The sequence below is a fragment of the Podarcis bocagei genome (genome assembly GCF_964188305.1).
Source record: "Podarcis bocagei genome assembly, chromosome: 5".
NCBI classification, from domain to species: domain Eukaryota; kingdom Metazoa; phylum Chordata; class Lepidosauria; order Squamata; family Lacertidae; genus Podarcis; species Podarcis bocagei.
Window position 1 is genome coordinate 20,524,516 of NC_138129.1, and position 71,208 is coordinate 20,595,723.

A 71,208-nucleotide genomic window follows, 5' to 3' on the forward strand; every position below is an offset into this window, starting at 1 on the left:
CCCCTTTTCCCTTAGCGCGCGCGCGGCGCCAAGGCTGCCACATGGGTTGCCCCGCCCCCTCCCCCTCCGTAACGCCGCCTGCGGGCGAGGCAGAAAAGAGAGCGATCGGCGAGGAAAAAGGGGCGTTCCCTCCAGCGCCTCCCTCAAGAGGAGTGGGCGGGGACCTGAACCCGCCGTCCCCCCCGAGGCGGTCGCCCCTCCCTCCCACTCGCCAGCTCGGGCGCCATTGGCCGGCTGCGGCGCGCGGGGCTCCTCTGATTGGCCGGGCCCTCCTCCTCGGAGGGGCGTGGCCCGGGCCTGTAGGCCCGCCCCGTCCCTCCGTGCCCCCTCCCTCCTGCAGGGCGAGAAAGAGGCGGCGAGTCGCGCGCGGCGGCTGGCCTTTGGGCGGGTTGCCTCGCGATGCTGCTGCCGCCGCCGCCCTCGTCGCTTCTGCCAGGAGGCGCCCCGGGCGCTGGAGCGCGAGCCATGGCGGGGCCGGAGCTCCAGGACGAGGCCGGCCTCCGCGAGCAGCAGGACGAAGGCGGGGAGCGAGGCCGCGGCGGGGCCACGGCCGAGTGCGCCCGTGGCCGGGCGGCCGGGACCAGCAGGGCGGTGTCCGAGGCGGAGGCCGCTGCGCCAGCTGTCCAAGGGGACCCCGACGGCGCCTGTCCCCGCTGGGGAGCCCAGCACGCCGGAGCCCGCGAGCTGGCCGAGCTCTACTCCCCCGGTGAGGCCGGCGTGAGCGGGGCGTGGGGGGGGGGAAATAAGGGGTTCTTTCTCTCGCCTCTGGGTTAAAACGTGGCGCGGGTGGGACTCCGGGTCTGACGCAGGTCAAGGGTTCTGTTCACACGTGACGCCCGATATCTGTCTTCTGGCGCGCGCCTGGAACCTCTGAAGCCTTCCCCGCACACGCCCGCACACACCTCGCCCCTAGTGGAAAGCGTGGCCTGGTTCGCACCTGCAAGGAACATCTCCTTTACTCGTCTACTCGGGATTGTTGCGCACTTGAGGAATGGCAGCCGGGCGTGTGAAGTGACTCCCCTGGAAAGGGAGTTCGTGAGAATATTCTGCTGCTAGAGAAGGGAAATCGGCACCATGCTCTAACCAACTTTTCTTTCTGCAAGTTGTGACTAGATTTTATTGCTTAGCTAACTGGGTAGGTTAGTTGGTTGAAAATAATAATAATTATAATCGGCCTAATCAGTTAATCTCTCATTACATATATTCTACTTGATGACTCCTTGGCTCCCTTTATTAACTAAACAAAAGGATTTATCGAATCAGTACAACAAATATTGTTCTGGTTGGTCTTTTGACATATGCAGGTCCATCCTAGAAGTGGCAATACTTGCGGATTTGAAGTGGAAGAGAAGGTTTTGAGGCCAGCTGGCATGTGGGCATGCATACTTGAAATTCAGATTTAGTCGGCAGAATATTGTTAATTAACTACTATTTCTTTCAATTGATGATTTTTTCAGTGTAGTGATTTTGTAGTAAAAGTGATTGGACTGTGAACTTGTCCTGTAAAGTCAACAAACAGCTGTGATTAGCTGCAATTCTCTGTTGAGTGGCAAATGTGTGGTTGTTGCCATGTAATGTGTGAGATGACTTTCTGGAGGCATAGAGCCAGGTATGTTGCAAAAGCTCACACTGGTAAACCTGACTATTTTTTACAGTTGAATAACTACTATAAAGTAGCCATGTCCTTAACATTCTCCACTGGGAGATTATTTCCCAGGAGATTTGCTAAAAGCCTGAGGCTGTGTATCTTAACAGAAGTGATGTTGGATGTGTTTATTCATAGTGGCTTTGGGTGGTTGGGGCAGGTAATATATTTTGTGGCAAGTTTAGGCTACAAGGCCAAAAAACTATTCTTATCTATCGTTTTACAGTGAGGACAGTGGTGTGATCTTACATATTCACATGTGCTTTAGTATTCCCACTGCATATGAATTTTAAGAAAAATCTGCATTTCATCCTAATAGTTATGATTATTCGTTTTATGAAATAGTGTGTTTGAGTAGTTGCCCATTTTCAGTTTTGGGGTTAGGATGCTATGCTCATATTAGAGTGCTGTCTTCAGATGGTCTTTTTCTCTCCATTCTGGCTGCCTCCTTACTTTTTTCCTGATGCTTTTCAAACTTCTTTCTTCTCCAAAAGTAGTGTTACAAAGGCCCCATGGTCATTTCAGTTTTTTCCTGAAATTAGTTACTATGTTGGTAGTATATACTGTATCATATGAATGAGCTCTTTGAACCCTTTCTGCAGTCCTGTAATGGGGGGAACCTGTGGCCCTCCATATTTCGGACTACAATTCCCATTATCCTGGCAGTTAGACTTGCTGGTCGGGGCTGATGGGAGTGGAAGTCTGTCTGGAGGGTGCCCCTTTCAGCTCTAGCATTAGTTTACTATTTTAGGTGGTGTGAGGGTAAGCAAGCAAGCAGGTAATTCTTGTGTTTCCAGCTTTGGGTGTGGTGAACAGAAAAATGGGCATGCAATAAAGTTTCATTTTTTATAGTTTCTAAGTTCAGTTTCCCTACCGGGCATCTGGCTGAAACCCTACTTAAAATTTACCCAGCCATGAGGGCAGGCCCTGACTGGTTGGCCTTTCCCTAGAAACCCAGAGACTGATAATTTTGGGCAGACCATTCTGTTGGCCCAGCCAGTGTGATTTGATCAGATGTTTGTTATCTCAGCCTCATAGGTAGCTGCTACATGGCAGATAGAACATTTTGAGCTGGAGTGGGCAGCCCTCAGCCCCATTTTGTGAGAGGAGAAAGATGTAGTGAAATAGATGCAGTGACAGAAACCCACTGCAAGTGATTGGTTCAGGACTCTGTTAAGAATGATCTGCCTTTTCCCCAGTTGCCATCTGGGTGGGGAGGGTGAGAGAAAGGTGTCAGAAACAGAAATGGGAGTGGCAGGGAGAGAGGGTTGGGTGCCCCTGTTCACTGTTGGTATGCATCCCTAACAGAGGGCATTAGGGTCAAGGTGTTGCCAGAAATCCAGTGCATGCTAGTCATTTGAAATCCATTTTGTGACCCATCATAAATATTGTTTACTTTTTTAGTAAGTGCCATGTGGTAAGTGCCGGCTGGCAGCTGGAACAGGAATCTGGAGAAAAGTCAAAGACCTTCGCAGGATTTCCTACTTCCCTTGCCCTTCATAGAACACCATTTAAGAAATAATAAGCATCAAGCTTGGGGAACATAAAAGAAAGAGCAAGGCTTACGGATCCTGTAGTCCCAAACATTTGTATATACTTGGGAATTTTTCGGACATCTCTAGAGCTGGTATCTTTAAAACTCGCTGGTAACTTAGATATCCATGGCATTCAGAAACTTGGGTCCTCCTCCTTCAGTTCAGCACAAGACATTTTGTCTTGGCCAGCCGAACACTGTGAGAATCTAAGTCCCGCCTTCGTTCAGGAAACAGCACGTCCTTCCTTCGGTAACTTTCCTGCCTCATGTGACTAAGGCTTATAAGTGTGCTTTTTAGGTCACTTTCTTGCTGTACTGAAAGACAAAACCCCACCCATCCCAGGCTCCAGTGAATGAAGCCTGCAGATGCCAGCCCTTAGTGGATGCAGTTGCAGTGCAAACTGATCTCCTTGATTTAATTCTGTTTTGTCAGCCTGTCATCTTGCCACTGCTGATAGGAGCTGGCATTTCTTCAGTGTATAAGAAAGTGTTTAAGGTTTTTTTTTATATACCTGTTTGCAGTCTTAATTGCATTTGGAAAGGCTTAGGATTCTGTGTTGGGCTTTTTGAGACAAGCATGCAAATAAGCCTGTGAGTTACTAGTCCACCCCACTTAACCTGTCTGTGTTATTCATGGCACATCAGTGTGCCACAGAAGATCCAACTACTGAAATTTACAAAAGCTTCACTGTCTTAGTCACCAGCAGGTGACTTGGTACTCTGCTTGAGCAAGTGGCTATTTACAAGTCTGCTTTAGAGCAAGCTCCTGTTCGTAGCAAAATCAACTGATTAACCCCACATTTAAGTCTCCTTCATGGGCGATTCCAAACATTTTAAAAGATGTTTGGGGAGTCTGAAATCCAGTCGTCTGAGGACGTGTCTGGCTATATTGATTTTGTTCCAGAAATCTAGCACACGCAAGAGCTGGCAGTGTCCCTATTTTGCAATTGTTGTAGGAACAGCAAATATGTCTTGTTCAAGGTTACAGCACAAATAGGAACCCTTTGTGTTCCTAAAGGAGTTTGCTTCCTTAATCAGAACTTTTTAAGGTTTGGAAGAGGCTTAAAATAGGAATCGGCAGCTAAAGGCTCTCCACTTTAATCAGGTCCTCTGAGGGGGTACTGCCTGACCCACGTTTTGCCAATCCAGAGGAAAGATGTGAGTATTATGAAGGGGATGGCATCAGTGGTAATAGGACTTACCAGTCCTTCATGCCGTAACCCATTCACAGAACAGATGTCTAAGAAGTCTAGTTACTGAACAAGCTTAAAGGGAAGCTGTTGGAAAAGCTTTTCCTATGTTTCTAGATCTGAAGCCCTGCACTTCCATTGTTTCTAACTACCGTTGTTGCCTAAAAAATAAAATGTTGGACTTGGCTCAACGGATTCTCGCTTCAGATTTCTTCTTAGCTATGTGTGACCCAGCACACATCCCAATCTGAATATCTGAAACTGGAAGAGTAGCAAGCTATTAAAGTGCTTGGATATTAAATACCGCACTACTCATAATATGTAAATGAAAATAGGCAACTTGTGTGAGTAATGCTGGAAATAGGTTTCTATTCAGAATCTAAGCCTGCAGTTATGATTTAGTCCATCTGCTTATTAGGGTGTGGTGGAGGGAACTTGAGTCAGTTCATTGTACTCTGGCAGTGGACTGTCTCATTGATACACATTTGATTTCCAGTGGCATTTCTTTTCTTTTTAAGGTGATTTCTGAAGAAGTTAAGAAAAGGCAGGTTCTTTGTTATGTTTGTACATGTGTGGCTTTAAAAGGGTGCAGGGTATCCTATTTTTTTTTCTAGGAGTCTAATGATTGCTACCCAAGTTCTTGCCAAAATTGAATGCAGTACAAAAAGTTCACTGAATGTAAATCTGTGGATCACTGGTCTCACCAGAGGATGGTGCAGAAAGTAGCCTAAATTGAGAAAAGAAACCAGAGTTTTTAAAGTTCGATGCAAGCCAAACTGGGTTAACTCTGTTGGTAGAGGATGGACTCTTAATCCCAGGGTTGTGGATTTGAGCACCACATTGGGCAAAAGATTCCTGCATTCCAGGGGGTTGGCCTAGATGATCCTTGTGGTCCCCTTCCAGCTCTCCAGTTCTATGATTCTATGAAACAGGAAGCTTGCTGTCAGGGGCTCAGGAACAGAGGCACAGGGGAGAGAGGAAATGGAGAGCGAAGGGGAAGAATCTGAGGGCAGCGTAGGGGAGTATGGCAGTGACCCGAGAGATTCCATGAGCTTCTCCAGCGAATCAGAAGATTCCCAGAAGGAGGCGCCGATGGTCAGGGCAAGGGGGGTCCCAGGGGGGACACACCAGAAACAAGGGGCCAGCGGGGACTCCCAAAGCAGCAGCTGGAAATCAGGACCAGCTTCCCCACCAGAGCGTAGTGGGGGGGAAGAGTCCCATGTGTCAGGGCCAGCGTCTCATCCAGCAGGGAGAGAAGATGAGTCAGGGCTGACCACGCCTCTGTCGGAGAGTGGGGGAACGGAGGGGAGGTCAGGTCCAGCTAGCCTCCCCGAAGGGGGAAGCAGTGACAGGAGCAGTGTAACGGTCAGGAGGAAGGTTGCCAGCTGGGCGCGCGCGCCAAGTTTGAATGTACAGGCGCGTGGGACAGCAGAAAACCCGGATTGGGAACCAGGTCCTAAAGCCCGCCGGAGGCAGGGGGAAGACTCAGGGGACTCAGCGTCAGAAGAGTCTAGGAAGAGCGAGACCCCAGCTGACAGGCGGAGCCAGAGGAGGAAAGAGCAAAGGAAGAGATGGAGCAAGGCTAGAGTCTTAAACTGGTGTCTGGGGGGAGGAGATTCAGACGGAGCTTCAGCGGTCTAGAGTTTCAGACGTAGAGCTGCACGCTGCGGCTGTGAAAGCGAAACTGAACTTCAATAAAGACTTTTGTATATAACAACGAACTGGCGTTGGTCCTTTGTGAGCTGGGACCTCGGGCAGCTCTGACACTTACATTCTCCAAGAGGGTGACTTAACTTGTCCTAAGAGCCATGATCACAAGCATGGCTTTGCAGGGGCTGTAAACCACATGTAAAGTGGACTGTATGGACATTATCTCTCTCATAACAATTAAGCTAGATCTATATGTGCTGTCATGGCACTGAGCATTCCACTCCTGCTTCACTCCACTGACAGTTGCTTCGAAAGAAAAATAACTGGGTACAGTGACATTGAATTACATCTGTTTTAAATGTCACTGGGATTATGTAGGTTGGCAGCAGACATGATTCCGTGTTTCCTTTGTGCAACTTGCAGTTTTACTGTGAGTATATCATTCACTTTGCTCTGACTGACTTCTATGTGGCTATGTATCGGTGTAAATGACAGCATGGAGAACTTCAGTACATGTATTAGACCATGGCATTTGGATTTAATAGACATTTCTTCTTAGCTACTCTGGGTCTCTTCCACACTTTTTTAGCAACATAGATTTTCATGCTTGGTTTTTAATTTGCAGATGATTTCAAAATGCTCTTAGTGCACCCGCCTGTTCAGAAACTTTGGGTCGTATAAGTTATTCCTGCATCTCTGATGAAAGGCACATGTCAGTTTCAGCAATTTTCCCACTCCCTACATCCCCCTAAAATTTGTTCTATAGGTTTCAAGGACACTTGAAGGTTTGGGAGGGGTGTGTGTGTGTGGATAAGGTGGTATCATTGGAAATTTGCTTCTCTCCACATTCTGCTGAGAGATGCCTTCCATCAGAAAAGGGAGACCAGGATACCACCCCTTATGGATGTGGAGTGACAGTTCATTTGCAGTTACACTGTTACAGTAATGGGTAAAATAACTTCTAAATTTCACATGATGGAAAATTTTCTACCGCTGTTGCAGGATAATTGCAGGTGTCTTTGGCACATTGCCAGCAGACTTTTCCCTTCGCTCAACCTAAATCATTCAAGTGAATAAAATGTATTGCAGCATTTAGTAGCTGTGACCATTTTTGCTGCTTTCAACAGAAAAACCCTAAACTGCTTTTGGGCTAAAACACCTTAGCAGGCAGGTTTAAATATAAGAGTGTGCACTATATGTGGATTGTGGATTTTCAGTTCTCCAGTTTCCTGTGCTATTTAGCATTTGTCAGGTGGCCTATGCCAGCTGAACAGTTTACCTGTTTGCCGCTGAGGTTGAAACAGTGAGCAGCTTGTCAACACTTCAGATCTGCCTGTTCCAGTATCTGAATGTTTATTGTCATCATCATTTTTTAAATCTGTATTTTGTATTTATTAAATTTGTTCAGAGAATAATGCTGTAATACTCTTGCTTTAGAATGTGTTCTGTGTTAGATGAACGTGGCTATTTGTGGGAAGTGTTTCAGTCCTCAAAGCAGGCACCACTGTCTCTTGTGTGTGAAAATTGGTGAGTAATTTAAGCCCTGTACTTTAAGGGAATCTGCTAATCTTGGTGGATGCAATGTGTGTTCACCAGACTTACACACTGTATGACCCACCAAGCAGCCATGAATTGTGGTTTGCCAGGTGCTTGACAAGCCTTTTCTCAGGCAGTTGGCAAAAAAGGGAGTTTTCTCAAGCTGCTGGTGGACTGTAGTTAACTTTGTGGATCCAAAAGCCTGGCATAAATCATGAATGCACTAAATGGATTAAATTCGTTTGCACAGTTAAAAAATCCTGAAGCTCCCCTTCAGGAGTCACAAAGCTGTCAGCTGTACAAATACAAATGATAATCATTGTTATTAAGGCTTGCTACCTGCCCTTCATTCTAAATTCCCAGGATGGGTTACAGTGGCTCAAATAACAGAATTTAAAACCACATAGAACTCAATCACAATTACAACAACAGTCATACATTTATTAGCAATTTCCAGGTAAATCACCAAAATACTTTACAGCTGTCAAAGGCCAGGGTGTGTCTTCAGCATGTGACAAAAGGCAAATAATTATGCTGGATGCACCTCTATAAAGGAGGGATTTGCAGTTTTCAGGCTGCCACAGAGAAAGCTGTCTCCTGGGCCACCAGTTCTTGGAACCTTTACAGTGTGTTGCTATAGATGGTGATTCACTTTAAAATTCGTTGCTGCAATCTAAGTGGCGTTTTGCTATTTGTCACTGAAGGCTCCACAGCGCTATCAACACTTGCTGTCTACCTTAATCTAGGCCCTTTACAGTTAAGTTCATTTTTGGCCATACTGTATGGACAAATTTGGATTCCACGTGGATACATGTATATGGGGTGACTTCTCGGTCCACCAATTCTGCAAAATCCTCAGCTTTGACTTGAAATGGCAGGTTGTCTTCACAAGCAGCTTGCACATGGTTTCCCTTGGGAGATGCATGAAAGCGCCATGAAGTTTCCCACATGTTAATTGTTCCTTGTGGATTTGGGCATTTAGCTCTTCTATTTAGGGTGCAGTTGCTCCTCTTCAGAATGTGGGTATTAATTAACTTGGATGCCATAGAGGCTGACTTAGAATAATACCCATGTTGTGATCATACCCATGTCTGAAAACATGCTGTCGGTTTTGTATTCTGTCTTGTTCTACCTGTGACATCTATGGGTTTGTGCAAACTGCACTGACTTCATGCAGTTTCTCTTGTATCACCTAAAGCAGGCATAGGCAAACTCGGCCCTCCAGATGTTTTGGGACTACAACTCCCATCATCCCTAGCTAACAGAACCAGTGGTCAGGGATGATGAGAGTTGTAGTCCCAAAACATCTAGAGGGCTGAGTTTGCCTATGCCTGACCTAAAGCTACATTTCTGGGTTTGCTTGGTTCATTTGAGACAGGGCCAGTCTTTGGGTGTGGGCATGCTATGCATACTTCTCTTAGGTACATTTCATCCTTCCCTGCTTCATGTGTTTGCTTTGCATAGTGGAGGAGGGAGCTTATCCTCACCATCAAGCAGAGAGAGGGCACTGTGAACTGTGTGCTCTATGCAAATTTATGTTCATCCATGCAGTTATCTTTCCCACTGCCTTATAGGTGGACCTTGGTATGTCTGAGCACTGATACGGATCACCTGGTTAATGCTAGATGCCTGATAATAGAAGCATGCCAGTTCCATACCACAAGTCAGGGTGTAGATGATGAACTGCAGTTAATTTTTCAATGGGAGTGGAAGCTTCTAATCGTATCTTTGTGGCCATGCTGGTTGGGGAACATTTTAGCTTGGAGGGAGGGCTAGGCTTGTTCTTGTAATGCTGAGCCATAGTTAGCTTTCTATCTGACTGCAGCCTCTAAATCGTGGGCTGTAATGGTTACATTTCAAATGATCTAGATAACCTTTTAGTTTCATTCAGATGACAACACACCCTACGGGATGTAATAGCTTTGCTTCTCAAACTTAGCACAGTATGTATAGTAAGCCAACAGAGACCTCAGAGAATCATTTCTTGTGTTTGTGTCGGGGAGGGGAATAATGCAAGATTGTTGTTTAGTCGTGTCCGACTCTTCGTGACCCCATGGACCAGAGCACGCCAGGCACTCCTGTCTTCCACTGCCTCCTGCAGTTTGGTCAAACTCATGCTGGTAGCTTCGAGAACACTGTCCAACCATCTTGTCCTCTGTTGTCCCCTTCTCCTTGTGCCCTCAATCTTTCCCAACATCAGGGTCTTTTCCAGGGAGTCTTCTCTTCAATTTGGCACATTAAAGAGCATGAGTCTCTTAATCTCAGGGTCGTGGGTTCGAGCCCCACATCGGGCAAAAGATTCCTGCATTTCAGGGGGTTGCACCACATGGCCCTCGTGGTCCCTCCCAATTCTACAATTCTATGATTTCATGTGTCTCTCTGATGAGATGCAATATTTACTTGTACAAGAAATATTGGGTGGGATTCAGCCCTGTGCAAGGACTTCTGCTTGCACAATGGGGCTTTCCTCCCTCGCCTCTCCCTGTGGCCTCCAAGAATTGGTGGGGAGGGGAGTCAGAAGAGCTACTTGAACAGTGGAGGTGGGGGAAGAGAGGGGGCAATCATTCAATCTGGCAACCTGCAATTATTGGGTAGCTGTAACATTTGTAATAGCACAATGTTGAATTGCACCCATTAATTTCTAAGCAATTCACTTGCAGCGCTGCCCAGTCCTATACGCAAGGGTAATGCTACCACAAGTAAGACCCTTGGGCAGAGCCATAGCTATGGGGTAGGGGGGCTTGCTGGGGGTTTTTTGCCCTAGGTGAAGCCTCCAGAGAGGCACCATTGAAGCTCCCAGCCTGTGTGTGTGTGGAAATGTGCATGGGGAGTGTGTGCCAAATTGGGTCTTTGACCCAGGCGAAATAAAGCCTGGTTTCTCCCCTGCCTTGGAATAATCTAGTGGCATTAATTTGTGCATTCTCTTTGCAACTTTCACAAGTGTGCAAAAGCTGATCGCAGCTGAGGAGCCCAATTCAGCAATGCAAAATAATGGAGAGAGTATGCTGCGAAAGGAATGTTGCTTATACCATTTTGCTCCTGGTAGTAGCCTATAGCGGATAAGTTTGCTATTTTGCTACTGCCAGTAGCTTCCTCTTACTACTCATAGACTACAATGAACCAGTGTTAGAAACTGAGATATGAAAACTAGGAGCTAAACCTAGATTGTGGGCACAACAATGGAATGTCTAGGCACACTTTTTTTTATAACAAGAATATAAAGCTGAAAATGAAGGAACTGCAGCTAAAATTTTATGTTCATTTTTCACATGGTCTGTTCCTTCCCCTGTCCACCCCACCCCCATAATATTCTTAAGAGGGTCTCTGCTCCAGTCTTCAGGGAGTAGCTGGAAGTGCAGAGGCAGAAAAAGGTCTTCCTTCCACTCTGCAGTTTTAATCTGAAATCGTAGGCACAGTACTGCGCCCAGAGCTGAGAAATTGCTTGCGCTAATGAACTCCCCTGCCACAAAATGCGCCTAGAACAATGGGAGTTTTGAACACTGCTAGGAACTTGCCCATCCACCTGTCACTGCTTGTGCTAGGCCATTGTGGGAAATGGGATGCTGGACCAGATAGACTTTTGAACTGATCCAGCAGTGTTTTTCTTATGTTCACTATTGTAGAATTTAAAAAATAAGCTGTGTGTGTGTTCACTGTTCAATCTACCTGTTAAATAAAAAAATGCTTTTTTTTTTTTGTTAAACAGGGAAGAGACTGCAGGAATGGATTAGTGTCATCCTATGTTTTTCTCTGATGTCTTTCAACTTCTACCATCTTCTCTTCTGCTTGAGACTGGAACATGCCTTCTCAATTATTTTTGGGATATGTAAGTACGAACTGATTATATAATACAGTAGGCGAATTGCAGAAGTGCACAGTGGAAACAAAGATGCCATCATAAATGCTTATAGCTTAATCCTTAGCACCCTAATTAAGGGAAGCATGTTATTATCTGCAGCATCTATTCTATTCAGGTGTGCTGTAGAATAGGTGAGGGCTTAAACTGAGTAGAGCAACACACACAAGCCGATGCCTGTTGCCTTCACTTATGATCCTCACACACTGAACACAAAGTCTGAAGTAGGATTCTAAGTGTGTTCAGCTGAACATACTTACAATATTCCCTGTGACTGAGAACCTTGATAATGCAATGTTCCCATTCACACGGAGGTTTCTAAGCTTGTTCAGTTGGGTAAATATAGAATTTTCATCAGAATTTCATGCCAAGTGAGCAGAGGCTCGAAGTTTCTTCCTGTGGGGATGGGGATGTTGGGGACAAGGATAATATGTGTGATCCTGCCTCCTCTCTATACTCATAAATCTTGGGCTCTTGAAGGTGGCTTATAAGTTGAGAGCAATAAGATTTGGTGTGGTGGATTTGGCTAAGTAAAATCTGCAAAAGAATTGGCTTTTGTAAATGTCTTCAAGTTTAGTACCCATATCCTTTGGGCTGTCTGGTAGAAGTGCTACCAGTCGGATGCCGTGAGGGAGTATATTTTCGTTGTATTACCAAACCACATTTGGCTTCTCAGAAACAATGAACCAAGTAGTCATCTGGTATATAGCTGAGCTTCCTGCTTCCTGCATTTTTGCACTTGTTGCTCCTGCTTGCACAAGTCAGCTCGGCAAATAGGAGCTGTGTAATACGCAGCCTACCTTCGGGTTAACTGAAAAATCCGAAACAGAAAATGTTCCCTTAGCCATATTAATGCCACTTCAGTCATTTGAAATGCTGTTTTCATTGGGACCTTCCATTGTGAGAGTGGCTGCTGTGTGCTGACCCCAGCAAAAGAGGATTCAAAGTGACTTCACTGACTTCTATTGAAGATGCTGTGTTTTTTGGGCTAGCAGCATTTAAATTTCTGCCCTGACTTGTGCTGTCCAGTAACTTGCTACCATACCAGCACCTGGCCCAAGAAACCCTGAGGTTTGGCTAGCCCTTCCCGTGCCTAGGCCTACCCTGTGGAATGCGTTGCCTATAAGCAGTTCAGTAGGAGCCACTATCACTTGCTTTTAGATGTCTTCTAAGGTGGCGCTGTGGGTTAAACCACAGAGCCTAGGGCTTGCTGATCAGAAGGTCGGTGGTTCAATCCCCGTGATGGGGTGAGCTCCCGTTGCTCGGTCCCTGCTCCTGCCAACCTAGCAGTTCGAAAGCACGTCAAAGTGCAAGTAGATAAATAGGTACTGCTCTGGCGGGAAGGTAAACGGCGTTTCTGTGCGCTGCTTTGGTTCGTGCTGCTGGCCACATGACCCGGAAGCTGTATGCCGGCTCCCTCGGCCAGTAATGTGAGATGAGCGCTGCAACCCCAGAGTCGGCCACGACTGGACCTAATGGTCGGTGTCCCTTTACCTTTACCTTTAAGAGCTAATACTCAGACAGGCCTTTCAAACCTGAGGTGCTTTGCCAACTAGCTTTACTGATGTGTTTGACGTGTTTACAGCTGTTTTTAATGTAATACTGTGCTGTTAGGTTGTATACTGCCTTGTGATATTTTACATGAAAGTGTGGTTTATAAATACTTAAATGAATACAAAGATATCATTCTGACACCTGATACATTTGCAATAACTTTATTTGACTGGCTCCTCGGCACTTGAGTGTAAATTGTCAATATTTCCTGTTCAGGGAAATGGTTAATGAGTGGTACTTAAGGGCTCCTGTGTAGAGAGATTGCACTGTGGTTCTTAGAAGTTCTGTATCCGAGCTCTGCGTTGCAGGCCAGACAGTTCTTCCACCTTGGCTTAGTTTGGAATATCAGGGATGTATACTTTGGTGTTGTCATTCATAAAATGTATTTGTTGACTTTCAGAGAAATATTGCTGCAATTAATGCTGCGTATGGTGGTGTGCTTTATGAGAGTGCTTGTGTGAAACCCATTCATCTTAATACAGGTCACCCAGGAGCAGCATTTTGTGGCTTGTTCTCTCTGGCTTTGGGATCTGGTTCTGGTTTGGGATTCTGTTAATGTCCTGTGTCTAAATGCAAATAGCAGCTGTGGGGGAAACTGGAGCAGCCTCAAATGTGGGGAAGCTTCACAAAAACAACCTCTCTGGAGCTGCTACTTGCATCTCAAGGGCCGCTTTCACAGAGCAGCTTCAGAGAGTTAGATTTGGCAGGGACTGTGACAGAGAGAAACTTCTGTTCCACCCACCCACCATCTAGAGGCTGCTTAAATTTCCTTGCAGCTGCTGTTGCATTCTTTTTTAAAAATATGTTTATTGCCTTCACATATAAATTGTTCTTTTTTTGCATTTTATTACAATTTAACCCAATCATTCGCAGTTTCCCCTTCTGGTCATTGTACATATCTGCTGAAGATAATTTTTTAAAATTCTGATTCAGTGGATTTCTTACCTGCCCAAGACGGGTTACAATAATAAAATAAACAGTTATAAAACAAATAAAATGATTGCAACCATAAAACAAGAAACTGCTCTGACTTTATGCAGCTCATGAAGTGGCCACTGGTCAATGAAAACTCAAGTGATAATAAATTCATTTTGCTGAAATATATTAATCAAGGATGGTGTTAAATGAAGTTATACTCAGAGTAGATCCATAAAAATTACCGTATTTGCGCGAATCTAATGCAGCATTGAATCTAATGTGCATCTCAATTCCAGGGGTGTCCAAACTGTTTTCAAAGGGGCCAGATTTGATGAAGTGAACCTTTTTTTTATTGAAGTTGAGCTTTTTATTGGATTTTACCCCAGGAAATAAACTGCCACCGACTGGCAGACCAGATTAGGCCCCCGAAACGGACTTTGGACATGCATGCCTTAAAACCATTTGCTGGCGCCATCAAATCTAATACGCACCCTAATTTTTGCGACACGATTTGGCCCCAAAAGGTGTGCATTACATTTGAGTAAATGCGGTAATAAACATGACTAATTTCAGTGAGTCTTCTCTGAGTAAAACTTCCTTGAATATCATCCTTGGTTTCAGCAATGCCACTCATGGCTGTTCTTGAGTGGAAGGGTTTTAATAGCTTGTTTGGGGATGAACATGTATCAGCGCATTCGATGGGCATTGAGCAGCTGAGCAAGTGCCGCCACCACCTCCTCTTTCTTTTCAGGGGAATTCTTTTTTAAAAACAAACAAAACAAAACTTGGCTCAGTCTTTCTTGTAGAAATATATATGGAAGATTCACCTGCTGCTTTTAGTTCGTTCATGTTAATTGATAGCAGGTACTTCTCACATCTATGGTGATAAGATCCCTAATCTGTTGTCAGTTCAGCTACTAATTGATAAGGTTGACAACTTAACTGATAATATTATTTAGATAGTAGTGAATTATTAAAATAGTGGAGTTGTGATTCAGTGTAAGCAGAGCTTCCTGGCAGCCACTGGCACTCCTTTTTTTTTTTTAATGTTATCTGTGGTCTAGATCCAAAAAAGCAGTCAGTTGCTTACACTTGAGGAATTCCTCCAATGTCATGTGACAAGCTGAATTTCTATTTGCCAGGAGCCCTTAAACAGGGCTACTAAACAGTATAGCTGTGTGTTCTGTAGGCTTACATTCATTTACTCAGAGGGCGCTCCATAAACTATTGAGCAAATTAAAACTGCATTACGAGGTTAGTAATTGTTCAGGACATTAGGCACCCGTTGTTAACTTAAACAGCAATAAAGGGGTTGCTGCTGCTGTTGTACTGTGCTGTTGATGGAAGCCCAAGAATACTGGATTCTTGCATGAATCAAACATAGGCGTCCTGACTTGTAGGTTCTAGTCCTTAGGACTTGTTCATTCCCTTTCTAGCAACTGATATCTAACTTGCACATCTCAAAACCTCTTCCACTGAGTAGCTGTGATATTGCCACAGAGCTTTGTTGTCTTGCATTAATGGGCTGTAGAGAAGTAGATGTGGAATTATAGCCTGCAGCAGAGAGGCTCGTTGACAAGATTGTGTGCAAGAGCAACCTAATGTTTCTTCCAATTCTTATTTTGGTATCAAATGGGGAGCGCTTTTAATGCCTGTTGTTTTAAGCCCTGTGGCTTTGACTGGAAAAGAGGAACTTAGTGAAATGTGTGCACGCTAGATTACACTTCAGTCTTATGATCTAAGGTACTGTATGTACCTTAGCAAGGCAGCTCCCCCCCCCCTTTAGCAAAGTTCAAGAACTGGGCCCTTGATCCGTGGGTTGTTTTGCAATAACATGCCGGCAATTTTCCAACAAGGCTGAATATGATGGGGTGAAATTTCATGCACTTTAAACTGACATTTGTCCTAATGTCAGAAATGAATTTACAGGAGGATAATAAGCAAGCTGTTCGCTTTTTAGTGAAACATGATTTAGATTTTGAAACAGATGCTTCACAGTGGTGTTGCTCCTATCACAGTTTTGCAGGGGTAGAGCTGTCTTGCTCCTCAGATAAGCTCAGGCACTAGGAATCCTAACATGTGTACAGGTATGAGAATGCAAGTGTTTGATTCTCCCCATTTCACTACACTTTGTATCTGGATGAGATGTGGGCACTGGGAGGCTGTGCACTTTCTTCTCCTTTCTCTTTTAAAAAAGCAAATAGTTTCTTGTCTGTATTTTGCTCATTGACTAGAGAAACACTGCAGATCATAGAGCTGATTTCACCAACTTGCCAACCTCCAGATATTTTGAACTAGAACTCCCATCAGCCCCAATTAGCAGAAATGAGTGATTAACTGCAGTTGTTTATTTATTTTGTAAAATTTATATACCGCTTGATTGTAAAGAAAACCTCTTAAGCAGTTTCAGAAAAGAAACTGGGAACTGTAGTTCAAAACACCTGGTGGGTGTCAGGTTTAAAATATAAAACAAAGCCAGTAATTTAAAAGCACACACAGTACACTTGGCTAAAATCGCGTGTCAGAATTGCAGTCCCAAAACATCTGCAGGGCACCAGGTGGGCTAACATTGCCCTAAAACATACAATAAAACTGTAACATTAACAATATTAAGAGGCAGAAGCTAAAAGCATAACACCAACCTATGTCGTTATGGAACTTAAGGTGTCTGGGGGAAATGGCAATGTAGGTGCCAGGTGTTGGGTTTTCTGTAACCAAGAATCGCCACCACCGAAATACAGTGGTGCCTCGCAAGACGAAAAGAATCCGTTCTGTGATTCTCTTCGTCAGCGGTTTTTTTGTCTTGCGAAGCAAGCCCATTGACGGATTAGCGGATTAGCGCTTTTAGCGGCTTATCTGCTGATCGGATCAGCTGATAAGCGGCTTAGCGGCTTAGAAAAAGGGGGGAAGGGAAAAAAACCCGCAGGAACTCGCAAGACATTTTCGTCTTGCAAAGCAAGCCCATAGGAGATTCGTTTTGCAAAGCGCCTCCAAAACGGAAAACTCTTTCGTCTAGCGAGTTTTCCGTCTTGCGAGGCATTCGTCTTGCGGGGCACCACTGTAGCTGCCTTTATTGTTGCGTAGTGTGCTTCTGATGAGAAGGCACTTGGAGATCTGCTGAAGCTCTTCTCTAAAGTCAGGCAAGCTGTTACTCAAGTGGTTCTGTCAATTTGAAAATATTTACTAGGAAACTTGGGAACTTGAGTGCCAAGCAATGGATGTCAAGTGTTGCGAGTTTCAACTACTTTGAAACACCTGACCCTTGGGCATCTCCCCTCTTCTCAAGCAAGATGTCTTTTGAATGGTTTAATCAAGCATTTTAGAAGAGGACGTATTCCACTCAATATAGCTACCTGGTTTTACCTTTGGTTGAAGCGAAATGGTTGGTTTCATTCTGTCCCCCCCCCCTTGGTGCATTTGATGAAGCAGCTTCCTAGCCCAAAAAAGCCTTTGTCACAATATCATCATTGATGTGCCTCAATACTATTTCATTGCTTAACACAGCTGCCTCTGCAATATAACTCTGGACAAATACTCTTGGACAGGGGTAGGCAACCTAAGGCCCGGGGGCGGATGCGGCCCAATCGCCTTCGCAATCCGGCCCACATACGGGAATCAGCATGTTTTTACATGAGTAGAATGTGTCCTTTTATTTAAAATGCACCTCAGGGTTATTTGTGGGGTATAGGAATTTGTTCATATAATAATATTTTTTTTTATTTATACCCCGCCCTCCCCAGCCGAAGCTGGGCTCAGGGCGGCTAACAACAATAAAATAATACAACATTCTAAAATCATTTCATTATAAAATTAATTCAAATCAAATTGATGGCAACCATTGGGCTAGAGTTCTGTGAAGATTGCCGAGGGAGGGAGTCAGGCTGTGCCCTGGCCAAAGGCCTGGTGGAACAGCTCTGTCTTGCAGGCCCTGCGGAAAGATGTCAAGTCCCGCAGGGCCCTAGTCTCTTGTGACAGAGTGTTCCACCAGATCGGAGCCACAGCTGAAAAAGCCCTGGCTCTGGTTGATATATTTCCCCAAAATATAGTCCGGCCCCCCACAAGCCCACGGCTGGAAAAGGTTGCTGCCCCCTGCTCTTGGAATATGTCTCCTGTATTTGGCTTCTATAACAGAAAAACCAAAAGGAGCCATTGCTTGAGAAGGCTGTGGCACTCTGATACTGTTATCATGGTTGCTTTGGTAGGAAAACAAATTCTCATGAGTCCTGTTATCACTATTTTTAAAGAATAGGACCTGTTACTCTGTACTAGATGCATTTCTCTATTCCTGTACCTTTTTTCAGCCCTAGTCCTTTCTGACATTTCCTTGATATTTCAAACAAAAAGCACTGGGTGCTCACATGGATCCTTTTCGGATCTGATACTTGAGTATTACTTGCGTTCCTACACTTGGCAAGTGTTTCTTGCATTGCAACTTGGCTTGCCTTTTTAACATTTCCCCCTGTGCTCCTTGAACAAGATGGTGAGGGTTTATTTTTGTCAGCAGATACATTGGAATAATAAAAAAAAACCAGGGGTGGTATCCAACAAATTAGTTCTGTTAATGCAAGAATTACCATATGCACAACATAACTTCTTCACCCTCTTTGTGTACCATTCCCAAATCTGCTCCAGAGGGTTGGCAGAACCCTCTGAATTAGGTGGATGTGAGGTGGGAGGAGGGGCAAGTTCTGTTGCTCAGCAGGAAATCCTTGCGCCAACAAAACTGCTTCATTTAACAACAACAACAACAACAACAACAACAACAACAACAACAACAACAACAACAACATACCCGCCCATCTGGCTGGGTTTCCTCAGCCACTCTTGGTGACTTACAACCTATCTAAAAACATAATATAAACATCAATCCTTAATAACTTCCCTAAACAATTTGGTTTAAGTGTAAACAATGAAATACTCCCTTTCTGGAATATAGAATTGTAGAGTTGGAAAGGACCCTGAGAATCATCTATTCCACTCACTACGATGCAGGAATATGCAGCTGTCCCATATGAAGATTGTTTACATTGTTGCTGTTGGCTGTTTCCTCTAGGCCGTCCATGCTTTGAGTTCCATCTAACAAGATGAGTCTATTTTTATTTAATTTATTTGCATTATTCATATCCTACTCTTCTTGTTCCTGTAATCTCAGACTAATAATCAACATTAAACTTCCAATTCTACAGTTCTATGATTCTATTAAAACAATATTTCTTTTGCATAGAAAGGTAAAGGGACCCCTGACCATTAGGTCCAGTCGTGGCTGACTGGGGTTGCGGCACTCATCTCGCTTTATTGGCCAAGGGAGCCGGCGTACCGCTTCCGGGTCATGTGGCCAGCATGACTAAGTCACTTCTGGCGAACCAGAGCAGCACACGGAAATGCCGTTTACCTTCCCGCCGGAGCGGTACCTATTTATCTACTTGCACTTTGACATGCTTTCGAACTGCTAGGTTGGCAGGAGCAGGGACCGAGCAACGGGAGCTCACGCCGTCGCAGGGGTTTGAACCGCCGACCTTCTGATCGGCAAGTCCTAGGCTCTGTGGTTTAACCCACAGCGCCACCCGCGTCCCATTTTTCTTAGGCTGGGGAAGGCTAGTTTTAGGGTGTTTGAGCAGTCATAAGGCTTTTGAGAAGAGAGTCTCTGATGGCAACAGTTTGAATGCAGACAGTCCTTCCAGCTGTGCATCACAGCCTGGCCAGAAACCGGTAGCAGGAAGGAGAAGTTAGCAATTGCATCATCCTGGAAATGGACAGCAACTAAAATTAAAGCTATGCTGAAACTAGTTTTGGAGAGGAGTGGACAGTGATAATCAGGGAAGGGAGGGGGAGAGTATTTGTTGTTTTAGGACTGGTAGGATTGCAACAGCAGTTGGAAGGGAGTGAAGTCATGTGTGCACAGGCATAAGGGGAGAATGACAAATTGACTCTGGCGAACGGAAAGCACTTGTTGAGTATACACGTGGGCATGGTGTACTTCAGAAGAGGCCCTGGATTTTCCATGAGACTGTGCCACTCCTGTTAATTTTGCACATGAGGTGACATTGGGAAGTTCAACTCTGAATACTCCATTGTTTGTAGGCAACAGTGAATCTATTACTGAGCTTGAAGGCAGAGCATTGACGCGTTGACAAAGAATATTCTGTCTCATTATAAAAAGACTTTTTCATTCACAAAAAGGGGCAGAATGAATTCTGTGGAGGTCTCAGTAGGAACTTTCAGTTCCAAATGTGGATTGTGACTTGAAGCAGGGGTCCACAAATGCCCACAACATAGGAAGTTGCCTTGGGCAGAGTGAGGCCAGTGGTCCATCCAGCCCAGTGTTGCTTACACTGATTGGCAGTGACTCTCACGGTTTCAAGACAGGAAACCTTCCAAGTCCTGCCTGGAGATTCCAGGGATTGAACTCAGAACCTTCTGCATGCAAAGCAGATGCTCTTCCACTGAGCTGTGGCCTATTCCCTAGGTCAGCTTGACATACCAGCAAGCTTATATTTCTCCTTGCTCCCAATTTATTGAGCCCACTAGCAACCAGAGAGGGCTGGAGGGGAGGCAGCCTTGCCCTCCCTTGTGCAGACACTCGGATAGGAGAAGAATCAGCAGAACGAATTCCTGCTGTTTCTTATTTGGACTAAAGCATACCTGAGAACCTGTTTGCGGTTCATTGGGAGCAGTGTTAGAAATAAAACAGGCGCCAGGCATGTTTTGCAACTGGCTCGGGTCCAATTGAGATGACATAAGAGATCTCTGGATCCCAGGTTGGCAACTGGGGAAAGCAAAATGTCACTTAGAGAGGGATCTGATATATATCTGAGTTTCTAACACTGCTTGGAAGTCTTCCTCACCAGTGGTAAAGGATCACTTCTATTAGGTCAAATGAAATGGCAATTTCTAAGTAAAAGTATGGCAGAAAAGATGGCGGTTTGTGAAGGTTTGTTGCATGAAGAAGTAAAGGTAGAAACTAATACAGTGGTACCTTGGGTTACAAACACTTCGGGTTACGTGTTTTTAGGTTGTGGACCGCGGGAAACCCGGAAGTACCGGAAAGGGTTACTTCCAGGTTTTGCCACTCGCACAGAAGCACTAAATCACGCTATGCACAGAAGCGCCAAATTGCGTCACGCATGTGTGCAGACGCGGCGCTGCAGGTTACGAACGCTGTGGGTTGTGGACATGCCTCCATCACGGATTACATCCGCAACCTGAGGTTCCACTGTATGTAGCCATGTGGCTTTGTTACCAGATCTCTTCCTAGACAGAATCTGCTAGCAAACTTATGAAGCTAACACTAAAGTAGGGCCAACGCTTTGTCAAATTTAAAGCATGCATTTCTGGAGAGCAGCATTGGACTCAAGAGTCTGCTCTTTCCCAGAATCTTTGCACCATATCATGCCAGACCATGACTGTGAGACTGTCTTCCTCCACAGCAAATCTGATGGAAATATGCATCTCCTGGGAAGTTATGGCTTCTTGTCACTGTGGTGACAGCTTGTGTGTCGGCTTCTGTAAGCCTCATTCCATCCCCAGCCATGCCTCCCTCACAAGCACATATTTCAAGCCCTCTCGCCTCTGCAGTCACACACCACTCCTGGCATTACAAAAATCACAGTGCAGGCAGGTAGCAGGAACCAGGCACTAATAGTATTGTCTGCACACCAACCCAGTTAACTAACTTGCTCAGATGTCTCACCCGGCAGGGTAACTCGAAGATTTATAGGGGCTGGGGAATGCTGGCAACCAGCCAGCCCCATCACATGCTCCCACTTTGGGGACTAGTTGTTACAACCTTCCTGAGGGGCCTCACCCAGCGATACTTGCTCACAGGATCACTACTTCATTACACAATGAATATTAAAAAAAAAACACTTCATGGCAATCAAGTAGGGTGGTGCCTTTGTCCCAACTCCTGACAACCTCAAAGGAACAGCTTCCCTTAGTGGCTGCTCTTATAACATGCCATACATAGCTCCTAAATAGCTCATGAAGCTGTCTTCCCCCAAGATACAGGTGTTAAAAGCCAGTTGTTCAGCAGCAAGGAGCAGAAAATAGCTGCCCAGCTATTCTGCTAGCAGCTATGACTAAAAGGCTAAATGGTCAGGGCTCACAGAAACATAGGGGTAGGGGAAGGCATACAAATTTTTTTTGAAAGCTTCTTGATTAAATGTTTGATCAGTCACTTGGCCAGCATCCCAGCCTGACTTTAAAGGGCTCACTTCACTTTCTCTTTACAGTGTTTCCAACTTTTAACTCCTTCATATTCCTATTATATATTATCCATGCATATATTTCCTGCCAGATCACTTATGAAACCCCAAATGTAATTTCTGTGTTGCTGAATTTATGTTCTGATATTCTACTCATAGAATATTTCACTTTAAAACTCAGCATATAAGGGTCAGCTACGCACCCTGCTGAGAACACTAGGAAACCTGTTGAGGCTCTTTGCCTGAGTAGTTTCAGAATACTGTACATAAATTCTGTTGAGAGCTGCTGCTAAATTGCATTAGACTTCCTCATACTTGGCCTGTGAATCATGAATCTCCGTGTGCTTATTGCTGTACTGCAGAATAAGTGCCCAATTCAGGTGAGAGTGGCTCTCATCCTTCCCTATCCAGCAGCCGGCAGCTTCTTCTTGCTTTGTAAGTGGTTAACAAGTCACATTAGTGTCCTGTTTCTTTTCCTGAAGAGAGATGAGAGATTATTGGACAAAGCGAACATAATTTGGAGCCACATTCATATTTACTCTTGCATCTTATGAGTATCAGAGGCCTTTTGAGCTTCTGTGATTAGAAATTAGGGATAAATAATAATTAAGCATGTACTCCCAAATGTATTGCTCTGCTTTCCATTGGACCACATCAGCGAGGCCAAGGGGGAGGGTCTTGTCAACCTGGGCAACTCAGGACCTCCATATACACTGCCCAGTCTTGTGCCCCAGGTAGGTCACTTTTGTGCTGCTAACACAGCAGATTGACTCCTCCCCCCCAACCCAATGCACTCCATTGTCTCTTGAGACAGACGGATGCCAATAACTCCTATTAATATTAATGTGACTTAGGTGTGACTGATTTGGGTTGGACCATGGTCTTTATACCAATACATAATACAACTAGGTGCAAAATGTTACAGAGAAGGTAGCATGAACTGGTAATGTGAAGTATTTATATTCTTCTGCCAGCGTTCTGCATATCTTATAGTCCTTAGTGTTGCTAGTGCCTTAGTGTGGCCAGGTGCATTAGAGATGGAATGCATTCTTGACAGCCTCTCCTGAAACGTTTTGTGTAGCTTATCAGGAATCGCAAACCACAAGCCGCAAATTCAATCACTGTAGTACAAGTGATTGCTTACCACAAATTCCCCCCTAATGGCCAGTGCTTCCAGGCAGCAGGCCGCAAGAAAAGATTCTTCAGGTGAAGTTCACTAGGCAAAGTTTGGAGTGTTGGTGTAGAGTCCAACATCATCTGAAGGTAGAGCATGAGACTCTTAATCTCAGGGTTGTGGGTTCAAGACCCATGTTGGCCAAAAGATTCCTGCATTGCAGGGGGTTGGGTTAGATGACCCTTGAAGTTTCTTCCAACTCTACAATTTTATGAGTCTTTGACAAATCATAGCTCCTCGCCCTTGCCGACTTTGGACATGCCTGCTCTTGGCTGATTTGTGAGACTGGGTAGAGTTGGGGCAATTAGCCCTGCCCAAGGGCTTCCATAGACTGATCTGGTGTTGGATGTCCATTGTTATTTTCAGAATCTGATGTGCTATTTGCTACTTATCTGCTTTAAATGGCCTTTGCCAACCTGATGCCCTCTAGCTGTTTTGGACTGCTTGGCAAAGGCTGTCTTAAAAGCCCTGGGCTGTGACATCTATTTTCAAGGTTTATATAGCTGCAAGGTCTTTGATGTATAGCATCATTTATCAGGGTTGACTTCCTTACTTCCATTTCCACCCTCCATTTCCACAATGATGTGTACAAGGCAGCTCTCAAAGCCACCAGTCATAAAATGTAAGCTTAATAAATGGTCCAGCAATGAAGGTAGCAGTGGAAAGCATCAGAGGCCAAATTAAGAAAATGCCTGGGGTAATAAAATCCTCGGTGCCTGTAGGTCTTGTGCAAGCTGGCCTGCTTCAGCACTGCTCTTCCTTGTTTACCATGCCCTTTTAACTCTCAGGAGAGTTCTCTGTTCCACATTTGGTGGGAATAGAGTGTTTAGGCATCTCATGCTTGCATTTCTGCCTGGGAGGATTTCACAGGAGTATTATATGCGCTCAGTTGAAATCACGCACGCTTATATTGTGATGGAGGTGAAGAGACCAATAGCCTTTATGAATGTAAATGGTTGCTTTAGAGATGTAGTACACTCTATGTTGAGCAAAGTGAACCCCTGCCCGGCTATGCGTTAATGTAGAAAAGAATTCCTTTCTGCAAATAGATGAGAAAAATGCAGCATGCTGCTAAAAGTGAATGACCTGTCTTCCAGATTGTTACATTTATCTGCTGTCTGGAATCCTGCTAATTCTGAACCAAATCCTGTTAACTGGGATCTAAGAGAGCTGATCTAAGTGGCCTGATTGGAAGATGAATTTTGGCTCGCCAGCCATGATTTGAATGAGCCACGTGCTTAGATTTGCTCATGGCTCAGGGCAAATGATACGAGTTCCCTTGTTAAAAGGTTAAGATATATTGGGACCCAGTGCATCCCTCAACACCACCTTCTTGGCCTATTTAATTGGGACCAGGCTACACCTAATGTTAATTGCATTAAAGGAATTAAAGGAATAAGTTTAAGAGTGTAAATAGCTGCCGAGCGACACCCTAAGCAGGATAGTGGCTGTTGCATTGGGAGGGTAGACTTAAGTCTTACTGGTGAAAATCCATCCACTCTCCTGCCTCTTATAGCTGGTTCTGATGGGAGCTTTCCACCTAGGACTGATAGCAGCTTTGGGAAAGGGGATTTTCACCAGGAGCATGTCAGGGGCCAAAGGGCTAATCCACACATGGTCCTGGCCAAGGGAAGCTTTCATGGCAAATATATGTATATATAATCTGCACCTCATATGTAGTCGAGCCCTTTGTCCCAACTAATCAAAACGTGCAAAATCCATGCCCGCAAGATGAGCCTCTTTTTGGTTTCTAGGCTGCTTGTTTGCAACATGCTATTGAACACAGTAGCTTGCGAGCTCTTTGTGACTATTTCCAGAGTTCCATGATTAAACAAGCCACACCTTGCTAGTCAAATCAAAGTGCCTTGTTCGTAATCTGATTGCAATGCAGCTCTCCTTACTGCTCCTCTGCTTTGTTGCAGTCTCATTCAAGTACCCAAATCACTCTTGCATTATCATTATTTGTGAATGAAAACTGTGCAGCCTGGTTTACTAGTACTTTATATAGGCCTCAAGCAAATGTTACTGGAAGCTAAACTTCGGAACCTTGTGGGGATTCCTTTTACTTCGTGTCAGGTTGCTAATGTTGGGATCAAGAGGTGGACTTAATTTAATCTTTCTCTCTTGCCCCTGCCCTACCCTGTTAGATGAGTCACTGGTGTAGAAATGCCTTTAACACTTCAGCAGTGTGTGTTGTAAAGTTGCAGTGCAGTGAGCTAGTTTAGCACAGTTAAAACTGAACTGTGAATTGGGAAGCTCCTACTTCAGACCTTGTTGTTGCTATAAAGTCTCTATCAGACCCTATACTCCTTTGGCTTTCGTTCTGCCCCTGCAATGTAGTGGTAGTACAGTGGTACCTCAGGTTACATACACTTCAGGTTACACACGCTTCAGGTTACACACGCTTCAGGTTACAGACTCCGCTAACCCAGAAATAGTGCTTCAGGATGAGAACAGAAATCGTACTCCGGCAGCGCAGTGGCAGAGGGAGGCCCCATTAGCTAAAGTGGTGCTTCAGGTTAAGAACAGTTTCAGGTTAAGAACGGACCTCCAGAACGAATTAAGTACCGTATTTTTTGCTCTATAACACGCACCTGACCATAACACGCACATCGTTTTTAGAGGATGAAAACAAGGGAAAAAACATTCTGAATGAAACAGTGGATGTATCATTTTTGTGCTTCATGCTGTGGCCACAGACATGTGATCTGATGGTGAATTTGTGGTGACCCAATGCAAAAATCCTGAGGATCCATGCGGATCCATGCTTTGTAACCACGTTTTTGCACCATTGCAGCCCCAGGCAACAGTGGGTGCATGATTTTTTTGGTGCAGGCTGTAGCCATGGACATGCTATGTGATCTGATGATGAATTTGGGGTGACCCAATGCAAAGATCCTGAGGATCCATATGGATCTATGCTTTGTAACCACATTGTAAGTGGCGAGCGAAGGAAAAACAAAGAAGGGACATGAGAGGGGTGTGCAGAGAAGCAGCTGGCTAAGAATGCAGGAGAGGGATTTAACGGGAGGGAGGAAAGAAAGGCAAAAGTTTCTCCCCACCCAAGCCAGCCATCTCTCTCTCTCTCTCTCTCTCTCTCTCTCTCTCTCTCTCTCTCTCCCTCTCCCCCAGCAGCACTGGAGCACAGAGAGGAATTAGAAGGAACGACACTCTGCTTTCCCCTCTGCTTGCCTGGAGGGGAGGGGCTTTCCCTGCTCTTTGTTCCATTTCAGCAAACACAGCAACGAAACAGAGGAGGGTGGGCAGTAAGACCCTGAGGCAGAATGCAGGAAAGCAGCCGCTTCCTCTTTTCAGGTTTCCCTTCTCCGTGAAGCGCGATTTGATTTTTGCCTGATTTTTCGGCTCCAGGGACCACACATTCGCTCAATAACACGCACAGACATTTCCCCTTCCTTTTTAGGAGAAAAAATCTGTGTGTTATAGAGGGGAAAATACGGTACTTAACCTGAGGTACCACTGTACAGACCCAGCTTACAGGATACTATAAGGATTACTGAGAAAGTATGCATGAAGCTTTTTGAACTTTTAGAAGTGCTTTATTATGAGCAAATGGCTCCTGTGTCAACCTAGAGGGAGGGCTTGGGTGGAATGCCACTTTGTCTTAGGTCCTGTGCTTCTCAACATCTTTAGAAATGGCTCCAATGAAGGAGGAGAGGGGATGCTTAACAGATTTGCCAGATCGTGGGAAGCTGTTGGAAGGGGTGGCTAAACACCATAAAAGACAGAGTCAAGATTGAGTTGGATGGGTTAGAATGCTGGGCCACAACCAACAACATGAAATTCAACAGAAATAAATGTGAAGTCTTGCATTTCACTACCAAATTTCAGTGGTGGAAATGCAGTGTGGAGAGAGACCCAACTCAGCAGCAACACATGTGAAAAGGATCTAGGTGTCTTAGCTGATCTCAAGCAGGGCATGAGCCAGCAGTGCAGCTGCTAAGAAGGTTAGTGCAATTGCAGGCTGCATTAATAGGAGCATAGTGTCCAAATCACAAGAAGTAGTAGTCCCGCTCTATTCTGTGTCAGTCAGGCTGCATTTGGAATGTGCTGTTGGTTCTGGGTGTTGCATTTTAAGGAGGATACTGTCCAACTATGGTATGTCCAGAGAGAGAGTGGCTGGGATGGTGAAGATTCTGGAAACCAAGTCATATGAGCAACAGCTGAAAGAATGAACCTCGTTTAGCTTGGAGAGGAGAAGATTGGAGGGAGGGAGCGTGATGGCAAACTTGGATTTACCTGAAGGGCTGGCATACAGAAGATGGAGCAGATCTGTGTTTTCTCGCTTCAGAGGGCGGGAACTAGGCTGGAAATAGGAGGGAAGCTTAGCATCAAGAGAAGCTTCCCAATGGTAAGAGCTGTTTGACGGTAGAAGAGGCTGCTTGGAGAGGTGGTCTGCCCTCTTTTATTGGATGGATTGAAGCAGAGCATCTGCCAGGGATGCTGGGCATCTGCCAGGGATGCTGCCATTGCATGTGCGCTACAGATCCTGTGCTGAACACGGAGTTGGACTAATGACCTCAGATTCCATGGATGTTTGTGGGCAGTGGCATGCCATAGCTTACCTTTGGTACTTGTAAAAGCATAGGTGTTGTGTGTACAAGTTGCATATGACAGAGGTGGTAGTGAATAGATGCAGCAGTGGCAGGTAAGTAGTTTTGTTGTGTTTTGGGAGTTGGTCGCAGAAGTGATTTATTGTCTTGAGAGGGGGAAGTCACTATGTCAGCCTTTATGTATCTGTCAAAATAGCATTTACACATACTAAAAATTGATCTGAATGTCTCACGAATCTCTTTTCTTCTCTCTCCCCTCCTCCCTTTCTCTTTTAAAGTTGCAGGAATCATTACTGCTGATTTTGCCTCTGGTCTAGTGCACTGGGGAGCAGATACCTGGGGATCTGTCGATCTGCCAATAGTTGGAAAGGTTTGTCTTTTTATTATTGGGAAATAATAAACTTCAATAATCTTCAGGCAGTAATAGAACAGAACACTATTGCTTAAGTAGGCAGAATTTGAGTGCAGAGCTTGGGAATCCTGAGCTTCACCTTTTCAGAATTATCCACTGCAGTCATTGCATCTAAACTATTATTTGGCTGTTGGGAATATGCTTTGCGCTTGCACACTCCCTCCAACTCTCTCTTTCACTTCTCGGTTTGCGGTAACCACGGTTGGCCAGATTCAGATTTCATGGCAAACTTTAGTTAACTGCAAACCAGGGAAGAAGGGAATCCAGTCATGCAAAGGGAGGAGGAACCCCATGAGCCCAAAACACATTCCTAAAGTCTGGGTTTGGAATCTGTATCTGGCCAAAGTTGCAGGACCTCATGCTTTCAGACGTCTTAAAGCGTAATGGCAAAGAGTTCAAATTGTCATGTGCCAACGTAAATCAAAACAACTTACTCAGATGTGCATTCTTTTGGAATAAGATTACAGGAGCACATGCAGAATGTCTTCTGACCGGTTTGGGACTTTTTAGTGTTATTGAAAACAAGCAAATGTTGCTACTGAGATCTGCAGTACACAGCTTGTGCTTTCTCTCCCACCCCTAAGCTACCAATCTTCTTTTGGTACTAACAGTTCATCCTCACTTCACTCTTTGCTGTCTTAATGCTGACTAATGCAAGTGTCTTCTCTGTTGATCAGACTAATGAAAGACGGCATTTGCTTTCTCCTTCCCTGCTCCCCACTTTATCCCATCTTAATAAGCTTGGTGTGTTGTTGTTGTTTAGTCGTTTAGTCGTGTCCGACTCTTCGTGACCCCATGGACCAGAGCACGCCAGGCACTTCTGTCCTCCACTGCCTCCCGCAGTTTGATCAAACTCATGCTGGTAGCTTCAAGAACACCATCCAACCATCTCATTCTCTGTCGTCCCCTTCTCCTTGTGCCCTCCATCTTTCCCAACATCAGGGTCTTTTCCAGGGAGTCTTCTCTTCTCATGAGGTGGCCAAAGTATTGGAGCCTCAGCTTCACGATCTGTCCTTCCAGTGAGCGCCCAGGGCTGATTTCCTTCAGAATGGAGAGGTTTGATCTTCTTGCAGTCCATGGGACTCTCAAGAGTCTCCTCCAGCACCATAATTCAAAAGCATCAATTCTTCGGCGATCAGCCTTCTTTATGGTCCAGCTCTCACTTCCATACATCACTACTGGGAAAACCATGGCTTTTACTATACGGACCTTTGTTGGCAAGGTGATGTCTCTGCTTTTTAAGATGTTGTCTAGGTTTGCCATCGCCTTTCTCCCAAGGAGCAGGCGTCTTTTAATTTCGTGACTGCTGTCACCATCTGCACTGATCATGGAGCCCAAGAAAGTAAAATCTCTCACTGCCTCCATTTCTTCCCCTTCTATTTGCAAGGAGGTGATGGGCCCAGTGGCCATGATCTTCGTTTTTTTGATGTTGAGCTTCAGACCATATTTTGCACTCTCCTCTTTCACCCTCATTAAAAGGTTCTTTAATTCCTCTTCACTTTCTGCCATCAAGGTTGTGTCATCTGCATATCTGAGGTTGTTGATATTTCTTCCGGCAATCTTAATTCCGGCTTGGGATTCATCCAGCCCAGCCTTTCACATGATGAGTTCTGCATATAAGTTAAATAAGCAGGGAGACAATATACAGCCTTGCCGTACTCCTTTCCCAATTTGGAACCAATCAGTTGTTCCATATCCAGTTCTAACTGTAGCTTCTTGTCCCACATAGAGATTTCTCAGGAGACAGATGAGGTGATCAGGCACTCCCATTTCTTTAAGAACTTGCCATAGTTTGCTGTGGTCAACACAGTCAAAGGCTTTTGCATAGTCAATGAAGCAGAAGTAGATGTCTTTCTGGAACTCTCTAGCTTTCTCCATAATCCAGCGCATGTTTGCAATTTGGTCTCTGGTTCCTCTGCCTCTTCTAAATCCAGCTTGCACTTCTGGGAGTTCTCGGTCCACATACTGCTTGAGCCTTCCTTGTAGAATTTTAAGCATAACCTTGCTAGCGTGTGAAATGAGTGCAATTGTGCGGTAGTTGGAGCATTCTTTGGCACTGCCTTTCTTTGGGATTGGGATGTAGACTGATCTTCTCCAATCCTCTGGCCACTGCTGAGTTTTCCAAACTTGCTGGCATATTGAGTGTAGCACCTTAACAGCATCATCTTTTAAAATTTTAAACAGTTCAGCTGGAATACCATCACTTCCACTGGCCTTGTTATTTGCAGTGCTTTCTAAGGCCCATTTGACTTCACTCTCCAGGATGTCTGGCTCAAGGTCAGCAACCACACTACCTGGGGTGTACGAGACATCCATATCTTTCTGGTATAATTCCTCTGTGTATTCTTGCCACCTCTTCTTGATGTCTTCTGCTTCAGTTAGGTCTTTACCACTTTTGTCCTTTATTATGGTAATCTTTGTACGAAATGTTCCTTTCATATTTCCGATTTTCTTGAACAGATCTCTGGTTCTTCCCATTCTGTTGCTTTCCTCTATTTCTTTGCATTGCTCGTTTAAGAAGGCCTTCTTGTCTCTCCTTGCTATTCTTTGGAAATCTGCATTCAATTTCTTGTATCTTTCATTATCTCCCTCGCATTTTGCTTGCCTTCTCTCCCCCGCTATTTGTAAGGCCTCGTTGGACAGCCACTTTGCTTTCTTGCATTTCTTTTTCATTGGGATGGTTTTAGTTGCTGCCTCCTGTATAATGTTGCGAGCCTCCACCCATAGTTCTTCAGGCACTCTGTCCAGCAAATCTAAATCCTTAAACCTGTTCCTCACTTCCACTGTGTATTCATAAGGGATTTGGTTTAGATTGTATCTTACCTGTCCAGTGGCTTTTCCTACTTTCTTCAGTTTAAGCTTGAATTTTGCTATAAGAAGCTGATGATCTGAGCCACAGTCAGCTCCAGGTCTTGTTTTTGCTGACTGTATAGAGCTTCTCCATCTTTGGCTGCAGAGAATATAATCAATCTGATTTCGATGTTGCCCATCTGGGGATGTCCATGTGTAGAGTCGTCTCTTGTGTTGTTGGAAAAGCGTGTTTGTGATGACCAACTTGTTCTCTTGGCAGAACTCTATTAGCCTTTGCCCTGCTTCGTTTTGATCTCCAAGGCCAAACTTGCCAGTTGTTCCTTTTATCTCTTGATTCCCTACTTTAGCATTCCAATCACCTATAATGAGCAGAACATCCTTCTTTGGTGTCACTTCTATAAGGTCTTGTAAGTCTTCATAGAATTGGTCAATTTCAGTTTCTTCAGCACCAGTAGTTGGTGCATACACTTGGATTACTGTGATGTTAAAAGGTCTGCCTTGGATTCGTATCGAGATCATTCTATCATTTTTGAGACTGCATCCCAGTACAGCTTTTGCCACTCTTTTGTTGACTATGAGGGCCACTCCATTTCTTTTACGGGTTTCTTGCCCACAGTAGTAGATATGATAGTCATCCGAACTGAATTCGCCCATTCCCGTCCATTTTAGCTCACTGATGCCCAGGATGTCAATATTTATTCTCGCCATCTCATTTTTGACCACATCCAACTTACCCAGGTTCATGGTTCTTACATTCCAGGTTCCTATGCAATATTTTTCTTTACAGCATTGGACTTTCCTTTCGCTTCCATGCATATCCGCAACTGAGCGTCCTTTCGGCTTTGGCCCAGCCGCTTCATCAGCTCTGGATCTACTTGTACTTGTCCTCCGCTCTTCCCCAGTAGCATGTTGGACACCTTCCGACCTGAGGGGCTCATCTTCCAGTGTCATAACTTTTATATGCCTGTTGTCTTTGTCCATGGAGTTTTCTTGGCAGGGATACTGGAGTGGCTTGCCGGTTCCTACTCCAGGTGGATCACGTTTGGTCAAAACTCTCCACTATGACCTGTTCATCTTGGGTGCCCTGCTCGGCATCGTTCATAGCTTCTCTGAGTTCTTCAAGCCCCTTCGCCACGGCAAGGCAGTGATCCATGAAGGGGAAGCTTGGTGTACTTAACAGCAAAAAGGACATGTAACCCTAGGTTAAACTGGTCCTAGGTTGAGTGAGCCAGGATATATTGAATAGCCATCCCTGTGACATGCCCTGTTGCTAACTTTGAGATTACAGTGTGTGTGGTGCTAAGCCAGCTCCCACTTCACTAACAATTTATCTCCTAGTCACTTGCTTGCATGGTGATCACACTGTACCTATAAATACAGACACTAACATTTGAATTCAGGCCAGTAACAGTTCTTAAGAGTTATCTGTAACCTGTGAGTCCCTGCATTCAATTCTCACCTCTGCCATGAGTTCACAGCGCGTTTGGAGTTAAAACAGCCAGCAGAAATTGCACCTTAACACTGTACTGTATCCCTGCCAGAAGAGCACGCTCTACCATGGATTTAATCTGGGACTCAAAGTTTGGGAAAGTAAGAAAGCTCTATTACAGGAAATGCATTCTTGACAGGAAAGATGCTAGTTCTGTCTATCTCAGGTGGAGAGGCCTCGAGCCATTCTTGCTGTTGTATTGCAACAAGCGAAACACAAAAGAGGTCTCCTCTACCAAGGTGAGGGTGAAGAAGCAAGTAGGAAATGAGATCAGCAACCTATGAATATGAGAAGCACTTGGGGGAAGGTCAGCACAAGCTAGGTCAGAAAGGACAGTCTAGGAAACTGGGAGGTTCCTCTCTATTCTTTCCTATGCAGACACATCAGCCTCTAGTTCAAGCTGTGTTGCATCCTAGCACTTCCAACGTAGCCTCAGGCAAGCCCACCATATTTCAGTATGGGGAGAGAATAACCTCTGTTCTCCTAACCCAAGTCACTGTGGCCTAGAACAGTGTTTCCCAACCGGTGTTCCGCGGCACACCTTCCGCCTGCGACAGCCCAGTAGGCCGGCCGAAGCGAGCGGCGATGGGATGTGGGAGCTCGCTCGCTCGCCGCCCCGCGTGTGCTCGCCGCCTGACTCGCCCGCCTCCCTCCCACGGCACACCAGCCTACCTCCGTGGGAGGGAGTCGGGCGAGTCGGGCGGCGAGAGGCGGGGCGGCGGTGGCGAGCACACGCGGGGCGGCGAGCTCCCTCCCTCCCACATCCCATCGCCGCTCGCTTCGGCCGGCCTACTGGAGGAAGGTGCGAAAACCTCGCGCATGCGCAGGCCTTCCGCCTGCGACAGCCCAGTAGGCCGGCCGAAGCGAGCGGCGATGGGATGCGGGAGGGAGCTCGCTCGCCGCCCCGCGTGTGCTCGCCGCCCGACTCGCCCGCCTCCCTCCCACGGCACACCAGCCTACCTCCGTGGGAGGGAAGCGGGCGAGTCGGGCGGCGAGAGGCGGGGCGGCGGCGGCGAGGAGAGGCCGCCCAGCGCGGGGCTCTCGCCGTCTGGCTGCCTGCGAGCTCGGCGGGCAGCGCTTCCGTCCACAGCGCCCGCCTCGCGGCTCTCATTCCCTGCCCCTGCCAAAGCTCACCCAGCCAAGCCGCGCTCTCCTTCCTGCCTCGCTTTGCTGCCTCCTCCCCCCCCCCAAAGCTTGGAGGTTCCCCGGCAGGAAGGAGGGAACTTAATCCTCTCCAAGGGCTGCGGAAAACAGACATGCAAATGGGGGCTTGCCAGCTCTTCAAGCGCCGCCGGCTTTCTTCGGGAATTACCGCCCGCCGAGCCCGGTAACGCTGACAGGCCGAGCCACGGGGCTTGGCAGCGCAGCCGGCAGAGTGTGGGAAAGGGCGGCCGCCACGCGCCGGGCAAGGCGAGACTCGACGGGGAGGACACCGGCAGCAGCGCCCCCCCCCCCCAGAAACCCGCTCCGGGCAGGTAATTCACAGAGAGTGGACAGAAGGAAGCCTTAAAGGGCTTCAGCCTCCCAGAGTGGCGGGGAATAATAATAATAATAATAATAATAATAATAATAATAATAATAATAATAATAATAATAATAAAAAATTGACAGGTGGTGTTTTTCTAGGTGAGGGGGTGGGGACTGTAATAACAAAAAAATCAGCTGTATATCAACCGCTGTTTTGCAATGAGGAATTGCAAATAAGGAAGATCAAAAGGAGAATGTTTTTTTGGGGGGGACTCTCTTCCTCTTCCTCCTCCTCCTCTCGTTCTTGCTCCTCTTCCTGGCAAAAGGGCTGCTGAGACCCCTTCTCTCTTGGGTGCCGGTGGGTGCTGTGACGTTGACGCTGCTGTGGCAAGTGCCTTTACTTAGCAGAGTGCATTCCCCTTTACACAGGAGGGGAGGGAAAAAAATTGAAACTTACACTTTCGTGCGTCCCTCCCGGCGCGACGCTGCGCGCTGACGTCACGGGGCTGTAATGGTGGTGTGCCTCGAGATTTTTTTCATCAAACAAGTGTGCCTTTGCCCAAAAAAGGTTGGGAAACACTGGTCTAGAACTTGAAAATAAGCTAGTTGTCTGCTTGTGGCAAGAGAGAATTCTCTCCAGGTGACAGGCCAGGTTGGTAGGTCTCTTACATAGGTAATTTGTGGGCAGGGGTATCTAGTAAAAATTTGTGCAGGCTATGGACTTCAAAGACTGACAGACATCTCCCCTCACCCTCTGTATTTACTTTTTAAGGCTTTTATCAGACCTTTCAGAGAACATCACATTGACCCAACAGCAATTACAAGACATGACTTCATAGAGACCAATGGAGATAACTGCATGTTGACGGTAGTTCCATTGGCAAACATGGCCTACAAACTGGTTTCTTTATCACCAGGTAAGTGACTATAAATCCATGAGTAAACTGGACTTGCAGCTTCCACGGTGTAGTGAATAGGCCTTTGACCTCCGAAGAGACAGGCAGAATGTAGCTGTTTATATGGGAACAGCTGAGAAGGCTGACTGTGTTTGTGAGACAGACTGTCTTTCAGCCCCTGCAAGGACCCCGAAAGTGGTTTAATATTTGTGGGTGGAGCAGTATAGTGTCTGAGCAAGAAATAATAGTTGCAGGTTAGTAAAGGAGTAGAGTGGCATGAGAACTAACTTGCCACCATTTCAAATATTTTTCTAGAATATTTAAACCATAAGTTGCAAGGTTTATATCAACCTAGTCTTACCCTGATATTTGAAGATAGGAACCACTTCACCTAGTGTGTACTGTGGTAGAAGCAAAGGTAATCTGTAAGGTACATCCATGTTAAGAGATGCATCTGGTGAGTGAATCAAGCCAAATACTAAAAGTGGGGGCCCAAAGCATCCCTCTAGTTGCTAGCAAGTCTTACACTAGTAAAGGGAGAATGGGAAAGATAACTACCTTGAGATATTGTGATCATTTTCACTTTGGAAGCGAACCAAAGCCTATTTGGAGCCACCCTGAGGATGTAGCTTGTAATTAAACATCCAACACAATTCTTTTATTTTATGAGTAGCTTAACATGGATGGAGAAAGGGTGCTTCCAGAATGGGGCTTGATATTGTTAACGGGTTGATCAGTTAGCACAAATGGGTTGTGGGCAATAGTGTTTTGCTTTTGTTTTTAGTTTATTGGGGTTTCCCTGGGAAGCTTAACCCCCGATTAAATGGGGGTTGGAATATGGGCCGATACTCTGACACCAGAGATGTTGTGCAGACACTGAAAAAATTGCATGCATTGGGAGCACCCATCCCACCATGAACCGCCCATCTGGAAGCACCCCAAGAGAATGTTTCTGGCGTAGTTAAGTAGAACTTAAGTGCCTATCAGTTTGAACTTGAAGGTCAGTTCACGCTTGGCATGGCAAATGTACCCTGATGTTCACAGTGCCGAATGCCTCAAAGTGGGATGGAAAAACAATAGTCTTGAGCGGTAAACAACACATGTCCTTATCAATAATTGGCTTGTTGAATCAGACAGAGTTCCCTCTGATGAAGCATTCTGGTGTTGTACAATGAACTGCTTAAATGTAACCATCGTTTGGAAACAGTTCTGGTTTTTTTTTGGGGGGGGAGGGAGACCTATGTGTCTAGGCACCTTCTGTTGCCAGCTTATTTCAGTGAGAGTCATGTAGATCCTACTCCCTCTTTCCCCCCCCCCCCTTTCTAGAAGCATTACACCAATCGTGCCCTTGGGAGTGTTACGTCTTTGCCCTGGCTATATTTGGAACCTTGACAAACCAGATTCACAAGTGGTCTCACACCTACTTTGGTCTTCCTCGCTGGGTTATCTTCCTGCAAGACTGGCACGTTATCCTGCCACGCAAACACCACCGGATCCATCACGTGTCTCCTCATGAAACTTATTTCTGTATTACTACAGGTAAATAGAAGTGAAGCTTCTCTTTCATTGATGAGTAGACTTCAGGCTTATGGGTTCTATTTTTTTCTGCTTTTTCAAAAAAAACTAAAACTGAAACCCACCAGCTGGAGCCAAGTGCAACATGTGGAAAAATGTTAAGAGTCAAGGAACAGGGCAAATGTGCTCAGCCCCCAGGTATTGGTGACCATTACTGGAATTAAGCACATAGGATTGTCAGCACAGTTACTCCTGCCCCCCCCCCCCACATGGTACACTGTGCCTTCCACCAGCTAAGGCTGGTGCACCTGCTATGACTCCTTTTGGACAGGTATAGCTTGCAATGCAGTTACCCAAACTCTTGGCGGTCGCCTGTAATGCATCGCCTGTGCAGCTGCCATCTGAAACTTCAGCTACGCCAGCAACCAGAGCTGCTGACTGGGACCAATCAGTGGGGATATATCCTACACGTGCATTAGCAACTTGCTATTCCAACACGAGCCTGCTTGTACATTTAGATCTTTTTCGAGTCTCTTCTTCTGGGTGTCGACACCATTTTGGAATGAGGCAGGCAGCGACTGCGGAGAGAACTGTCATTGCTGTGAGCTCCCCTTCTTCAGGGATGTTCACCTGCCATGGTGAGGAGGCGCTTTTGCCCACTGGAAGTGCATATGCTCTCTGCATTCAAAAACTCCCGGAGCCCAGCAAGAGCCAGTGTAATGTAAACAGTGCTAAGCTAGATGGACCCAGTGGATTGACTCAGTATATACATCAGCTTCCCGTTGCACCAAATGGGGACCCTTTTTCCCCCAGGCTCTTCATTTCTGGTTGTTTTAACACTGCAATTCTATCCCATTTTAAAAAAATTGTTATGTATGATCTGGTAAGCAACCCTGAAATATATTGAAGTAAATACAGTGGTACCTCGGGATGCGAACAGGATCTGTTCCGGAGCCCCATTCGCATCCTGAACATAACATAAGACATGATAGCACGTCTGCGCGGGTCGCGTTTCGCCGCTTCCGTGCATGCGTGTGACATCATTTTGACCGTCTGTGCATGCACTAGCGGCGAAACCCGGAAGTAACGTGCTCCGTTACTTCTGGGTCACTGCGGAGCGCAACCCGAATGCGCTCAACCTGAAGCGTATTTATCCCGAGGTATGACTGTACAGTGGTACCTCAGGTTACATATGCTTCAGGTTACATACGCTTCAGGTTACAGACTCCGCTAACCCAGAAATAGTGCTTCAGGTTAGGAACTTTGCTTCAGGATAAGAACAGAAATCGGGCTCCGGTGGCACGGCAACAGCAGGAGGCCCCATTAGCTAAAGTGGTGCTTCAGGTTAAGAACAGTTTCAGGCTAAGAACAGACCTCCGGAACGAATTAAATACTTAACCTGAGGTAAAGGTAAAGGTACCCCTGCCCGTACGGGCCAGTTGTGTCCGACTCTAGGGTTGTGCGCCCATCTCACTTAAGAGGCCGGGGGCCAGCGCTGTCCGGAGACACTTCCGGGTCACGTGGCCAGTGTGACGAAGCTGCTCTGGCGAGCCAGCACCAGTGCAGCACACGGAAACACCGTTTACCTTCCCGCTACGCCGTTTACCTTCCCGCTCAGTGATAACCTGAGGTATCACTGTATATAAAAATGTTTGTGAGCAGAAAGTGCTTCTTTGAGTACACACAACTGTGGGGCTAATGTTTTCATCCAGCGGTAGCTCTCTAGCGCCTTGCCTGGGTCTGGAGGGTCAACTTTTTAATGTGTGCAGGGAGCTGGTGCTGGAATGAGGGAGGTTGCACAGAGCAGAGCGCTACCCATGAAAGTTTGGAATCCCTACATTTATTAAATTACATCTGTGTTACAGTCCTAATTACTGTTTACAGCAATACTTTTACACTTAAGACATTCATAATCTGGGACTTCCAAATCAAACCACAATGGTTTACCATTGGAGCCAACATTCCGCCCCCGCCCATTCCTTTGAAAATTTTGACATGAAATAAATGGTATTGGGTATCATTGTTTCGACACTTGATCTTCCTATGTTTGACAACAACACATGATTCCAGGGTTTATATCTGATAGCTAGCATTCAGTGATATTCAACACCTGATGTTCAATGGACTGTTATATTTGATGGCTTGTGGCATTTGGTATTTTGACAGCTAACACTCATTCCAGCCCAGTCTAAATTACTCTTAATTTTGTCATACTAAAATTTGTTTTGTGGCCAGATTCCGATTTGAGATGTTGAGCGACTCCAGAGCTCTGTCCCCTCAACTAACTGCAAAGTTTATCTTTCCACATTTCCTGTCCTTCACTTTCCCTGCAAGGGGAGAGCAGCAAAGTGTATCAGTAACACCTCTTTCCCCTTGACACAGCTACCGCAATATGTTCCCTATTTTAAAGGGGATCAGTTGCTGCTTTTGCATCACCTCTTCAAAATTGGACTTGGCATTCCAGTTTTCATTGGCGTGTAGCAACTAATTACAAATGCATGCTAGTTGAACAGGAGCTGTGTGTAAAAGTTGAATAAGCTGGTTGGCGTATGGAAAACCTGTACTAAATCAAACTTGGTTGACAGTTTGCATGGTTTGAAAGTAGCCCTTTAAAATGCGGTTAATGAGACTTGTGCTGTGTTGAACACTTTTAGTTTCAAAAATAAAGCTCCCATATAGGTGGAAAGCTTTAGAGTGCAATTGTTTATGCACTTACCTGAAGCCAATTCTATTGAAGTTAATGGGATTGACATCAGGTGACCTGCTTCTACCTGAACCTCCATAAGATGGGGGTACACACTACTCCTGTTGAATGACCCAAATAATCATTTGCCTTGCATTTTACTTTTTTTATTAGACTATCTTAAAACAAATTAATTCAATTATCTACAACTGTACTTCTTCATTTACAACTGTATTCTCCCTTTCTATCGTTTTCCAGGCTGGCTCAACTACCCGCTGGAGAAAATCAGATTTTGGAGGTTCCTCGAGATTATCATTCAAGGACTGACCGGAGAAAAACCGAGAGCAGATGACATGAAATGGGCCCAGAAAATAAAATAAACTCTTGCCAGGCTTCTGCAGTCCTTATACTTGTTGCCAATATTTTTAAAAGAAAAAAGCCATCAGCCAAATTAAAGACTTGTAAAGAAATAATGGACTAAAGCACAATGCTTTTAAAAAGTGCTAACAGACTGCAGTTAAAGGACTCACTCTTCAAAATAATACTTGAAAATGCAAATGGCTAATTCCCATTTGTACGGAGCACCTTCTGTTAGCCACATCTGCTGATGTTGACCATTTTCGTCCTTGAGTCTCAAAAGCCATTAGTTGGAGAAGACAATGCACCATTTTCTAGTAAGATATGTCATTGGCACAGTAAAATGTGTTGTATCAACATGAATTACCACTTTGAAAACAGGGTTAAGACCAATGTGGAATAATGAAGATAAGCAGGCGAGCACTGCGTTTTTAAGGAGCAGGTTCAAACTGCATGGAAAAAAACAACAGCCAGAGGGGAAGGGAAGTTTATGAAATTGTCACCACTTCAATACATTTAATGTTTGGTACACCTTCCAGTTGCTTCATCTTGCTATCATGTCCAGTCTTAGTCTATGTGGTGTGCAACAGAACATTTGGGAGTCTCGTTCTGCTAGTGGATAAGGATCCTTATTGTCGTCTGTCTCCTGAAATAAACAAGTGTTTTTACTTCCTTGATATCTGAGCAGACTGTTGCTGTATAAGCCTGCAACTGACTTGGTAGCAACCTGGGAAGAAGAGCAGAACGTGTTCTGCCCAAGTGTCCAAACATAAAAGACGCTTGTGTTAGGTCGTTTAGCGTTCAGCAGTTGGGATTCCTTTCAGTATGATTCCTCTTCCAATAATCATTGTTCAAAGTAGCTCTAGGAAATTGGGCACATGATTTATATGTTAGAAAGGGATAGGTTAATGGTGTGTATTTTTTAAAGGTGCTTGCTCATTCATGTAAATATTATAAAGCCTTAATCTTTTTGGTGTAACATGGATTAATATTTTAATGTGGTCTGAATGTATATAATATATTTATAACAAAGCAGTTCGATTATACTAATTGCATTTGTTCAGTCTCCTTGCAATTTTTATTGTGGTTTGAGGGTGTAACCTCATCTCTAGCAGGCAAATACAAATCACAGAGCAATTTAATATGTGATGCTGATCCTGACAAAACCCATGAAGCTGTGAGTGGATTTCTTGATTTGTACAGAATGCTGTTGAAAAGTCAGTGTTCTAGAAAATAAATCCATCAGGGTAGATCTGTGGAACTCTGTGCCTCTACAGAACAATTAGAAATGTAGGTATTTGTGCTGCAGTGGGTTGATTTAACTCAAGTTTTCCATTGAATACTTATTTCTTAATATAAATCTGATGGCCAAACACGGTTAACTTACAGATAAAATAGAGGTATTGCTTATGGTTTCATTCTTGTAACCAAGCCTTTCCATCCCTTTGTGGCACTGTTTACATTTTTTGTGCTTTATTTTTATTTTACCTATATCACCCTTTGGCCTTCAGGACTTCCCAGTTCTCATCAACCTCAACCAACATGACAGATTGTCATGGCCATTGGGAGTTGTTGGCCAGTATCATCTGGAGGGCTTGGGACAGTTTACCACTTCTGAACCATCTTGCTGTTATTAACAGGTTCCACGGTATCTTTCGTTCTCTCTTTAGAAATGGTGTGACCTTCTAAATATTTGTCTATTGGGCTCCTTTATGAACCACACTTTTAAGTTAGAAAATCCCAAAGCAGTTCACAAAGCAAACTCCCTTCAACCTTAAAACAGTGAGTTCATAGAATCATAGAGCTGCAAGGGGCCACGAGGGTCATCTAGTCCAACCCCCTAAATTGCCCAGTGTGGGACTCGAATCCACAACCCTGAGATTAAGAATCTCAGGCTCTACCAACTGAGCTAAGTTAAAACAATACCATGGACTTTTACAAAAACTTGTCACAATAATCAACACACCTTCCAGGCAAATAAAATAACCCAACGAAAGGGAAGGCATTATTTACCATTGCCATCAACTGATAATGCCAGATGGGTCTCTAAGATGACTGATTTAACAGCCTGGATTGGAATGATCTAACAACTTGGGAGTCGCCGCGTCATTAAACTTGAGAAAAAATATATATACACAAATAAAGCTGTATTTGACGGACGAAAGGATATATGATTTTTGACATGACAGAATCTTTTTTTAAAAAAAAAATTTTATTAACCGACCAATCAAAATCAAATCACATCACATAAATTCCGAATTACAAAGCCAAATTTTAAATTTTTGTTGAGGGGACCCATATTTCAGGTTCCGAAGGGGGATTCCGATCATCATCTTGCTGCTGCGCTAATATCCAGAAATCTGTCCAAATAATGTTCATAATTCTATCCAGTCTTATCTTGCTGTTTCCAAGGGACGGAGCAAGGGACGGAGAACTTTAAAGTGTTAAGATCGGGATGTGGAAAATATGAAAACAACGAGAGGAGGTACGATTGAAGATTTGGAGATATGCTTCAGAGGTCCAGACTACGGGGAGCCCGGAAAAATTAATAATTACAATTTGGACTACAATTTGGTCTTTTCTTTTTAAATCAGATTATGATGTGGATATATTGATTGGCTATCTTTATTGGAAAGTCAATAAAAATTCTTTAATAATAAAAAGATGGCTGATGGCTGTCAACACTTGTCCTGTATGTTCTGGACAGTTCAGGGATTGAAGTATCTGCTTTGCATGCAGAAGCAGGTAGGGCTGGAAGACCTCAACCTAAAACTGAGGAGAACCACTGTCAGTCGGTGACGGTGTAGACAGTACTGAGTTAAATGGACCAGTGGTCTGATTCAGTATAAAGCAGCTGTTGATGTTCAATTCCTGGATGGGTGTGTGACCATTATGGAATTGTAGAATTGGAAGGTTTCCCGAGGCTCATCTGGTCCAACTCCCTGCAATGGAGGAATCTCAACTAAAGCGTCCATGGCAGATGGCCATCCAGCCTCTGCTTGGAAACCTCCAAGGAAGGAGAGTCTACCACCATCCATGGGAGACAGTTCCACTGTCGAACAGTTCTTGCTGTCAGAAAGTTCTTTGTGATGTTAAGTCGGAATCTCCATTCTGGTAACTTAGAAGCCGTTGAATGTTTGGGTCCTACCCTCCAGAGCAAGAGAAAAGAAACTTGCTCCATCTTCTAGGTGATTGCTCTTTAGATATTTGAAGATGGCAATCGTATCTCCTCTCAATCTCTGCTTATTCAGGCTAAATATACCCGCCTGGGGATAAGCTGTGCCCTGCAGTCCATTAAAAGATAATAAACTGAGCTACCTGTTTATAAGTCTCTGTCCATTTGCATTTTTTTGTAGGAATCATTTTCATTTATTCATAAACTTTTCACCATGAGGTGTAAGTCCCAAGGTGATTGTTAACAACAAAAACAGGACAACAATAGAAAGGGAATACAGATAATATCAGGAAGCAGCAAAAATATAGATAACCGAATGCAGATGTAACTAGAGCTTCAAAAAGCCTGTGAGAACAGAAATGTTAAATTAAGCAACAGAAACACAATGAAAATGTAACCATCCATGCCTCGGGTGAGGGAATTCCAGAGTAGGGCAACTAAGTCTGGAGGGCCAAAAGGTGATAGTCCCCCCCCCCTCTTTCTTTAAACATGCAAATGAATATGGTGCCACAAAGAGTTGTAAGGTCACGTTATAAGAATTTCACATCCCCACACAGAGTGGTACCTGCCAGTAGGACAAGGAGTGTCCCCTCTGCCAATCTCAGAACCTTGGCTGGCTGGTGCAAGGAAAGGCACCTTTTAGGTCCCAAGTTGATGAGGCTTTTCGTATGTCAAACACCTTAAATCGAGCCTTGTAGCATAGAAGCAGCCAGTGATCCTACAAAGTGAGTGCAATGTGGCACAGCATCAAAAGTCCCAGACATGGACCCTGACAACAGCATTCTGCACCAGCTGCAGTTTCTGGGCTGTCTTCCAGGGTAGCCCCATGTGGACTGCATTTCAGTACTCAAGACAGGAGGTTCCTGTTGCATGCAAAAGTGGACAAGCTATCATGATTAAAGACAGCCATAACTTGGGAACCAGTTATGGACCTGAAAATAGGTTCTCCTTGCTGCTGAAGCCATGTGGACTTCTAGTGACAAGGATGGATCTGGAAGCAGCCCCCCAAAAAGACCCTATTCCTCTAACTCTGTAAAAGGAATAAAACACCTTACCGCCATAATGAGAACATTCATTATAAATGACATTATAAATGTGGAGGTAGGCACTCTTTATTTTGTCAAAATGAAAGTAGGAATGGCATTTGTAGTATTCCTTTTAGAAATCGTTTAATGAAAATCAGTTTGATTTATATCAGACTTGCTGTCTGGTTTTCATCCTCTAACTCTCTTTCGAGGGGATAAATGGCTTTTAAAGTGGATCGCTTTTCTTGTTAGTCGTTTAACACAATCTTGTCGTTCTTAACATTGGAGATCTGGGACTGCGGCCGGTACAGCTGCAACTTTGGCATCAGTCATGCTATAGATACATTTTGTCATTTTCTCTTACCGTTCCTTAGGTGAACAGGGACTCCTGCCGGCCACAGTTGGATATTGCAATGACTACATTAAAGGTTAAGTATCCAACTAGGTGCAAAAGGGTTTGGAAGGGATAGGGTTTTCTCTTTCTCTTTGAATTCTTTTTTTCCTTTCTCCTCCTGCACACACTCACTATATCATAAATGGCCTCATAAAGTCTCCTTAGTTTAATTTTTTTATTTTTGTTTATGAGTTTTTACAATTTATATATACATCATACAGTTTCATCATTTATCCCTTTTGCTCAGACTTACCAGTCCATATCTTTATGGTATTCTAGGTAGTCTCTTGTCAGCTGCATATTCTATTATTCCAGTCTTTTTCGTCTCAAATATTCCTTTATTTAGTGCTATCTGCTGCTCAGAAGGTTATATTGACAGTTGCACCCTCTAAGATACTCTCCAAAACACTTCCACTCATCTCTTATCTGTGACTCATCCTTATTTCTTAATTTCACAGCCATAGTTACTAATTCTGTGTATTCTGTCATTTTATTCTGCCAAATTTCTTTCCTGGGTACCTCTTTTTTCCTTTCCATTTCTTCGCATATACAACTCTAGCTGTGGCGGTCACGTATAAAAAGAGATTGAGTGCCTTTTTCGGCTCCTTAGTTCCAAAAGTGGTTTGCAGTGCAAATAATGTTTGAGAAATAGAAGCCCAATCGTATCCAACTAAGTCACACTCAGAATGAAACCTCCCCCCACCAAAAAAAAAAAAAAGGGAGGAGGCAGGAGGGCGGCAGAACAGAGCAGGTTCTTTAAAAATTGTTGTACCTAAGACATTTTGGTATTAAATTCCTTCATCAGGGCAAGACATCTTAGCAGCAGCTCTCAAGGATAAAACTGCTTCAGTGTGCTCCTTTGCTGATATCTGCTGACTAATATGGCTAAAATTAAGTAATGGCTCTGATCCAGGTATAATTTTGTCAGGTACTAACCAGAGTCTCTTGCTGCATGTAAGTAGCTGTGCAGCTTTTTGGATCATGTCCATGATGTGAAAAAAAGTTTGATCAATTGATCTATGGGAGAAAGTTTTAGCAAGGAGTCATGCATGTAGTGGGGGGGGGGGATAATTTCTGTGTGAAGTGTTTCTAAACTAACGCTGCCTTCAACACTTCCCACATTTGGGTATTTTAAACCATTCACCTTCACTTTGGTCTGTCAATATTTTCATATACACCAACCATTTTAGATACAGATCTTCCAGATGAAGATCTTCATGCATATGTTTTCAAGGTGGAAATCATCAAGACGCTCTTACCTTGCAGGTGCTTGGCCCTACTATATGCATATCAAGGTGTGTGTTTAGGGTCAGGGTGTCACCATGTGCAGGCCATGGAATCCTATTGCCTCTGGATTAGAGTTTAGGAAAACATGGCAGAAAGAACTAGACTCTGAGCTCAGTGCATTGGCAAGTTTGCTTGTCCAAAGCCCCATTGGAATCAGCAGAGCAGTGCAACAGCATGCTTGTTTAAAGATGTTTGGCAGGGGAGCTTCTCCTGGGATTGTACCCTCCATCATCTTAGTTTACTGTCAGCGAAGTTGGAAAGAAAGGCCTGGGACCTTCTGTCCTTAACTGCATACCTTTCCATGGGCCACATGCTAGTGCATGGGCAGAACACATGACTGTATAGCAGGGTGCATTCCAGCCATGGAGAAGTCAGAGGTTTCTACACATTCATGTCTCCATTCAGGCAAGAAGCATTATCGCAGTCCAAGAACACATTCCAACTAGGTGAAAGCAGTTGAAGAGGCCATGGAGTAGTGGCAGTGACAGGTGAGGCTTGGAGCAAGTCCTGAGGTCTGGATACAGAGGCCTGAATAATGCATACATCAAGTTTTTAAAATGAACTGGAACAGTGTTTTTCAAATTCAAGGAAATTGTCTCCTTTGACAAATACAGAAACCTGAACAGCTTTATGACAGGTGAGGTTTAACTCTGAAGCAGTCACATTTTTCTCACTGTCTCACCATCACATCAAGCTTGACAGGCAATGGGGTTTAGCGGTTAGAGTAAATGTTGAATATAGACCAGGAAGACCCAAGTCTCTTTCCTGAATAGCACAGTTGCTTGTTTGCTGAGCACTTAAATAACCAAACAAGATATATTTGCATAGGTACAATCTATATCACTGGAGTAAATGGAAAGCCCTCTACAAAGTTTTAATTTGATTATATTACCTGACTTGCACCTTTGATTTATTCTTAGGCAGCGGCTTGAGAGTGCAACCCAGTGCATACTGAACCTGGGAGTAAGTCTAATAATTGAATACAGTGAATCCTATTTCTGAGTAAATATGCGTAGAATTCCACTATTAAACTCTCAATTTTTCCAGGACTTGAGAAAGTTTGAGGCTGACTGTTTGGGGCCCTGACTGACTCTGCTAGTCTGACTGAGGCTGCTAAACAGACCCCTAGGCTGGGGTGTTATTTAGGTGCATATATGTTGTTGCTCTTATTCATTTTTTGCATCAATTTTAGAGCTGCTTATGTTTTCATTGGAAATTGTTTAGCTAGGATATGGGTACTTTTTGCTGTTTTATTGTGTACAACAACTTTTGTTATGTTTGTAATTATGTAAGCCTCCTTGAGCATGGCTTGAACTATGGAAAGGTGGCATATAAATAAAATGTATGTGTGTGGATAAAGGTAAAGGGACCCCTGACCATTAGGTCCAGTCGTGACCGACTCTGGGGTTGCGGCGCTCATCTCGCTTTATTGGCCGAGGGAGCCGGCATACAGCTTCTGGGTCATGTGGCCAGCATGACTAAGCCACTTCTGGAGAACCAGAGCAGCGCATGGAAATGTTGTTTACCTTACCGGCGGAGCGGTACCTATTTATCTACTTGCACTTGACGTGCTTTCGAACTGCTAGGTTGGCAGGAGCAGGGAGCGAGCAACGGGAGCTAACCCCATCGCAGGGATTTGAACCGCCGACCTTCTGATCGGCAAGTCCTAGGCTCTGTGGTTTAACCCACAGCGCCACCCGCGTCCCACCGCCACCTGTGTCCCGTGTGTGGATAGAGAAAAGCTTTTCTCTCTCTCTCAGAAGACTAGAAATGAAGCTCAATGAAGATTCAGGAGAGAAAATATGGAAAAAATGATGTATCGTTGGCATATTACTCCTGTTAAGCTTGGAAAAATGTACAAGACTGGAGACAAAAGATGTTGGAAATGTAAAAAAAAAGAGGGCGACTTCCATCATATGTGGTGGTCATGTGAAGAAGTGAAGAGGTTCTGGGGTTCTATCTATGATGAATTGAAAAAGATACTGAAATACACATTTCCTAAAAAACCAGAAGCATTTCTTCTGGGAATGGTCGGTGAGGAGATTAGAAAAGAAGATCAAACCATGTTCCAGTATGCAACGACAGCAGCTAGACTACTGTTGGCACAGAACTGGAAATCATCTAAAATCCCAACTATTAGTGAATGGCAAAACAAGCTATTTGAGTACTCTGAGCTAGCAAAAATGACACAGAAGATCAGGCATCAGAGTAATAAAATCTTTATTAATGATTGGAATAAATTTATATCATACATGGAGAAAAACTTAGGTAACATTAAAATAACAGTAGGTGAATTATAGAATCTGCGAAGTAAAGATAAAGGTAGAAAGAAGGAACTGCAAGAAGGGTATCAATGGGATATAGCTTAAATCGTGGTGGAGGGAAGTCAGAATGATGTTATGATAATTAATACTTTTGGAGAAATGTATTTATGTCTTGATATTTTATTGTCTACATCTGTTTATTTTGCGATGTCTTTTTTTCCCCTTTCTTCTTGTGATTTTAAAAGAGTGAATATTGGAAATAAAAGTTATTAAAAAAAAAGATTCAGGAGAGAAACACAGTGCATAGCGAAAACTATGAATTTTGCTCACACATTTGTTTTTTAAAGGACAGCATGAGCGGTTTTGTGTTACAGCAGGAGACCCTGAGGATCTGGGCCCGACATATCTCAGGAAGTCTTTCTTCTCCATAGGAATCTATCTGCCTACCTTTAACCCAGAGGTGGAAAGGATGTGGCCTTGTAGATATTGCTGGGCTACAACACATACCAGCCCTAGACAGCAAGACCGGGATTTCAGAAGCAGGGTTTCCCAATTAAAGTCCCTTCACACAAGGATGAGGAATCTGGCCCTCCAGGTTATGTTGGACTCCAGGTATCATTGGCTTCAGTCCAAATGGTCAGTGACAGTGTTCAGGAATGATGTGGGCCACAGACTATACAGCCCTGGCTCAGAGTCCTCCCTGTACAGCGGATCAGGTGGGATGGGCAGAAGAACATGCTCCCAGCCCAACCGGAGTTTGGAATTAGCAGCCTTACAGCATTTTTCTAAGTGTAATCAGTAATGAAAAGTGCATCCGAACACCCTAGTTACTTAAAGATCTGGATTTTCACCACAAAACTCACAAACTGGCCCATGGACCCAAAATTATATTTTTTTCCCCTTCCTACTTATGAATTGTGGCCAGGGATTCATTAGGATTCATTCAGGCTGGGGACTCAGGCAGCTGGCTTTAAGATAGCAAATGCTGAACTTATTGTTATTTATTTTTTAAACTGCCAGGGAGGGCAAGACTGGCGCAAGAAACAAAACAAAACCTTCGATGGCCTTGGGCTCCTAAACTTGTTGGTTGGTGGGGGTGCCATCTGCCTTGAAGAAGTAAATGGTCTTGGGCTGACCTTGTCCTGTAAATTAATGCTATTATTTTGCAAGAGAGCTAATATGTCATCTGCAGACCTGCGCCAAAGGTTTTTTTTGCAGTTGTTTTGCAGCGAAAACCCAGTGCTTTGCAGCGCCCCACACAAACCGAGTTATTGATCCTTCCAACATGGGGCTTGTATCTAACATGAACTACCCTCTAGTGGCTTTAAAAGAAGATTGGGCATGGAGAATATGCTTTTGAACACCAGTGGCTGTAAACCAACGGGAGGGGGAAATGCCCTTGTGGTCCAGGCCTAATCCGTGGCTCCCCCGCACCTGGTTGGCCCCTGTGAGAACAGGATGCTGGCCTAGTCGGGCCGCACGGGCTCTTTTGTTATGTTCTGACGTCCCGCCCTCCCGAGCGCCTCCTTTTCCCCGGCGAAATACGTGCACCGCAAAGACGTTTCAAAGCAAAACGAAAACCCGCGCGCTGCGGGCAGGCCAGCTGCGGCGAGACGCTGTTGGTCCCGCCCGGACCTCCCTCGGAAGGCGTGTGCGTCTGCGTGCGCTTTTGTTCTTTTGGTTCGCCGGGCCCCGCGCCCTCCCGCCCCCGGAGCCACTTACCGCCGCCGCAGCTCACTTCCCGCGTTGAGGTGACGTGGGCGGCAGGGAGGCCGGGCTCGCAGCGACAAGCGGCGCAAGATGGCGGCCACCACGGGCTCGGGTGAGCGGGGGACCCGGCAGCCGAGGCCGGCCTGGCCTGCGGGAGGAGGGCACGGGGCCTCCTCCCCCGACAGCGAGGGGTCGGGGAGTCCTCGGGGGCGGGAGGAGGGAGGGACCCGCTTCATCCTCCCCCCTCAACCAGGCGGGAGCCACCCGGGGCTCGGCGGCTGGGTGTGTCTGGGGCCCGAGGGGCGGTGGCCGGGGAGGCCGGTGTGCTGTGGGGCCGGAGCGGGGCTGAGGCACGGGGAGGCCAGGGGCCTGGGCCGGGGTGGCGCTGGAAGGCTGGCGGGGGCGGGAGGGGGCCGGTGGGCTCTGCAGGAAACGTGTCAGGGAGGCTGATGGGACCGCATGCGGGCAGCCAAGTAGAGCCTCCATGTTCAGAAGCACTGCACCTCCGAAGACTGCGGCGGCCCTCGCGCCCTCCCTCCTAATTTCTAACTACCCTTGTCCGATTCCCTGGCAGGCTGCGACTAAGAAAGCAGGACCTGACGGGTTGCTCTTTTTGCTCTTATTTATTACAATTATATGCCGCCTTTGTTTTCCAAGGAGCTCAAGGTGGCCCGCGTGGTTCTCCTCCTCCTCTTCCATCCTCTCAACAACCCTGCGAGGTAGCATCCCCCGCCCTGGATGCTGTCAGACCGCAACTCCCATCACTCCTAGCTAGCAGAACCATTGCTCAGGGATGATGGGAGTTGGGTCCCCAGCTGTTGTTGGGCTACAAGTTTGAGAAACACTGGAAAAGACGGTGACTGGCCCAAGGTCACCCAGTGAGCTTCGTGGCAGAGTCAGGTTTGGAACCCTGGTCTCCCAGGGTCAAGCACTCTTAAAAGCATCATGCCACACTGGCTCTTGCGGTTTTATTTGGGGTGGTCACTGAGGAATCCGGACCTGGAATGATAAGCAGCGGTTTTATTTTCTTGCTGGATTATATCCTGCCTGCCTTCTACGTTGGAACTTAAGGCAACATGCATGGGACTCCCCGGTGGGCTCCATTCCAGATGCTGATCAGCCCCAGCACTGATTAGGTTCAGCAAGGTGGCTGCATCCTGTGCCATCAGACTGTGCCCTGTGTTCAAGGTTGTTGGGGTTTTTTGGAGCACAGTGTATTTTTCAGTCACTACTGCTGCCTTAAAAAAAGAATTACGTATGTTGGTTTGCCAGCATGGAGGCCTCCAGGTATTTTGGACAATGACTCCCATCAGTCCCAGCTAAAATTGCCAGTGTTCACAGGTGATGGAACTTGTAGTCCTGGAGTGCACCACGTAGGCCACCCCTGCTGTACATTGATCTTCATTTATTGTAAAATGCATGGAAGTCCTTCTAGGAAGAAAAAATGGATATAAATATGTTAATCTATTTGTTTAGTACAGGATGGGGTGTGACTTCTAGGACACTACTTAGAGAAGAGGCAGGCTAGACAGGAAGACAGAGAGATGTCTTGCAAGGAAGCTGCTGTCTAATTATTACTGTCTCATTCATCCTCCAGAATGCTTCTCTTGCTACACAATAGCCCCAAGAGGTTGACTAGTGTAGCATAGTAACAGCTAGTAGCCCCAGTTAGCATGACAAATGGTTGAGACTTATGGGAGTTGTACTTCAAAATATCTGGAGGGCAGCATAGTTCAGGAAACCATGAACCAGGAAGTCTCTGATTCAAATCATGCCTCTGCTATAAGCTCACTAGTAAGGAATTGTTAGGTAAGCTGGAGGTTTTTCCATCCCTGAGCCCAGTCCCCACACCTATCATGGCAATACTGGACCACCTAACCAGGCCACTCTAAGGACTGCTGCCAGTGTAAAGTGAAGCGTTTTGGATACTAAAACATTATATGCATAATAAGTATTTACCAGGTTAGTCTACAAATGATGATCAGAAAGCATCATAGCTGAACAGGGTTTTGAACCTCACTCTCCATGTTCAAGCTCAGCATTGTAACTGCTACTGTCCATAAAACTGAGATCAGTTTTCAGGAGGTAGTAAAGTCAATGATAGTAACCTTTGGTGTTGGTAACAAGAGGATGAGGCATAAGTCAGAATGGTTGTATACTACTTATTGTAGTATACAGTTTTTCTAGATTTCTTACCTGTAAAGAAATGGATGGGCTTCTAGGAAAATCAGTGCAGTATATAGTGAGAAAGCTACCGTAGTTCAAGCTCCACCTTTGCTGTGGACAAACTGCATGGCTTTTAGCAAACCATGAAGTTCCGTGGTCACATCCTTGTCCTGTAAAATGGGAGCAATTGTGATGCACCTGCCATGATTGCTGCAGTGTGGACAAAGTAATTAGAGGGGAGTTACTCTCTTAATACCAGAATTCATAAGAAGAGCCTTCTGGATCAGGCCAGCGTCCAGCACCACTGTTCTCACAGTGGCCAACGAGATGTCTGTGGAAAGACTAAAAGAGGGATCTGAGTGCAACTGTATTCTCCCAATTGTGATTCTCAGCAGCTGGCATTCAGAGGCACACTCGGAAGTAGTTCAATGAAACTGATTGGTAAGAGATTCAGGATAGACAAAGTCAGGGCAGAATTACAGGAATGCTCTTTCACGTGTGAATTGTATCCATCTCTTGAGTGAGAGTGATCTTTTATTTCTGTCGTTTAGTCGTTTAGTCGTGTCCAACTCTTAGTGACCCCATGGACCAGAGCACGCCAGGCACTCCTGTCTTCCACTGCCTCCCGCAGTTTGGTCAAACTCATGTTGGTGATCTTGTATTTTAACCTCTATTTAAAAGCAACTTGGCTTGGTAGCTAATAAAATGACAATTGGGTGCTCACCTTTAAAGCCCCAAGTGGATTTGGCCCTGTGTACACGAAGGAGTCTCTCCACCCCCAACGTTCAGCCCAGATACTGAGGATTAGCTCCAAGGGTCTTCTGGCAGTTCCCGCAATGCAAGACCAGGCAGAGGACCTTCTTGGTAGTCCTGCCCAGTCTATGGAACACCCTCCCATCAGATGTCAAAGAGTTAAACAATTATGTGACATTTCAGACACCTGAAGGCAGTCCTGTTTCAGGAAGCTTTTAATGTTTGGTGTTTTGTTTTGTCGCTTTATATTTTGTTGGAAGCAGCCCAGAGTGCCTTGGGTAACCCAGTCAGATGGGTGGAGTATGAACTATTATTATTATTATTAATTTTACTGATGAAGAAATTTTATTCTCAGGGTTTACCATTGATCTTCTCAAATTCTTTTCTGGCTGTTGCTTCAAATTTGGCTCTGATCAAGATGTTTTAAGGCAAAAATTGGCAAAAGAAATAGCATACTAGGCTTCTATGGTCAGGTGATTATTTAATACTCAAAATCCTTCTTTCCAGAGCTTAGGATAGAATATATATCTAGGGGCTATAACTCTATATAGGGGCTTTGTTACTCTATCCTTACAGCAGCTTTGTGAGGTGGGTGAGCCTGAGTCAGTGTGACTGGCCAAAAATGGCCTAGTAGGCTTCACATCTCCCTAGTCTGATGCTGTAAGCAATATACCACTCTGTTATCACTCCTACTTCCGGGCAAAGTTCTGTTGAGCAAAAATATGTTTCCTGAACTTGTTGGACAAAAACGCCTACTCTCAGTTTTAAAGTGTTGTTGTTGTTTTTTTACAATAACAACAACAACGATGTTGGAAAAAGTAAAAATACAAAATCGTAAAAACACAAAAATTGTGGACCAGAGAAATGATTAAAGGTTGCTTCACTCCTCATAACTGATACTTTCTGCCTTGCCTGTGCAGAATAGAGCTATAACATTGGTTTTGTTTTCATGTTCTGCCTTGAAACTTTAGCATAGAGACCTATTTAAATACATTACCACACAGGAAATAATTCTTGAATGAGGAATTGAAAAGCTACCTCTGCTGCTTTTAGAACCAGTTTTCATTTTAGAAGTTTGAGGCGGAAGTATGGTTAACAGTATTTAGCAAAATGTCAGTTAATTACTTAAACTTGCTTGAGGCTCACATTTTTACAGAGATGTTTTTCATTCCTCCTATAAATGAGTTCTGTTTCAGCTACCAGATTTGAAGTGCTGGCACCCCAGTTCTCAGCACTTGCACTAGCTTGGTGTACTATCACTGCAGTGCCAGCCTAATGCCATGTTTTGTGCCATTGCACTACAACAGTGGGTGGTACATTCTCTGTTTGCTCTTGCAGGAAGTTCTAGCACTGGGCTGTTTGTATAAAATGTGATGCTGACATGGGGACCTCATGTCCTTTCATCCTGTCAAGCCTGCAGTCTCTTAATCCTTTGCAGCTGCTGACTTTGCAGTTTAGACTTGGTTGGAAGAAGAACAAGGCAAATGACTTTTATTTTCCTGGATGGCTTTGAGAGCATTCACTGAGAGATGCCACTCTCCTATTTCTCAAAGAAACAGACTTACAGTTTGGGTGAGTGGCTTCCACATAACATTAGGCAGGCAACTTCATTGTACAGTTTTAGGCAACTGCCAAAAGCTTTTATTTATTTATTTCAGCAAGCCTTTCTGGCCACATAATTCAGTCATGTGTATTTGTTTTTAAATTCTGTCAATACTGTCTGTGTTTTACTGAGAATTAATTTAACTGTGTTATGTACACTGCGAGGTTCATTGAGTAAGTGGTTTATAAAATGCCTTAAATAGCAGGATAGCTGGGTAATAATTTAGAATGTACCGGGCCCATGCACATTCAGATAATATTGCTAGACAGCTGATGGCTGGGCTCTTGTGCCTGCCTGTCAGTCTCTACCCCAAGACTGACCTTGTACAGTTAAAAGTAATGAGATGTATCTTCCAATTTTGATCATGGAAGGACACACATGTGTATTGGCAGTTATTGCTTAAATTTGAAAAATAAATAATGGGGTTTGGTCATATCTTGAAGGTAGAAGGTGTGGCCTACAGATGTTGAACTCCAACTCCCACCAGCCCTTGCCAGTATGTTTGAAAAAATTCTTCTGATGTATGTTGAATTTAGCATTGTGTGTGAGAGACAGACAGACAGACAGACAGATAGATAGATAGATGATAGATAGATAGATTTGTGTGTGTGTGTGTGTGTGTGTGTGTGTGTGTGAGAGAGAGAGAGAGAGAGAGAGAGAGATATTTTGAGACAATCTTTTTTGAAGTAAGCAACTAATAAATAATAACAACAACAACAACAACAACAACAACAACAACAACAACAACAACAACAACAACAACAACAACAGCAGCAGCAGCAGCAGCAGCAACATGTTGAGGGTACCATCTTGGCTACCCCTGGCCTGCAGCGTGGGTTTGGGCAGTTCTTAATACATTTTGGGGCAGAGTGTCACTCTACAAAACTTCTGACAGTGATTCAGGTTAGGGTGGGACTGTGCTTTTGTCCTTTGTCATGCTTAATTTCTCCTTGTGCTTTCCTCTCATTACTTTTGTATTGCATGAAGATTCAGCACAGGTGTAACAACGTGTAAAGAAATGCAACCGCCTTGTGACTGTTTTTGCGGCTGGCAAACATGTGCTCCTCTAGTAGCAGTGAGCAATATATGGTATATGGACAAATGAGGCTGTTAGGCAAATGGCCCACCACACCATTGGCTGTTCTGACTGGCAGAAACTCTCCAGGGTTCCAAACAGAGTGGGAAGGGGGGCTTTTCTAGTCTTACTACTTGAAATCAACCGGAAATGCCTGTATCTTGGGCACCTGTGATGATGAGTTGGCAGCCTTCCTTTCTATCTATGAAGCTGTAGTGGTGTCTACCGATTGTCTACCAATAATCCTTGCCAGCTGCCCAGTGCCAAAGTTTGGAGGAAGGCTAGGGATTGTTTGACGGCTGTGTAGCCAGGGCGCTCAAAGAACCTTGGCTGTGCAGGGCCAAAATAACAATACGCCCCACCTGTAGGCTTTTCACACTCCAGAGCAGGAAGGGTGGGCAGGGAGAGCATTGTCCAGTGGTGTATTCAGGCTCTGGTAGCCAACAGTCTGCTCTTTCCACCTAGAGATACCAGGAGGGCTTGATGGGAGCAGAGGGTCCTGTAGCTGCTGAGTACATTATTTGGCTTTCCTAAGAAGGTGAGCAAAAAAAGATAGATCCCTGGTTAAAGGTGGGTTCCTAAGCTTGGAAAGGCTAAATGCCTAAAAGCTCTAGAGAATTGTGTGGAAAATCTTGGTCTACTTGTTTGGAAAAAAATGAACACGTAATATCCAGAAACCCATGCTGTGGCCCAGAAAGGGAGATATTTCTTACAGTTTAATAGAAAGGTTAGTAATTTATAGCCTATCTGAACAGTGGGTGAAAGGAAAGTCGATGCTGTATTCTATGTTTATGTGAGTTTGAGCAAAGGCTCTAGAGGCGATGTTTCTTTGGGTGAAAAATAAGTCCCATTTCAAATGCATACATCAGGGATTTCTTTTTGTTTTCAAACTGACAGGGAGCATCTTTTCTAGCAGGTAAATTAGAAGTTAGCATTTTGTGTTCAAAGAAAATCAAAATGCATTGTCCAAAATGTCAAATAGATTTATGTTTTAGGTTCATTCAGAATAGGCTGTGAAAAGTATAAACAACAGGATTCATTGAGAATTCAGCATACGAAAAATCTTGAAAGGGTTGTTTTAAACTTAGGACAGTTCCAAACCAATTCTCTTCTTTGTGAGTAGGATGAAACCATAATAAGGGCAAAATGTCTGTGGGTCACCATTCTGCCAAATGTTTAACATTCCCTTCTCTCCCTGCTTCCGATTCAGATGGAGTTGGCTCTTGATCAGTAGCAAGGGGTAGCATTGGGTGCACCCCAGGATCTATCAACTATCAAAATTATGAAAACTTAAGATTTGTGACTATATGGAATTATAGATAAAAGTAGGTTAATTTAAAATAGATTAGCTGTAACATATGTTCCAAAATGTTATTTTTACAAAGCTGTGTAATATCCATAGAAACCTGTTGGTGTTTTTTTTTAAAAAAGAGTTCTGATCTCTTTAGAAATAATGAATTTTATTACGAAATCACAAGAATCAGCACTGTGATCTCGTGGATGTTATTTTGTTTGTGGTAATGCTGCCTGGCCGTTTCTATTAACGGCATGGAATGGTATTCATAGATTACAGTGAGTAATATCTACCCATGAACTCTGAATAACCTCTGACATAAGATTGTAAGAACTGACTTTCTAGTTTAGACCAAAGGCCCAGCTGGGTAACGAATTGTGGCCAGTGAGCTGCCCTGGGAAGTTTTTGAGCAGTGCAGGGTGGAAATAGCTGCCCCTTATTGAGCCCTAGCAGAAGTGCAAGGCCTTTGACTATAAAGCTATTATGGCAAATGTCTTCTGATAAGTGTACCTTACATGAATTTGTCTGATCCGTTTTATGGCTTCTGTTAAGACAAAATATCCTCTTAAATATTTTTTGTTGTTGCATGTGCTGTTATTCCCCCAGTGGGGAAGGAAAGTTGCAGCTCAGTGACAGTTGCATTATGTTCTAAGAACAGGAGAATGAGACATGGATTGCAGAATCTCTGTGTCTCTTACAATGCCTAGGTGTTTCCTTAGGTGCATAAAAGAGTATAGATGTTTTAAGTGACAAGGAGAGATTGGTAGCAAAAGCAGGTGATAATTCTTGGAAAATATTGTAACAATGAACGGTAGAAGATGCTGTGAATCAAAGGATCTGATAAATGTTAATTTCGACAAAGGGGTGGGAAATCATTTGAGTTTTAAACCCCAGTTTAAAGCATAATGAGATCCCAATAGGATGGAGCAGTTTACATTTCATTGCCACATTAAATTCTGCCTGGTTAATATGACAGATTAATATTTTAATTAAGCTTTGGACAGGAAGCAATAGAATGTGAAACACCTAAGTGCTTTTCTGGGTTAATATTGAATCTAATCCTGTATCTCAGACTGGCATGATGCCACAGAGATGCAAGGTGCAAGCTTGAGAACTTGTTTTCTCTTCCTGCTGAACTATTCCAGTAAAACAATTGTGTAAACCTGATAAATCTGCCATCAGTCAAAATAGGATGGGTAAACTAGCTCAGTCCTTAGGCCATTTAGGTGGCTACCTTCTGGTGCAGAGGCAGACATTTGCTCTGTTCATGTCTGTGCCCTTCCCATTACATGTTTGGTCATGTTCATGGCAAAAATAGTTGTGTGTTTCTTGTTGCCATGCTTTAGGTGAAGTGGCAACTTTCTTGTGCTTGCGATCTCCAAAATATAGTTGGGAGGAATCTCCCAGAATCTCCCACAGAGCCCCAGAGCTGCTTTCTGAGACTCAGCACAACAGGGAAGAATGCTGACCTCCGCCCCATCTTGAAGGTGGGGAAAGAAACGGGAACCCGGCCCAGCCAGACTGCAGGGGCTTGAAGAAATTTGGAATGCCTCCAAAACATAGCATGACATCTTGGGAGGCAGGCATGGCTGATGTCACGAACAAATATTTGCTGGTTACCTTGCCAGGTGCCTCCTCAAATAAACTAGTTGCAGTGCCGAGCTGCAGGGGAGAGAGAGGACATCTTAAAATTTTGAGGTTTTTAGTGATGTTTCCATAGAAATGTGTTCATTTGACAATTGTTTTTAATATTCAGTTGGAAGCTGTCCAGAGTGGCTGGGGAAACCCAGCCAGATGGGCGAGATAAAAATAATAAATTATTATTAAATATTGTTATTATTGTACAGCAGTGATCTGGAATGCTCCCTCTAGATCATCAATTCAGATTTGGCAGACAGATCATATGCTAATATTATAGAATTTAAATCATAGAAATCAGAATTTTTACTAAGGGTGGCTTTTTAAACAGTGAAATTATTGTTGCCTGATTTGAGTTAATGTATATCTTGAAGCTGCTATCAACCTCTCTGGTTTTTTTTTGTTTTTTTACTACTGTAGGTGTCATTGTTCCCCTTAGGATGCAAAGTAACAACTGAGTAAATGATCAGTTCTGCTGCTTGGCACAAAAGTGATAATAGGAGAGAGCAGGATGTTCAGGAAACCTGTCACTGTGTCAATTATCTTATCAAGCATTCATTTTATTCCTTGACTTTCGAAGGTTCTAGGATGGCTGTAGCAGAAAAGCTTTGCCAAAGTAAAATCTATTGCGGGTGATAGTTATTCCTAAACAGTGCACTTTATCTTCTTTCCAAAGGTAGAAGTCTGTGCAGCTAACTAAATCCATAAAATAATACAAATGCAAGATTAAAACAATCATAACATACTACTGTGTCATATCATCATAAGCATATGAAGGGGTAACATAATATGTGCTTAATAATAAGTGATGAACACCCATAATAGTGACAGGTCTGTGCTGTTGTCTAAAATGTCCCTTGAGTAGCCACTCATATTAATGATTGGTTAATACTGGTTTTAAATGTTTTTATGTTGTACACTGTCCTGATACTCTACAACAAATGGTATACAAATACTTAAATAAATGAATAATTTTTCTAGTGTTTTCTTCTACTACCTAAAAGGTCAACTCTGGCAGGTCTTCCCTATAGACTAAGCACTTATCCACATTTGATCATTATTTAGCAGTTAATACACACACACACACACACACACACACACACACACACACACACACACACACCAATTCAGATGAGACCAAAGTTGTCCACCTCTACAGATAATTTGAATTTTTATTTGAGGAGCAACTTGGGTCTTTCCTGTTCATATCAGTAGGCATTCCCTTTTGTGTTTGTCCTTGTTTCCTAATTTGTTGATTACCGGTATATTATGCCAATTAAATACAGTGGTAACCTTGGGTTAAGAACTTAATTTGTTCTGGAGGTCTGTTCTTAACCTGGAACTGTTCTTAACCTGAAGCACCACTTTAGCTAATGGGGCCTCCTGCTGCTGCTGCGCTGCTGCTGCACGATTTCTGTTCTCATCCTGAAGCAAAGTTCTTAAACCGAAGTCATGTTTCTGGGTTAGTGGAGTCTGTAATCTGAAGCGTATGTAATCCGAGGTACCACTGTACAGACAAAGTATGCATCCAGATAGCTGTGTGCAAGAGGAGCACATTTCTTGGAAGAAGGTGTCTTCTCAACTGTGATATATTCTCATGCAAGCATTATTAGTCATTGAACCTATTTTAAATTGTACCTAGAAGTGAATAAGTGGGCACTTGCTCTCAGGAAGTACCTTTTTTTTTTTTTTTTACTAACTAGAGTATTCAAAAAGTCCTTCTGTATAAAGCATGTTGCACAGTAATCGACACTAGAGTTACAAGAGGTAGAGAAGATATTTCTTGCTCTTACAGAAAAGAGAGCAGTTGGTATATCAGATGTAATTAAAGGTATAAGGAAAATAACATGTACAGTGGTACCTCGGGTTACATATGCTTCAGGTTACATACGCTTCAGGTTACAGACTCGGCTAACCCAGAAATATTACCTCGGGTTAAGAACTTTGCTTCAGGATGAGAACAGAAATCGTGCAGCAGCGGCAGCAGCAGGCCCCATTAGCTAAAGTGGTGCTTCAGGTTAAGAACAGTTCCAGGTTAAGAACAGACCTCCAGAACGAATTAAGTTCTTAACCCAAGGTACCACTGTATAGGAAACAGTTTCAGTCAAACGCTTTGACTTTGCCCGATACTGTGAAACTGGAGAGTTCATATTTGTCATGGTTTCACTGAAGAAAAAAATGTAGTATGTTCACTTAGATGGTTTATAGTATCTGCTAAACAGATCTGAATTTTTTTCTGCTTAGTTCATGTTGCTTATAAACAGTTTATATTGCATTCCCCCCCCCCTGCATCAGACTTATTAAATAATATAAGCTAAATATTTGTTTCTTAGCTTTCTCATCCTTCATGGAATGTAACTGAAATGTGTTCCAGTGAGTTTTTCCATCACTGTTGGATAGCTATTGTTCTCTTGAGAAAAACCTTTTGGCTGCTAATTTGGAATATACTAGTATACTTAATTCATTGTATTTTGAGTTGTTGGGCGAGGGGGTTTGCCTCTGTAAGGTTCTGCTGTACTTCTATTATATTTTTACTTGGATCAGACCCTTAGTGGAAAAGCAACTCATGCACTGAACTGGGAAACCCATCCAGATGGGTGGGATACAAATAAATTATTAGTAGTAGTAGTATTAGCATTACCGTATTTTTCGCTCTATTAGACGCGTTCATAAGACGCGCCTAGTTTTTGGAGGAGGAAAACAAGAAGAAGAAAAATTCTGAATCCCAGAAGCCAAAACAGCAAGAGGGATCTGGCTTCTGGTATAGCCTCTTGCTGTTCTGGCTTCTGGGATAGCCGTGTGAAGCCTCTTCAGGGCAGCAGGATGAAGGCCCCCCCTGCCCTCAAGAGGCTTCGCACAGCTAAGCCTCTCCCAGGCAGCGGGAGGAAGGCTCCCCCAAGAGCCGCTCTCCCTTTAAAGAGCGCGCGGGGCGTGTGTGCGGCTCTTGGGGGCTTTCCTTCTCCTTCCTCGGGGAAAAGCCCCCAAGTGCCGCACACACGCTCCACACGGCTCTTTAAAGGGAGCGTTGAGCAGAGCCTCCCGCCTGCATTTACTTGATAAGATGCATACACATTTCCCCTTACTTTTTAGGAGGGGAAAAGTGCGTCTTATAGAGCGAAAAATACTAGTAGTAATCTGCTGGAGTAGCATGCATCCCCCCAAGCCTTGCATTAAAAATAAATGTTTGTTAGACACAAGCTAAGACACTGGTGCAGACAGTAAAGCAGCTGGTACTGTTGATTATGTGAAGCAAGACGGTGAACCAAATGGGTAATTGGCCTGATGGAGAGAGGCTGCTTGTTCCTTTGACATGTGTGCAGGATGGGTGAAAACTGGGATTTCTGCATAGTTCTTTTCTTTCCTTCTTATGTTTAGTTTCCCACACCTTTAGTCAGTCAATGGATACAATTCTTTGAACTTGGGTCCTGTTTCACAGGGGTGCTACAGCACAGCTTAGATCACTAGGAACTACTTCTTCATTTCTATAAAGTTGAGAGGGCTGCATCGCTACATTACCCGTAGAACAGAATTTTTGTTGCAGTTTTAACTTGGTGGGTTTTTAAACCCATTACTCGCATCACTGTCACCCCCCCCCCAGCCTTCCTTCTGATTGTCTCTGCCACCTGTTGTTGAAATCATAAAAACCAGCACACAAGACTTTCATTGATCATAATTGGCACAGTAAGGATGCAGGTAAACCATGCAGTGTGGCTGGCTGGCTGGCACTTTCTGCAGAAACTTGCCAACTCCACAGTGCGTATTTGCATTCAGGGAAAGGCAAATCAAAGCAGATATTCTGATGGGCATTCTCTCTCTCACACCCCTTCAGCTCTACTCTCTTCCCAAAGAAATGAGAAAGGGCCACAGATAGTTGTTAGCTGTGATTATTTTTCTCGGGGACCTGAAGTTGGCTAGCAGATTTGCTTGCATTGTGCCGGCCCAGAGTAGTATATAACTCTTGGGCATGCCATAATAGCCTCTTAAGTCTGGTAGCATAATGTGGTGGTTCTGCCACTGCATTGTGGATTCTCTTTCCTCCAGGCTCCTCTTCGGTATTGTTCTAAGATTTTGTAATTTCTCCGTAAAGCCCAAACGGGATACCTTCTGCAGAAACTAACCTTAGATGCATGTTGTTGTTTTCTTAAAATGTTGTATATTGTTGAAATTGGTGTGCATTGTTGCTTACATTAGTATTATCTTACTTGTAACTTTACTAACTGCACCATTTCTCACTTTTGGGGCTGCAGTCCTATGCCCATATCCTTGGGAGAAGCCCCATTGAATTCAGCAGGACTTACTTCTGAGTAAACATTCATAGGATTGCATTGTTAATTAATACAGTGTTCAGCATACTGGTGAAAAGCATCAGCTACCTTATTTTATTACCGTAAGTTCTCATCTCAAAACTGCATCCTGATTTGTTTTTAGGTGTAAAAGTTCCTCGTAATTTTCGACTGTTGGAAGAACTTGAAGAAGGTCAGAAAGGAGTTGGAGATGGGACAGTTAGCTGGGGTCTTGAAGATGATGAAGATATGACACTTACAAGATGGACAGGCATGATTATTGGGCCTCCAAGAGTAAGCATAAATTTAAACACAATATCCTATAAATCCCTGCTTTTTCTATGTCTGTTTCTGCCAGTGTGTGACAGGGTTCACTGGTTTTTCAGCTTGTGGCTTTTGTCATATAGGTAGTAGACAGTATGGACCACGTCATGCTAAATACTTGGAGTAAGATTTTTTTTCCAAATTAACCTAGGTTCAGTATTTCTGTCTTTATCCATGCTAAATGTTGTGAGAATATATGAACCATTTTTAGATTGCAGCAGCAGCAAAACACAGTTTGGCTTTTTAAAAACATTATGGGATGTTGCTGTGATTTTCTGTGCCTGGTAGACAATTTGTATTCATTCCCTGGAGTCCTGCATACCCCTTGAAAGACAGTTTGCAGACCAGTAAAATATCAGACTTTTCTTACACCATTTCTAGAAAATAGCATGTTTATCTAAAAGGGGTAATGTCACACAGTGCCCCCCCAATGTTCAATAACAGCCATCAATGGGAAGTTTCCTGTGTAGGTGGTGTTAACCATGTTCTATGATGCCTCTCTTTCTTTCCTTTAAAAAAGCAAATTATTCTGACATACTCTCACTCATGGGAACATTAACTTGCTGTCATGTAGATGCATGCATACAGACGCATCTCTGAGCTGTACTTAGGTGTACTTAATCATACCATGTACACAAGCACACACAACCACCCACAGGACACAAGTTTTAAAATACAGTACATTCATGGGGACATGCCTTGGACACGTGCTCTTTTCACCTCCATTCTCAGGCAGGTAAAATAATGCAGTCTCCTCTTCTGCCTGCTTTCTTCTCTTCTTCTTTTCCTTACTTTGGTTGGATAGTTGCAAGTCTTTCCCCCCTCTTAATTATTTCTTTTCTTTTTTGACATTCTCTGCTTTCCTTTTAGCTACAGACAGTGTAGCTAGGAGAACGAGAAAGTGTGAGGATAGTATGAATTGTTCTGATAAAATACCTTGGGCCAAATTCAGCTAACAAGTCCCACTAGCAGATGCCCTCATGAGGACTTCGGCTAGCAGGCTTTCTCCGCTCTCCTCCTTCATGTGCCTCCCATGTCCCCAGTTGGGGGGGGGCGTTGTCGGGAGAGTCCCCAGAACACACAGCGGGAGAAAAGATAAGGGGGTTTGTTCCATATGGCAAGCTGAAATACAGTCCATAGCACTGTGTTGAATTCCTCCCCTTATTTATTCTTACCAAAGCAGTTGCAAACTAATAAATATTGTGCCTTAAGTTGGTAAGTTATAGATTGCTATTACAGAATCCATGTGTAAATCCTTTTCAGCTCCTAGAAGGAAGGTCAGGTTATGAAGCTAACAAAGTTAGGTCGTATCCAATGCTGCGTGCATGATGTTCCACTCAGCACAATGCAGGTTCCCTTCCCCGCATGCCCTCAAATCTGTTTCAGAGGGTGCTCCAACCTTCTGGAGGAGCTATGGTGGATTGGGGGAGGGGGTTGCTGCTGCAGACGAAAGGAAAAGAAAATTCTATTCCATAAGCAGAAGTCTTCTGCTCTAGCACACGGGCAAGCATTGGATAGGATCCTGAATTTGCAAGTCACTGGGTCACATTGAACAGTGTGCATCTAATGCCAGCTGTTCTTTACTTGTCAATCTTTTTTTTTTTTAATTTTTGGTTCCTGGGAAAGCTAAGTCAGAATATGGCCCCAGGCCCATTCTTTTACTGGATCCAAAGGTTCCACTGAGCAAGCTGTGCCACCTATCTAAAGACTTTCATTCCCCATCCCATAACTGGTTCTGAATTATGGGAAGGCTGCCCATAGCAGGCTGGGGAGGTGATAAGGGACTGGTGACCCCTCTCAGGCATCCATATATGGAAGCAAAGGTCCTTCTCATGCTGGAGGATCCTTGCAAGCAAGCCGTGATTTAGTGCAGGGTTTCCCAAAGTTGGGTCTCCAGCTGGTTTGGGACTACAGTTCCCATCATCCCTGACGACAGGTCCTGCTAGCTAAGGATGATGGGAGTTGTAATCCAACAGCAGCTGTAGACCAAAGTTTGGGAAATCCTAATTTAGTGGAGGGCAGGTTTACAGCTCCTTCCTCCCCCGCCACTATTTGCAGACCCTGGCAACCAGTCATCACAAAATGGGCAAAGTTTGTTCAGAAGAGGGTGGCGTTTTGAGTGATAGATACATTGATTTGTCAAAAAGAAGAGAGAGAGTGATCAGTTACATCTTGGAGATGCAAAGACACATTTGATGCTTCCATTAGACATGAATGTCCATCCATATTGAAAAGTCGTTTCCTATTGTATCATGAAATGAGTTCATGCAAACAATGAGGGCACAGCAGAGTGGGAATGTTATCTATGCTAATGTGAAACTTATCTCTCTGTATATCACCTGAATGTGGTCTTCCTTCGCTGATGGATCATCTGACACAATTTTTTCCCTCCCTCAGACAATTTATGAAAACAGAATATACAGCCTTAAAATAGAATGTGGGCCTAAATATCCAGAAGCACCTCCATTTGTAAGATTTGTAACAAAAATTAATATGAATGGAGTAAATAGTTCTAACGGAGTGGTAAGTGTTACATCCTTTGTGTCCCAGTAGTTCATGTACTGTTTTGTTTGCCAGTTTTCAGATGGGAACAGTTTAATGCATCTATCTAAGCATATAGCTGTTTCTTTGTTAAATCTCCCTTCAAAGTTAGTGTCTGCATTACAGCTGTATGTGTTTGGAAGAATTTCAGTTCTTCCATCATCCAGCTTTTAAGTGGTTCAATTTAAACAAGTTTGCGTAATAACCAAAACTGCAGTATAGATAGATGACTTTTCCAGATACTGATGGGAGTATGATAACTTATCAGTTAATAAACAAAACTTGCTGAGTGACCGAAAAGAGGTCTTTAGGTTTTTTTCCCCTGTAAATTTCCTGTGGCAGTAACCAGAACCGAAATAGCCTAAAAATAAGCCTTTCACCTTCCAGCCCTACTAATTTAAATTTGCTTTTGCTGATTGATTTGCTAAATCTTTGACTGATTAATTTACAGCCTTAGGCCAGAATCCGAAGTACTTTAGATGTGTTTAACTTTGTGTGAATGTGATGTTTTTTTTGTATTTTTTTAAAAAAATTATTCTGCAAACTCCCCACCACCAGTGGGGGTTTTGAAAATCCAGTTTGGTAAAAGTGATGAACTGTGTTCATTAGGGGTATTCTTCTTTTAAGAAGTACAACTCAAAAGTCACCTTGAGCATGTGATAGTACCTGTGTGAGTCTTTAGATCCCGGCAGTGGTCATTTTCAGTGTTACAGGTGCAGTGGGAATGTGAAGCAATTTAAAACTCATGGCTGTGGTTCTTTTATTTGTTTCTAGGTGGATCCAAGAGCCATATCAGTCCTAGCAAAATGGCAGAATTCTTATAGTATCAAAGTTGTTCTGCAAGAGCTCCGGCGTCTAATGATGTCTAAAGAAAATATGAAACTCCCTCAACCACCTGAAGGACAATGTTACAGTAATTAATGAAAAAACAACAACAACAACAGAAAAATCATGCCCCTTCATCAATTTAAGCTCTCTCCATTTTCCACAGTAGTAAATTTTCTAGATGCATCTTGTAGACCTCCAAAGTACTGGAAAGGAAGTTCCCTTGCAAAGGAAAGTCTATCTTGAGATACTGTAAATGATACTAATTTTTCCCCCCATTTGAAAATAAGTTGTGCTATAACAAATAATGCTGTCATGTGTAACCACTGTCCATAGTTGAACTTCTGGTATCAAGAAAAAGTCTATTTAAATTTATTACTGTCAAGACCAGTGTGGCACATTGAACTCGACTGTGAAAAAAGCATAAAAAGCAAACGTCACACAATCACATTGCTGTGTGTTTGGCCTGGGTTTCTCTCTCTCCACCCCCTTTCTCTTTCCCTTTCTGTCTGACTTGTCTGTCCGCAATAGGGTTGACGCTCAGGGCTATTTATTAGGGTAGACACGAAGGGCACAATCCGCGGGGAAGTTCTCCTTGACCTTTGAGAAGAAACGAGGCTGCGCAAGAGTGTCGTCCCAGGCCGCTGCTCAGATCTCATTCATTCCAGTAAGGCTTGCTGAGGACCATGTCTCAAAAGGACTGTGCCCAAAGGTTTTAATCCCCAGTCCTAGGCTGGGGTTATCTGGACTACTAATGGGATGTGTTGGTATCCTCAGTCATCCCTCCCTTTGTGCAGGCTCTAGTAAAATGCTGAGTGTGTCTCGGGGTTCTTCTTTATTTTCTGTTTTTTTTTTTTTTTTAAATAATACTATAGTATTTTTTTTTTAATTTTGCAAGGGGCTGTGAGAGGAGGCTCTTCCTCCCCATAACCTTTGGCTAAGGCATAGATTGTATTTCTGCACCATCACCTTCCCCCATAATGTGGGCCTTGGGGCAATAGATCCGGGGCGGAGGGGTGTCTTTCAGTCTTTTCCCCTTTTTTCATAGTTGGGGTGCTGCTTTCTATTTGCCCCTTCTGTGACGCTGTCTTTTACACCTGGCCAAAAAAAGAGGTAAGTGGCTGGCAAACTGCCTGATTTTATTATTATAATTATTATTATTTTTGCCTCGTGCTTTCGACTTCTTCTGGGCTATCGGTTTTAGTCTTCGCCAGCTGGGAAAACAAGAGTGTCTGGTTTTGTTTTGTTTTTTGCCCGCAAGTATCCCCTTCCCTTCCTGCCCTGTGGCGCTGCTTCCACACCGCCAAGCTGGCTATGGCTGATGCTATTAGATAGGCTTTTGGTATGGTGAAAAGAGCAGTAATTTACCAGGATTGCTGAAGCCTGTTCAGAAAGAATGGCCAGATATCGTGGAATGATCTTTTATGTAGGAAATTCGAAACAAAACACTCCAGCTCCCTGAGCTGAAGGTCACTACCTCCGGTTGAGTGACACATCTTAGGGACAGGTCTGCTCTGTGCAGGGCAGATTTGCTCCTGGCACACTGCAGAGAGGAGGACTCCTTCCTAAATAAAAAATACGGGATGGCAATGCCATGCAGAGTGGGTTAGGGAGACTGTGATCGACAAGGCTTCCTGGCAAATCACTTCCTTTTCGGACTTCTTGTTTTGGACCACTGACTGCTGAAACATGGATGCAAGCTTAAATGCAAACAATCTAGTGTGTCCTCTCTTTTTGAGTTTTACAGAATAAAAATGCCGTGTTTGTGTAAAAAGAAAAAAGAAAGAAAATGACAAAAAGTCACGTTTAAAAGCAGAAGCTTATCAAGTCAACGAATAATTGATGTTTCCATTAACTCTTTTTGAGGAAAATATTAGTTGTAAGGATTTAACATCCTCTGTAATTAAAAATTTAACATAACAGTATTCCATAAGCAGCCTTTTTATTGTATCAGACCATTGCCTGATTTTAATATAATAAAAAGTGTGCATTAATATTACTGTGCTGTAATTGTATTTATGTTTAGAATGGAGATCCCTGCTGAGGGTTTGGCGCAGGGGACCCTCACCATGCATGGCCCATCGAAGTAATAAGAGCTGAGGAATTGCTTAAGCAGCTTCCGTGGATTGCATTGGGGCTAGCAGCAAGGCATTTCCCATCTCATCCATGTCTGGTGTTGTTTAATCTTGCTTAGATTTCGGAAAATGTTTTTAATAGGAAGATCCATTATTTAGGCACAACCTGAAGGCATACAGTGGTACCTCAGGTTAAGTACTTAATTCATTCCGGAGGTCCGTACTTAACCTGAAACTGTTCTTAACCTGAAGCACCACTTTAGCTAATGGGGTCTCCTGCTGCTGCGCTGCCGGAGCACAATTTCTGTTCTCATCCTGAAGCAAAGTTCTTAACCTGAAGCAATATTTCTGGGTTAGCGGAGTCTGTAACCTGAAGCGTATGTAACCTGAAGCGGATGTAACCCAAGGTACCACTGTACTTGATTTCTTGGACGAGTGTAAGAAAATAGCAGCTGGAGAGGCATTCTCATTTAGCAGCTTTCCCCTCTTGTTTACTTTTTTTGCTCCGTGCCTATTCCACCTTTCCCTCAGATTACCTTCGGATGTGAACCCAAACAAACTTCCTTGGGAGTAAGTCCCATTGCACTCAGTGGGGTTTCCTTCACAGTAAATTTGCAAAGGATTTGCACTGTTAGCAGAGGTTCCTTGGTAGCCAGGAACTGGGGAGCCCAGTGCAGATTGGAGTTTGAACTGCATCAAGTATCTTCAGGCCATTTTCTTGAAATGAATGCCTTGAGTTAGGAGGGAAACTGACAAAGACTTAGGCCTCCTAGTGGTGTAGCTAGCCCATTTCTTGCAAAGCTAAGCAGGGTGCAGAATGATTTTGAATTAGATGGCGGGCCCCAGTTGAGATTCCTGCATTGCAGAGGGTTGGACTAGATAACCGTCGTGGTCCCTTCCAACTCTACAGTTCTTTAAACTAGTACAGCCTTCCAAAACCTGGTGCCCTCCAGGTATATTGGACTACAGCTCCCATCATCCTTGGCTATTGGCTGAGCTGGCTGAGGATGATGGGAGTTGAGGTCTAGCAACATCCAAACAAGGCTGAATTTGTTAACTGCACCAGAGATGAGGAGCCTGTTGAACTCCAGTTCCCATCAGCCCCAGCCAGGCGTGGCCAGTGGACAGGGATGATGGGAGTCACAGCTCAACAGCATTGGGCTGAGGGGGAGGCTCACGTTCCCATCCCTGAACAAAGCAAAATGATCCTGCTAGTCATTCCTTCATGGATGGTGAGGGGGCAGACAGCATTTTTTCCTTTTCTACAGTCAGTTAAATTTCTCTAGACCAAACCTTATTCTGTGCATTTACAGTGGTGCCCCGCAAGACGAAAAACCCGCTAGACGAAAGGGTTTCCATTTTTCGATGCGCTTCGCAAGACGAATTTCCCTATGGGCTTGCTTTGCAAGACGAAAACGTCTTGCGAGTCTTGCGCTTTTTTTCGCTCCCCCCCCTTTTCTAAGCCGCTAATGGCCTTTTAGCCGCTAAGCCTTTAATAGCTGCTAAACTGCTAATAGCGCTAATCCGCTAAGCCGCTAATAGGGTTGCTTCGCTAGACGAAGAGACTCGCGGAACGGATTATTTTCGTCTTGCGAGACACCACTGTATATAACAGAGGCTGGGTAGATGGGATGATAGAAGTGAACAGCTAGCAGGATGTCTGCTTTACTCGTTGATGCAATATTGTTCTAGATGCTTGCTGTTCTGCATTTAAGACCTCATTTGTGGGCCTGAGGTTAGATTCCCAGGGATTATTTGTCTGAAGGTGAGTGGTCTGATAAACTATACAGTGGTACCTCTGGATGGGAATGGGATCCGTTCCGGAGCCCCGTTCGCATCCTGAAGCGAACGCAACCCACGTCTGCGCGTGCGCAGTTTGCCGCTTCTGCACATGCGTGTGATGTCATTTTGAGCACATGGGCGAGTGGCAAAACCCGTGGAGCGCAACCCAAGAATGCTTAACCTGAAGCTACTTCAACCCAAGGTATGACTGTAGATCTGTTAGACAGCCTTTCAGTTAGAGTACCTTGTCTACCACCTACATTAGAAACCCAGTCTTCCTAAACTGCAATGCCATATAATATAATGCAGGGACATCCAACTCCCAATGGGCTGCAATCTACTCACAGTATAAAAGAAACTGGCAGTGATCTACCCATTGTCATTGGATGGACTAACTAAAGTTGTTGAGCTTTTTTTAGGAAGGCAAAGTTGTTGTGGGGGGGGGGGAGATCGCTGAGGGGCCAGAGATCTACCAGGATCTACTGGGAAGACATCGCAATCTACCAGTAGATTGTGATCTACCTCTTGGACATGCCTGATATAATGCAATATTTTGAGATGGAAGCATTATCCAGGAACAGCCCTCTTAACCTGAGCCGCTGTTTTCAAAAGCTGCCTGATTGCATTCTCCTGAAGACTTTACAGCTTGTTCAGATGCAGAAGAATTTTACCGGAGCGTTCTGCAAAATATTGGAACTGCGATGGTGAGGTGCTGTTCCCTCTGACACGTTTCCAAACAGTCACAAGCACAAAGGCAGCGAATGTTCCATGAATGCGCTAAAAACGCCCCACGCCCAAGTTTGAACAAGCAGCACGCAAAGCACTTTGCAATCTGAAATGCTTTCATCTGTGCCGTGTGTTATCCTAACCTATTCTAAAAACGTACCCTGCCTTTCAGATATAAATGCTCAAGGGTTGATGTGCATAGGCAATTCATCAAACTAAGGATGCTAGCCTGGCTTTTCAGGGAAGTACTCCAGTACAAACCTGCTTGATATGTCCTTTGCAATTGTAATCAACCTCGCAACGAATCCTGTTGATATTCATGTTTGGTGTTTTATGTGCAAGGACCTTAAATGGGAAGAGAGAGATGCAGCTGAAGTTTGCAAAAACATACTGAAGCAGCATTTCGTGCAGAGATTTAATAGTGTCTTAGACCAACTTACCTGTCTTGGCTTTGCTGTTAATGGGGAGTGGCGTAGAGCACTGGAAATCATATTCAGTGGTCCTTCCTGCTTTTGAGATCTCAGTAGGTACTGCTGTTCCAAAAATGCCTTTACAACCTTCAAGACCCAAGTGACTCTTGAGTGCAGATTCTATAGAGGAAAGCAAGGTTATCAGTATCTCAAAGGAACAAATCCCAAGGGCTTGCAACTTGTGCAGATGCGGCATATTTTGATACAAACCAAACCCTATTGGCGGTGGTAGAATGCCAGTAGCAATCAGCAGGCAAAGTTCATCTTGCCAGCGAAGTGCAAAATGGTTATGGCAATTCTTTCCCAGGTACCACGGTCACTATGAGTAGAGGAAAC

General features: G+C 44.3%; 2 protein-coding genes across 4 annotated transcripts; both read left to right on the plus strand.

Annotated features, from left to right (window-relative positions):
* Positions 1-384: 384 nt before the first annotated feature.
* On the plus strand, positions 385-40,497 carry LOC308588211 (plasmanylethanolamine desaturase 1-like). The gene is made up of 6 exons (XM_081196613.1): positions 385-706; positions 11,262-11,381; positions 28,111-28,202; positions 34,784-34,928; positions 36,234-36,446; positions 39,364-40,497. The coding sequence occupies exons 1-6, from the start codon at positions 400-402 to the stop codon at positions 39,483-39,485; spliced, it is 999 nt and encodes a 332-aa protein (XP_081052739.1). The 5' UTR covers positions 385-399; the 3' UTR covers positions 39,486-40,497.
* Positions 40,498-49,281: 8,784 nt separating this feature from the next.
* Positions 49,282-66,672, plus strand: LOC308588315 (ubiquitin-conjugating enzyme E2 variant 1). Of its 3 annotated transcripts, XM_081196791.1 has the most exons (5): positions 49,358-49,429; positions 53,544-53,808; positions 62,275-62,423; positions 64,851-64,976; positions 65,769-66,672. In XM_081196791.1, the coding sequence occupies exons 2-5, from the start codon at positions 53,766-53,768 to the stop codon at positions 65,913-65,915; spliced, it is 465 nt and encodes a 154-aa protein (XP_081052917.1). In that variant the 5' UTR covers positions 49,358-49,429; positions 53,544-53,765; the 3' UTR covers positions 65,916-66,672. The 3 variants fall into 3 exon arrangements, with proteins under 3 accessions (XP_081052918.1, XP_081052917.1, XP_081052919.1); XM_081196792.1 differs by lacking the exon at positions 53,544-53,808 and having other exon boundaries at positions 49,282-49,429; XM_081196793.1 differs by lacking the exons at positions 49,358-49,429; positions 53,544-53,808 and adding an exon at positions 56,125-56,239.
* The last annotated feature ends 4,536 nt before the right edge of the window (positions 66,673-71,208 follow it).

Excerpts from the sequence above, each read along its gene's own strand:
- LOC308588211 (XM_081196613.1), top strand. The coding sequence starts at position 400 with ATGCTGCTGCCGCCGCCGCCCTCGTCGCTTCTGCCAGGAGGCGCCCCG. Across the intron at positions 707-11,261 it reads GGCCGAGCTCTACTCCCCCG|GGAAGAGACTGCAGGAATGG; the intron begins GTGAGGCCGGCG and ends TTTGTTAAACAG. Across the intron at positions 28,203-34,783 it reads ATCTGCCAATAGTTGGAAAG|GCTTTTATCAGACCTTTCAG; the intron begins GTTTGTCTTTTT and ends TTACTTTTTAAG.
- LOC308588315 (XM_081196791.1), top strand. The coding sequence starts at position 53,766 with ATGCCACTCTCCTATTTCTCAAAGAAACAGACTTACAGTTTGG. Across the intron at positions 62,424-64,850 it reads TGATTATTGGGCCTCCAAGA|ACAATTTATGAAAACAGAAT; the intron begins GTAAGCATAAAT and ends TCCCTCCCTCAG. Across the intron at positions 64,977-65,768 it reads TAAATAGTTCTAACGGAGTG|GTGGATCCAAGAGCCATATC; the intron begins GTAAGTGTTACA and ends ATTTGTTTCTAG.